This window comes from Lissotriton vulgaris, chromosome 12 (genome assembly GCF_964263255.1).
Source record: "Lissotriton vulgaris chromosome 12, aLisVul1.2, whole genome shotgun sequence".
In the NCBI taxonomy this organism is placed as follows: domain Eukaryota; kingdom Metazoa; phylum Chordata; class Amphibia; order Caudata; family Salamandridae; genus Lissotriton; species Lissotriton vulgaris.
The window spans coordinates 807,479,313-807,551,401 of record NC_141700.1 but is presented as its reverse complement, the minus strand read 5'-3'; the positions used below and the strand labels follow the sequence as shown (position 1 = coordinate 807,551,401).

Below are 72,089 nucleotides of genomic sequence, written 5' to 3'. Positions count from 1 at the left end.
TGATAAACTTGTTGTACCATCTAGTTTACGCACTAGATTATTGGATCTTGTTCATGAGGAGCATTCAGGGATGTCTGGCATGAAGAGAAGGTGTAGGTGTGATTTCTGGTGGCCAGGCATGGACAAGGATGTTGAAAGGTGTGTCAGGAATTGTTCAGCATGTACTTGCAGTGACAAGTCTCATGTTCCTCTAGAATCAAGTATTAGTTCTGTTCCTTTTCCGGGCAAACCGTGGCAGAGATTAGCTATGGATATTTGTGGCCCGTTTAGCATTGGTAACATCGCTGGAAAATTTGCTATTGTTTTAATGGATTATTACAGCAAATGGCCAGAAGTAGCATTTGTGAGGGAGATCAAAGCTTCTAACATTGTCAATTTTTGTGAAGAGTTATTTCATAGGGAAGGTTTTCCAGAAACAATTACTACTGATAATGGTCCACAATTTGCAGCTTGTGAGTTTCAAAGTTATTTACGTTTGTGTGATGTAAAACATATTACCACTGCTGTTTATTGTCCAAGGGAAAATGGTATGGTAAAGAGATTTAACCGTGTGTTGAAGGAGTGTGTACAGTTGGCGGTGGTTGAAGGTGCTGATTGTAAAGTTGCAGTTAAAGATATGATTTGGAGTTATCGGAATACTCCACATTTGGCAACTTTAGTGTCTCCATTCCATCTTCTCAAGGGAAGTTCTGCTGGTAATAAGGTAACTCCTGCGTGGATGCTTAAAACTTCTTCTAGTCATGTTCTTAATGAGGGTCTCAGTAATATGATGAATGATTATCAGCAGAAGTATGTGGACAGACACAACAGTAGAATTAAGAAATGTGTGCCTAACGTTCGTGTTGGTGATTGGGTGAGATCTTCACGTTTTGGTTTGTCAAAGGATGGTTCTACCAAATGGTCTCAGCCAAAGAAAGTGCTGGAAGTGAAAGTGAACTGTGTGTTGTTAGATGACGGACGCAAATGGAATTGTAGCAATGTTGTTTTGTGTAATGATTTGGAACGCAATATCTGGTTAAACAAGAACCGTGATGATTCTGTACAATCAGAAATGCAATCAAAATCGAATTCATCTGAAAAAGTTCAACCTATGTCTTCTGTTTTTGTTAAGAAAGATGTTCCTAACACAAGAAGATTATCCGGACGAATTATTGTGAAACCGGTTAAGCTCAACGACTACCTATTATATACCTGAATGTACATAGTTAAGATCCTTGTGTTTTTTTTAGTTTTTTTTTATATTGCATTGTTTAGAAAGGGAGATGTGTTACATTCTTGTATGCTGTTACTTTAATTATTTAGAATGTTAGCACATCTAGGGACGGTACTGGAATCTTGATTGTGGGAGTTGTAGATAAGCTGTTCGTGTGGCAACATCTAGGTGTCTTTTTCTTTACGAATAAACTATAAAACTTCATCATGTTTCGGTGACTCTACTTTGTAAAAGTGATTATATACAATAAAGTGCATGTGCATAATAGCTGGAGCAATTGAGAGTTTCATGGGTAGGTAACCTAATTAACCCTTAGACAATTAGGAGGGCGTTGATCAGGCTAATAGGCCCATAATTATAAGGTTCTTCTCAGTCTCTTTTTTTATAGATTAGAACCACCACTGTCCCCTTCCATGACCCTGGACTGGGGCACCACTAGCCACTGCATTTGACAAAAGTAGAATATAACAGGCCCAGCTTGAGATGTCAGCTAAAAATAGAACCCCCGGAATACCACCCCGCCCTGCAGCTGTAGAGTGGATTATTTGGCCTATAGAGGCCTCAATCTCGCCCAAAGTAAGAAATTCATCCTTCTAAGGTTGACTATAAAGAGCAGCAACCTCCGCTGGAGGCCTGTCCCCAGAATATGTATAAAGTTTCCAAAAGTGGTCATACCACGCCTGGCCTGTGATGTGATTAGGGAATGATTGAGACCCTGATTTGTTGCCCCAAGTGACCGAAGACCAAAAGGACTTTGAGTATTTCTCAGCGCATGCTTCGTTAAGTTGCTGCCATCAGAATTATTCCCAGGCCCTATTTGCATGATGCAGAGGTGCCTTATACCTCTTCCTGGAATCTTTAATAAGGGTGCTATCTTTTGCTTTGATGGCCGAGACTAAGGTTGAGCACTCGCATCTACAATCCCTTGTATACCACGAGTACACTCCCCCTGTCATGGTACTAGACCTTCAATCTGTCCTCCGTGCTCCAAAATAAGAACTGAATCAGTGAAAGATTCAAGAGTGAGCAGTGGCTAACCAGCCACTCCACCAGTGCTTTCGGCCAGAGACTGGAGCTCCAGGGTGCCCACTGCCAAATCATGCTGCATGCCCTTAATCTTATTTTCATGCAGAACCACCTTTCGCCATTTCAGTGATCACCTGTCATTGGAAGGGTAGATCTCCTTGGTATGACTCAGGGGTAGGTTTCTTTTGGAGTTAGAGGAAGCATCACACGGAAGCTTCATGCTGAGGCAGAGGGGATATGGTCACTGTAAGCTGTGGCAGCCACATTCATATCAACCAAATTGCTCCAGAGCCTCACACCAAGGAGGATATAATCGATGCGGTATAGGCCGCTAACTCTATTAAACTTATTTGCACCCTGTCTGTCCGAAAGGGTTCTTCCATTTACAGCTCTCAGACCGTACTCTAGGTTAAGGGCATTGACTTGGAGCGCCAAATGTGTCAATTTTTTGGCTGTGGGAGGTTTAAAGAGGGGACAGCCCATTTAAGGTTGTCATCTTGTGTACCTGTTAGATCCTCTATATCGAGAGGCTCACAGGTGCTATTGAATTCACCTGCTACTATTAATCTCGAGTGAGTTGGTCATCTGGCTAAACTCTCTTCCAATTAGGTGCGTGTTGGCAAAGGTCTACCCCCTTTCATCCCCCTCACAAAGATGTTAACCAGATCAATAGACTCGCCCCCCATAGGGCCCTTAATGCGGATTCCCAAAATATCTGGACTAAAACTTGGAAGGAGGATAATCTGACATCCCAAAGCGATCCCCACCCAAATAACCAATCCCCCTGCCGGGCACCATCTCCCTGTAGTGGTTGCAGGTGAACAGTAGCGTGCATATCCAGATTTAAATAGAGGGACCAAACTCCAGGACGACTGAAAAAAACAAATGTTATATCCCTGGATTAAATTATTCGAGTGAGTGAGTGAAATTTTACCGTTTAGCCCAGCTACATTGCAGGATTTTGCTGTAAGCTGTTGGGGGAATTCAGAGCTGAAAAGCAGTGCAGCGATTGGATTGGCAGTGCAATGGTCATTAGGAGCCGGGGTTGGTGCTTGGGAGTTGGGGTTCGTGCTGGAAGCTGGCCCTCGGAGATTAAGCAGTGTACTTCCCTCGTCTGCTTCTTGCAGAGGTCCAGCCCCCCTTGAATGGGTTAACTTTTGTAGATGGCTGCTAGAACTGGTATCTACTTTAGTGGGGTATGTAGAATGTTGCCTAGCATGCTGGTGGTCTTCCCTCAAAAGTTGATCATTGAACTCTAAATTGGAACCTCTAATTGTTCCACCCAGGGGGAGGGGCAGGTTGGACTTGCTCCGTTCCTGCGGTATACGATGTTTGTACTGGATAAAGGAGGCATTGGGGGAGCAGGTTCAATATTCTAGGTCAAGGAGATTTTCAGCCTACTCAGCCCCTTTGAGTGTAAGTTCAATACAGTCAAGCGGTTGGTCAGGGGAAGTGCATCTTTGTGCCCTAGTGATGTCGTAACAAATCACGGAACGGCATCCCCTGACATGACATATCCAATTAATCACTTTATTAATCAAATTATCTTCCCCCTCATACCCCGCTCTTCCTCTAAGTTTAGGGACATTGACCATTTACATTATCTGGGCAGGTGGCAGGCAGGAGGGAACTGGTGGTGTAAACTGGATCCTGCCTTGTTTCGGCAGTAATAGCCCTTGATCCAGGCTATCATTCCTTGTCTCAAGATGTTTAACGGGGCTGATCTCTACCATTTTATTGGGAGCGTAACTGTTTTGATTGAGATTACATTCAGGTTGTACTTGAATACGTGGACTAACATCAGGTTGTAAGTGAGAGCACCTTTAATGGGGGAGGTCCGTTTTGTGGGTGCTTTACCAATGTGACATAGATCGGTTGCAAGTGGATTGGTTGTCTACTGCCTGGATGCTCCTCGTCCACGCACACAACGCACTCCATAAGACCGGCCCTGCCTACCTCAACAGATGGCTCTCCTTCTACACCCCCAACCTCCAGCTTCACTCCACCGACATGGAACACCCTCCCACTGAGCCTCTGACAGACCCAAGACATGCTGACCTTCAGGAGGATATTGAAGACCTGGCTGTTCGATCAGTAGCGGCCCCTCCCCCAATGCCTTGAGCCCCTATCAGGTCTGTAGTGCGCTTAACAAATGACTGATTGTTTGAAAGTCACTGGGCGAAGAGTGCCAAAAAAAACCTCTCACAAGAGCCATGTAAAGGGTCCTGAAGGGGCTGATATGAGCAATTATTTGAGTTGGTCAATGGAGAAATCTGAAAGTTCACATAATGTCAAATAGTCAGTGCTGAATAATAAATTGGGAGACAACCCTGAACTGGTTGGGCCATAGTGTATGCACAACCAAACCTGGACTTAGGCCAGCAGATACAAAAAAAGGAAACTTACAGTACCTCATGGTGCAGCAATAATCCCACAGCGACCATCAGGGGGCCAAATGCAAGAGGGTGGCCCTGCCCTGCCTCTTCCTGGCAATGACGGGCCAACCCTTGGCCTGGGCTTTGCCAGAGCGCATCCGACGCCACGGTGTTCAGCTGCTTAATTATGCACCTCCTGGCGCAGACATGTGATACTGCTGAGGAGTGGGGCAGTCTGGGGGCTGTGGTTCCTCTGCCCGGCGTTCCAGATGGTGGCATATTGTTATTTTAAACTTTTAACATAAACTAAAAGCAAAAGTTTACTAATTGTTTTAAAGTAAATATATATGTATAAATGATTACGTTTGTGTGTTTATTTTTTTAGTATGTTTATTTGTTATATTTATTAAAATGTATAGTAATGTTTTTTATTTTGTTAAAATTATATTTAATATTTAATATATATTGTTTTATTATATATATACACATATATATATATATATATATATATGTGTGTGTATATATATATATATATATATATATATACGTCAATATTTCATGCATCTATATTTTTTACATCAATTTTTTTGTCAACTTTTTTGTACTTATCTGTTTAAGTAAAGTAGTCGATATTGTTGCTGCCTATATTTTTTACTCAATATTTTTTACATCAATATTTTATCCAATGATGTTGTGTCAGTGAACCCTTTGAAACAATGATATAAAAAATATGATAGCCAAGAAATGAAGGGTCAGTTTTGAAAAGTTAGTTGGGGGTGTCCCTGCTCATTTTGGTGGCAATCACAGGAACAAAAATGTGCCGCATGGCCTTATGTGGCACTTCCTTGAGGAGCAGTGAATATTATTAAATCGGCTCTAGACGCATCCCACCTTTCCCCTTTTTTTTGTGTTTCTTTTTTGAGGTGTTTGGTTCTACTTGCGCACCCTGACATGCTTTTACTTTGGGGTCAGCATGGGAGGCCCACCCCGGCTGCCCCTGCCAACTACCCGCTCAACTGTGGGAAGGGTATTTCTTGCATGGCAGCTGCCCCACCCCTTGTACAGAGGCCCGTAGAGCAAGATCACTGCAGTGGGCCACACATAGATTGCGGCCGGGCCCCTTTCCTTTTTACTTGAGGTGGGTTGTGATGGTGCATCCACATCTGTATCAGATGCCCAGAGATGAGACACTGGGACCCTTCTACTATTTCTGGGGGAGGGACGGTTCTCCCCCTTCATCTTGCTTCATATGGGCACAGAGATGGGTTCCCCATCCCCCTGTATATGAACAGGCCCTTTGGGTTGAGATCCCTTAGCCTCATGCCTTCCACCCAGGGTTCATAAATATTAACAAGTTGCAACAACCCCCTGGGCCCTGGCCTGCCATAGGGTAGTCTCCATATTTATGACTCTGTCTCTCGTAAAGGGGGTGGATGTAGATATCTCGAGCCCGATGGGTCAATTTGGAGGATCTTGGGCTAATTTGTCTCCTGCTGAGGAGGTCTAGCCACTTGGAGCTGAATCAGCAGGCCTCCTGCCCTAACAAGATACACTCTGACTCTGCAGAGAGCTGATTTCATTGTCCTCCTGAGCCAGCCATCCTCTACTGTGCCAGCCACAGATCCCCATGTCCTTCTGGCCACCTTGTAGGGAGTCTGGGGTGCAGCTGAGTCTACGTTTTCCCCCACTGGTCCTCAGGGGTATAAGGGGGCTAGTCTTTCTATCCCTTGAGGAGACCACTGACCCTGGGGTCAACTGTTGACAGAGTCCTTAGTACTTTAGAACACTAGAGGGCTAGTCCTTCTAGGTGTCATTGTCTGTTGCAGCTATTCAGTTCTATTTACCTCAACTCTTTATCGCTTGTACAGGAGTTTTTAACTGCAGGTAGAAGGTCCTAGAAAACAGGCACCACTGACAATCTTAAGGTGCCACATCATGCCTCTACCCCTGTCCAAAACCTCCTGCACAGCATGCTGGGATAGTCCAAGGTGGCACCGTCGTCACTGGTTACATCCCCTCTTGGAGCTTCAGTTCCTCCCCTAGCTGACATCACTACCAGGGCCATCAAAACTCCAAAGAAGAGACCCCTTCTGTACTGGCTCAAGTTGTCTATGCTTTGTCCTTTATTCAGTGGGCAGTCCTGACCAAGATACAGTGTGACAGGTAATTAACAGATGCAGGTTAACTCCTCCACCCCTTCCTGCTCAAGAGCGGAGGAGAGCTCTGTTCACTACTCCATTTGTGGAGGAGGCCTTTGTTTACTCTGCTGGGGAGCAGACTTTAATTTTGCCCAACAGAGTGACAAAAGGCATGGGTTATGATCCTGAGCTGAGCCAAAGCAATATGAAAATTCTGGATAACCCATAAGATGCACATATATATGCTTGGTGTTAAAAAGATACCAGACAGGAGCTGTGTAACTTCTTCTTTATTCACGGCCTCCACAGTGCCACCAGGATAACAGGACACTTCAGAACAACGCTGTGAGAAGTTGGCCTGGTATATAATGCTCACTAATTCTAGTGATCACTTTGTACCATGCCAAGCAACCCTTATGATGATGGTTGTAATTCAACCTTGTAGACCAGTTATCCTAGTGGTAACGTGGACAAAGCAGTCTTAGGCTAAACTCTGAAAGGCATGTGAAGCCAGCTGTTATACCATACACAACCCCCTTGAATACCAAATGAAAGGGACACCACACAGATATATATTGAAAATATATATTGATTTATTAACTATTAAAATCCCCTGGACTCTTTATGAGCACAGAAGCACAAGCGTTAAATCACAAGACAGTTTAAAATACACAAAAGTTGCACAATATGGATGAGCCCTAGGGGCCACCTAAACCATATACTAAATAAGTGGTATAAGAGATACCTAAAGGAAAGTGAAGAGGCCTAGGGCCTTGGGAATCGCTGGAGCTATTCGAGACTGGAGTTAACTAAGTCGGGAAAGGCCCACGGGACTCGGGTGCAGTGTTCAAAGTGCACGCACTTCTCAATACAAAGTCTATGGTGCGTAAAAAGCACAAAGTTAGAAAGTTAGGAACCTTCCGAGTGACCTACGGAGCTGAAACTTAAAACACAGGCCCTTGGGATGTGTACCAGTGCAGGAGCACCGGCGGAGCTGAGTTACCTCACCCACAGGAAGCGGGTGCACAGGGTCGAAGATGTGTCGGGTTTCGTCACGCTGGTCGATGGTGCTTGGAGCTGAAGATGCTGCAGGCGGCTCGATGAGAAGAGTTCCGGTGGATCCAAGGGTGGATCGGAAGAGTTGAAGACCTGAAAGCAGAGGGGACAGTGTTCAAAGTCACTAGCCAGTGACTACCGTGGAACCAGATTGGAACCAGGCGATGTCGGGTGCAAACAGGCGTTGTCGGGTAGCTTCTTTCTGCAGCCACGTGGATACCCGGGGTCGAGGACGTCCAGGAGTCGGTCACGAGCTGTCCCACGTAGGCTTCTCGCTGTTGGCGGTGTCGGCGACCTGATCGGAGCAAACAGGCCTTGGCAAATGCAAGCCACGCAGAAGTTGAAAGATGCTGTTCACTCGGACCAGCAAGGTCAGAGCGGGTGCTCCTTTTCACAGGAGCTTGGGTAGGTCTGGAGCAACCAGACCTGCTGTTTAAATCTTCGGGTTCGTCGCCAAGATGGCCGCTGACCACGTGGCTAGTGGCCGGGATGGCGCGTCGAGTGGCACAGTGCAAAAGGGCCCCACGCAGATCGTGGAGATGCTGGGGGGCTGATCTTCGGTGCAAGGGCTGCTCGGTGGTGGGGGTTCTCAATCCCCAAAGCACAACGTCGAGGATGCCTCAGAAGCTGCGCAGTCAGCTTTACGAGTGTCTTCCAAGAGGTCCGGTCCCACGTCACTCGGTGCCTCCACGGGTCCCTTCTTCGCAGGGACTGTGGATCGGGCTCTGAGAGGTCTGGGAGTCTGGTTCTTGTCGGGCTCTGGGCTCGGTCTCCGGCGGGAGGCGGCGGCAAAGCAGACGTCGAGTTGCTGGTTGGTACCTGTGTTCACAGGGTGGTCACTCCTTGGCCACAAGGGAGATTCTTCTTCAGTCTTCTGTGCAGCAGAATGTCGAAGTCCAGTCTTCTTCTTAGTTTTAAGTTGATTTCGGGATGATCTGCTGTGCAATGGCACTGCTCCCCCTCTTATTCCCAAACTGGGGGTGGATCACCTACTAGGTCCCTCCTCTGGGTGGAACCAGGAAGGGGGGCGGTTACACCCCCTTTCCTTTGTCCAGCTCCGCGCCAGGACTGGGGCTGGAAGGCCCCAGAACCGGTTTGGACTGGCCTATGCACGGGGACACCTTGTGTGCCCCGGGCATGTCTGATTCTTTTCAGCCCTGTCCTACCTAATACACAAAATCCTGTCTGGGGTGGTGCTCGCACCTCCCAAGGCAGGAAACCCTTTGTCCAGGCCACCATCTGCCGAGTTTCGGTCAGCAGCAGGAGGCCAGACTTGTGTCTGTGGTGGCAGCGTCCATTTTGTGAAGCTGAGGCTCTGTTTAACTTTAACCGGGGTTAAGGCTACGCACATGTCGTGTCCCTCTAGAAGGGTGGAATGCTATCCCCGTCGCCAGAATTGGCGAGGGGATAGTATTCCAATTCGTATGACACCTTACTCGACATGTTTTGATAAAGCCAAACCAAAGATAGCATTTAACCGCGAGGATTATAATGCACTTAAGAGTATATGGTATGGCAATATCCCGGAACGGCTTAGGGAGTTGTTCCCGACAGCTGCAGACAGGCTCAGCTCATGCCAGAGCACCATCTCACATATTTCCAAGCACTCTGCCTCCAGGATTGATGAGGCCTTCCATAGGAGTGGCTGATAGGAACATATGTGTCCAGTTTAGGGTTAGGCACAGACATACTGTACCTAAGTAAGAGGTGGTTACACCGACTTACCCCAGCTGAGTGATCAGCCAGTTGTGTCAAATATGGAGGCCAGGCCAGGGGTGGCACAATACGTGCTGCAGCCCCTGGTAGGCCTTGGATACACCTATGCCCTGGGCACCTAGGGTGCACTGGTACAGGGGCTCATAAGGTGAACCAGTTCCAATTCGTAATGCACCTAAAGTGCATTGGCATTAATTTAGAGAGAGAACAGCAGGCTGTGGGTCTGATTAGCAGGCCCACAGCCACATTAAGTCAGAAACCAGTGAAGCAAAAAGCAAAAATTTGGGGTGACCATAGGATAGCAGACCCTACTCTCCTACATAACCCCCCCCCAAACGCAGGGACATTAGACTAACCTTGACCAGTTGTGTCTTCATGTTCTAAGTGGAAGTACCTGGAGAGACCATCTGCGTTGCCATGGTCAGTCCCTGGGCGGTGCTCCACTGTAAAGTCCATCCCCTGTAGGGAAATGGACCACCTGAGTAGTTTGGGGTTTTCACCCTTCATCTGATTAAGCCATAGGAGGGGCTTATGGTCGGTCTGAATCTTGAAGTGAGTGCCAAATAAGTATGGTCTCAGCTTCTTCAGGGCCCACACCACAGCAAAGGCCTCCCTCTCTATAGCTGACCAACGTTTCTCTCTGGGGGTCAGCCTTCTGCTAATGAAAGCAATGGGCTGGTCCTGGCCATCTACATTAAGCTGTGAAAGCACTGCTCCCACTCCCAACTCAGAAGCATCTGTTTGGACAATGAACTCTCTTGAGTAGTCAGGACTCTTCAGGATAGGTGCAGAGCACATGGCCTTCTTCAGGTCATCAAATGCCTTTTGACAGATTTCTGTCCACTGAACCTTTTTGGGCATCTTCTTGGATGTCAGATCATTAAGAGGAGTCACAATGGACCCATAGTTCTTAACAAACTTCCTGTAGTACCCAGTCAGGCCCAAGAAAGCTCTGACCTGAGTCTGGGTAGTTGGAGGGGACCAGTCCTTGATGGTCTGGATCTTACTCTCCAGGGGTTGAACTTGGCCTCCACCTACAAGGTGGCCCAGGTATACAACCTTGCTCTGCCCTATCTGGCACTTGGTTGCCTTGATAGTGAGGCCTGCCTTCTGCAGAGCCTCAAGCACTTCCTTCAGGTGGATCAGGTGATCCTCCCAGGTGGAGCTAAAGACAGCAATATCGTCCAGATAAGCTGCACAAAAGTCATCCAACCCAGTGAGGACTTGGTTCACCAACCTTTGGAAGGTGGCAGGTGCATTTTTCAAACCAAAGGGCATCACCACAAACTGATAATGCCCACTAGGGGTAGAAAATGCTGTCTTGGCTTTAGACTCCTCAGCTAACCTGATTTGCCAGTAGCCAGCTGTCAAGTCAAATGTGCTCAAATATTTGGCAGAAGCCAACTTGTCAATGAGCTCATCTGCCCTTGGAATAGGGTGTGCATCTGTCCTGGTGACAGCATTGAGTCCTCTGTAATCCACACAGAACCTCATCTCTCTCTTGCCATCTTTGGTGTGAGGTTTGGGGACCAGAACCACTGGGCTAGCCCAGGGGCTCTCTGAAGGCTCAATGACACCTAATTCCAGCATCTTTTGCACCTCAGTCTTTATACAGTCCCTGACGTGGTCAGGTTGCCTGTAAATTTTGCTCTTTACAGGAAGACTGTCACCAGTGTCCACCACATGTGTACACCAGTTAGTCTGACTGGGTGTCAATGAGAACATATGCCCGTATGCCTGTAGAACTTGTCTGCAGTCATGTTGCTGATGTTCAGTGAGGCTGCCACCTAAGGCCACACCATCAACTGAACCATCCTCAGGGTTCTGAGTGAGCAGGTCTGGGAGAGGGTCACTCTCTTCCTCCTGTCCCTCATCTGTAGCCATGAGCAAGCCCATGTCTGCCCTGCTGACATATGCCTTCAATCTGTTCACATGGAGCACCCTGTGGGGGCTCCTGGGAGTTCCTAGGTCCACCAAGTAGGTAACCTCTCCCTTCTTTTCCAGAATTGTATGGGGTCCAGACCATTTGTCTTGGAGTGCTGCTGGGGCCACTGGCTCCAACACCCATACCTTCTGTCCAGGCTGAAACTCAACAAGGACAGCCTTTTGGTCATGCCAAGCTTTCTGTAATTCTTGGCTAGCCTCAAGGTTTTTGGATGCCTTTTCCATGTACTCTGCCATCCTGGAGCGGAGACCAAGTACATAGTCCACTATGTCCTGTTTAGGCTTTTTGAGAGGTAACTCCCATCCTTCCTTCACAAGACACAGGGGTCCTCTTACAGGGTGCCCAAACAACAATTCAAAGGGGCTGAAGCCAACCCCCTTTTGAGGGACCTCTCTGTAAGCGAACAAAAGGCAGGGCAGAAGGATGTCCCATCTTCGCCTGAGCTTTTCAGGTAATCCTTTAATCATGCCCTTTAGGGTCTTGTTAAACCTTTCAACAAGCCCATTGCATTGTGGGTGATAAGGAGTGGTGAACTTGTAGTTTACACCACATTCCTTCCACATAGCTGTCAAATATCCAGACATGAAGTTGGTACCTCTATCTGATATTACCTCCTTAGGAAACCCCACTCTGGAGAAAACTCCAAGTAAGGCCCTGGCCACAACAGGAGCTGTTGTGGTCCTAAGGGGAATTGCCTCTGGGTACCTGGTGGCATGATCCACTACCACCAGTATGAATCTGTGCCCAGATGCTGTAGGGGGATCCATTGGACCAACAATATCAATCCCCACTCTCTCAAAGGGAACCCCCACCACAGGTAGTGGTATCAGGGGGGCCTTTGTTGTTCCACCTGCTTTACCACTGGCTTGGCAGGTTTCACAGGAGCGACAAAACTCCTTGGTGTCTTCAGACATGTGAGGCCAGTGAAAGTGAGGGACAAGCCTGTCCCAAGTCTTGTTCTGGCCTAGGTGTCCTGCTAAAGGAATATCATGGGCCAAGGTGAGTAGGAAGCCCCTAAATTGCAGAGGTATAACCAACCTCCTGGTAGCACCAGGCTTGGGGTCTCTAGCCTCTGAATAAAGGAGTCCATCGTCCCAATATACTTTATGGGCACCTTGTGCATTCCCAGCAGCCTCAGCAGCAGCCTGCTGTCTGAGGGGTTCAAGAGAAGGACAGGTTAACTGAGCCTGCCCCAAGTCTGCCCTAGAAGGTCCCCCTGTCCCCAGAAACTCAACCTGATCAGGTTCAAGCTCTTCAGGGACAGTTCCTTCAGGGGTCTCAAGATCAGTTTCCTGTGAAGCCTGATCCTCACTTGTAGGCAGTTGGGAAGGCGCAGCCTTAACCCTCCTGTTCTTCTTCTTGGGAGGTACTTGGTCCATTGTTCCAGGATCCAAGACCTGAGGTTCAGAGAGGCACTTTTTGGCCTGTGACCTGGTCACAGCAAGGACATGTGATGATATCCCTAACATCTCTGCATGAGTCCTGTACTCAACTTCTGACCATAGAGAGTTCTCCAGGTCATTGCCCAACAAACATTCTACTGGGAGATCAGCACTAACCACAACTTTCTTTAGGCCAGTTACCCCTCCCCAGGAAAAGTTAACAAGTGCCACACTATGTGTAGTAGTGACATTGCTGGCATTGGTCACCAGGTAATCATCGCCTGGCATGTATTGTCCAGGGTCCACAAAGTTAGGTGTCACCATAGTGACACTGGCACATGTGTCCCTGTAAGCTTGAGCCACTTTGTTGTTAATCAAAGGTGTCTGTCTGTATTTGCCCAGGTTACTGGGACTTATGTCAGGGGTCAAATCTATGTCCCCTTCACAAACCAGAACAGCCTGTGTAAGGGTTCTGACTAGGTCAGAATCTCCTTCAGTTCCCAAAGTGATTCCCACTAAACCCTTGGCTTGAGGACCAACACTGCTAACTGTACTAGTGGGTGCAGGTGCCTTAGGGGCTGCAGTGCTGGGGGCTCCACCCTTTTTACACTCACTTGTCCAGTGAGAGGTGTTCTTACAAGTTTTACACCAGGGTTTCTTCTGACCTTCTTTCTTCTTCTTCTTGGAAGTTTGGGACCCACCCTCTGTCTCAGTTTGGGGCCCTGTTGAAGACTTCTGGTCTTTAGCTTTCTGCTCCCCACCCTTCTGGTCTGTTTTCTTCTGGTCACCACCCTGGTTCTGGTTCTGGTTCTTTTGCTTAACTCTGGTTCTTACCCACTTATCTGCCCTCTTTCCCAATTCTTGGGGAGAGGTCAAATCTGAGTCAACCAAATGTTGATGCAACTGCTGGTTCTGACAATTATTTAAAATTTGTTCTCTCATCAGCAAATTGTACAATCCTTCATAGTCTGTAACCTTGCTTCCCAGCAACCATCCCTCCAGAGCCTTAGTGGCACACTCAACAAATTCAGACCAGTCCTGAGTCTGTGTCTTCTGGGTATCTCTGAACATTAACCTGTACTGTTCAGTGGTTAAGCCTAACCCATCAATCAGAGCACTCTTCAGGACCAGGTAGTTTCTAGAATCCCCATCACTAACTGTGAGGAGTCTGTCTCGGCCTCTACCTTCAAAGGAGAGCCACAAGATTGCTGCCCACTGCTCCTGAGGGATCTGCTGTACTCTGCAGGCTCTCTCCATTGCAGTAATCCATTTATGGATGTCATCCCCAGCTTTGTAGGGGGGCACAATCTTACTCAGGTTTCTATTATCAAAAGACCTGTCTTTATCCTTGTGGATATTGCTGCCACCAGTGGGTTCTATTACCCCACTCTCTCTAGGCTGTCTTGCTCTAGCAAGTTTCTCCTTAGCCAGGGCAACCTCTAATTCTTGCCTCTGGATCCTAAGCTCAGCCTCTCTCATCTTGGCCTCATGTTCCCTTCTCTGAGGGCTAGTCATCTCCTTTCTGGAGTGACCATGAGAGCCTCTAGAGACATGGGAGGTATTGGATTCACCTGAGTGATGCCTTCTCCTCCTATGGCCCTGGTTAAGTCCACCTGGGGGTCTGAATGGGTTGTTACCTGATTCATTCCCAAGTTGACTTAAGTTAGCCTGGTTCAGTCTACTGACCAGCACCTGACTATCTCTGTCATCATCTGACTCACTGCTTTCCACCTCCTCCTCCTCTTCTTCTTCCTCTTCCTCTACATCTACTTGAGGAGCTCCAGTGGTGGAGGCTTCCTCATCTACTAGGATGATAGGGGCAGGGGGGTCTACAGTGTCATCCTCTGAAGGATGGCCTCCTTCAGCATTCCCTGTGGGGTTTGCTTTAGAGGTCTTTAGAGCTTCAGACTGATCCAAGAGCTCTCTTAGGTGGTCTGCAGTAGGGGAAGGCCCTGTCTTCAGACCCCTTAAGACACAAAGCTGTCTTAATTCCTTAAAGGGAAAAATAGCAAACTGGGATGGTGCCCTTGGAGGGTCACTCTCAACAGGAGTAAGTCCACTGGACCCCTCTGTTCCAGACATTGCTCTAGTGTGGGTGGATGTGTTGCAATCTACCTACACTGGTGTTTACCTACTAAACCTATCTAGTAGTTGTAGCTAGGGTGTGCTACTCCCTTTGCTCTACAACAACTAAGTTCAGTAGAACTTAAGTATACTAGTCTTGTTTTATATGTACCTAGCAGGTACCTGTATGATCTTTCAAATGATAATCTCAAAGATTGTAATGGTAAAACAACAGCAAGCTCAGATCCCAATCCGCTGCTCACCAATGTGAGAAGTTGGCCTGGTATATAATGCTCACTAATTCTAGTGATCACTTTGTACCATGCCAAGCAACCCTTATGATGATGGTTGTAATTCAACCTTGTAGACCAGTTATCCTAGTGGTAACGTGGACAAAGCAGTCTTAGGCTAAACTCTGAAAGGCATGTGAAGCCAGCTGTTATACCATACACAACCCCCTTGAATACCAAATGAAAGGGACACCACACAGATATATATTGAAAATATATATTGATTTATTAACTATTAAAATCCCCTGGACTCTTTATGAGCACAGAAGCACAAGCGTTAAATCACAAGACAGTTTAAAATACACAAAAGTTGCACAATATGGATGAGCCCTAGGGGCCACCTAAACCATATACTAAATAAGTGGTATAAGAGATACCTAAAGGAAAGTGAAGAGGCCTAGGGCCTTGGGAATCGCTGGAGCTATTCGAGACTGGAGTTAACTAAGTCGGGAAAGGCCCACGGGACTCGGGTGCAGTGTTCAAAGTGCACGCACTTCTCAATACAAAGTCTATGGTGCGTAAAAAGCACAAAGTTAGAAAGTTAGGAACCTTCCGAGTGACCTACGGAGCTGAAACTTAAAACACAGGCCCTTGGGATGTGTACCAGTGCAGGAGCACCGGCGGAGCTGAGTTACCTCACCCACAGGAAGCGGGTGCACAGGGTCGAAGATGTGTCGGGTTTCGTCACGCTGGTCGATGGTGCTTGGAGCTGAAGATGCTGCAGGCGGCTCGATGAGAAGAGTTCCGGTGGATCCAAGGGTGGATCGGAAGAGTTGAAGACCTGAAAGCAGAGGGGACAGTGTTCAAAGTCACTAGCCAGTGACTACCGTGGAACCAGATTGGAACCAGGCGATGTCGGGTGCAAACAGGCGTTGTCGGGTAGCTTCTTTCTGCAGCCACGTGGATACCCGGGGTCGAGGACGTCCAGGAGTCGGTCACGAGCTGTCCCACGTAGGCTTCTCGCTGTTGGCGGTGTCGGCGACCTGATCGGAGCAAACAGGCCTTGGCAAATGCAAGCCACGCAGAAGTTGAAAGATGCTGTTCACTCGGACCAGCAAGGTCAGAGCGGGTGCTCCTTTTCACAGGAGCTTGGGTAGGTCTGGAGCAACCAGACCTGCTGTTTAAATCTTCGGGTTCGTCGCCAAGATGGCCGCTGACCACGTGGCTAGTGGCCGGGATGGCGCGTCGAGTGGCACAGTGCAAAAGGGCCCCACGCAGATCGTGGAGATGCTGGGGGGCTGATCTTCGGTGCAAGGGCTGCTCGGTGGTGGGGGTTCTCAATCCCCAAAGCACAACGTCGAGGATGCCTCAGAAGCTGCGCAGTCAGCTTTACGAGTGTCTTCCAAGAGGTCCGGTCCCACGTCACTCGGTGCCTCCACGGGTCCCTTCTTCGCAGGGACTGTGGATCGGGCTCTGAGAGGTCTGGGAGTCTGGTTCTTGTCGGGCTCTGGGCTCGGTCTCCGGCGGGAGGCGGCGGCAAAGCAGACGTCGAGTTGCTGGTTGGTACCTGTGTTCACAGGGTGGTCACTCCTTGGCCACAAGGGAGATTCTTCTTCAGTCTTCTGTGCAGCAGAATGTCGAAGTCCAGTCTTCTTCTTAGTTTTAAGTTGATTTCGGGATGATCTGCTGTGCAATGGCACTGCTCCCCCTCTTATTCCCAAACTGGGGGTGGATCACCTACTAGGTCCCTCCTCTGGGTGGAACCAGGAAGGGGGGCGGTTACACCCCCTTTCCTTTGTCCAGCTCCGCGCCAGGACTGGGGCTGGAAGGCCCCAGAACCGGTTTGGACTGGCCTATGCACGGGGACACCTTGTGTGCCCCGGGCATGTCTGATTCTTTTCAGCCCTGTCCTACCTAATACACAAAATCCTGTCTGGGGTGGTGCTCGCACCTCCCAAGGCAGGAAACCCTTTGTCCAGGCCACCATCTGCCGAGTTTCGGTCAGCAGCAGGAGGCCAGACTTGTGTCTGTGGTGGCAGCGTCCATTTTGTGAAGCTGAGGCTCTGTTTAACTTTAACCGGGGTTAAGGCTACGCACATGTCGTGTCCCTCTAGAAGGGTGGAATGCTATCCCCGTCGCCAGAATTGGCGAGGGGATAGTATTCCAATTCGTATGACACCTTACTCGACATGTTTTGATAAAGCCAAACCAAAGATAGCATTTAACCGCGAGGATTATAATGCACTTAAGAGTATATGGTATGGCAATATCCCGGAACGGCTTAGGGAGTTGTTCCCGACAGCTGCAGACAGGCTCAGCTCATGCCAGAGCACCATCTCACATATTTCCAAGCACTCTGCCTCCAGGATTGATGAGGCCTTCCATAGGAGTGGCTGATAGGAACATATGTGTCCAGTTTAGGGTTAGGCACAGACATACTGTACCTAAGTAAGAGGTGGTTACACCGACTTACCCCAGCTGAGTGATCAGCCAGTTGTGTCAAATATGGAGGCCAGGCCAGGGGTGGCACAATACGTGCTGCAGCCCCTGGTAGGCCTTGGATACACCTATGCCCTGGGCACCTAGGGTGCACTGGTACAGGGGCTCATAAGGTGAACCAGTTCCAATTCGTAATGCACCTAAAGTGCATTGGCATTAATTTAGAGAGAGAACAGCAGGCTGTGGGTCTGATTAGCAGGCCCACAGCCACATTAAGTCAGAAACCAGTGAAGCAAAAAGCAAAAATTTGGGGTGACCATAGGATAGCAGACCCTACTCTCCTACAAACGCTCTCCTAAAGATCAGTCTACACACTGTCAACATTCTAAAGTACCCTCCAGGGGTAAGGAACGTTCCAAAGGGGAAGGAAAGGGAGGGATGGAGGAAGATACCAAGTACTAATAACATCATGTAAAAAATGCATTCCTTAACCTGTGAAAAGCTAGCGCATAGCCCAACAATAATAATTGGGTTAATAAAACTTATGGATTATAACACATCTTCCTTCCTACAAAATGTAAGAAGACTATAATTGTCTACAATATACATTAATACATCCTATAGTTCTTGTGCCAGTTAGGAGCATTGGTAACTCTCTCGGTGTGTACCCTTTGGTCGGCGGTTTTCCGAAAGATCTCCTGTGCAGGGGTTCCTGGTTCATGGTACCTTGCCAATCGGTCCATGCTCCAGTTCTGTCCATTCTCTAATGTTACTGTGTTGTTTTTAACTTCTACAATCTTCTTGAGATTTAAGTTTTTGGATTCAAAATTTCCTGTAAGGTTCAGTCTCCTTACCATTACCATCTCTCCAACTGCCTAGTATTGTATTGTTCTTTATACTTCGCCTGATGAGATTGTATTTTCCCTCTTGCTTCTTCAAACGAGTGATCAGAACATTCTCCACCTCCTATCCATGAAGGGAAGAATTTGGTACACGGCTTCCTTCTTCTGAGGGAACAGAAAGGAGATATTCCAATTACTGTGTTTTCGAGTTGTGTGGACTGCCCATAAAAGCTCTCTGATAGACTTTTCTACCGGAACATTATTGGCACATGCTAACTGGATGTTCTCTTTAATCATTCTATTCACTCTTTCTATCATGCCATTTGCCCGCAGGCAGTACAGTGCTGTTTTGAGGTGCGTAATCTTGAGCTTCTCCAAGAATTCTGACATTGCTGATGATGTGAGCTGTACTCCGTTATCCGTGACCAATTCGGAGGGAATACCTTCATTGGAAAACGTGTCACTCAAGAACTCAATTAAGGATTCGGTAGTGATATCATTGACCATTTTAGTCACCACCCAGTGTGAATGGAAGTTAGTCAAAGTGAAAATAAATCATTTATTCATACCTGCTCTGTTGATTGGGCCTGTGATATCCAGCGCCAGTTTGTCCCATGGTTTACACGGGATTGACACCAGCGATAATGGGACCTTCTGAATATGTTTGGATTTGTCGCTGTTGGCGCAAGCACAGCAGTTCTTCACCTTGCTCTCCACCCATGACTCCATGCCAGGAAACCAGTAATGTTCCCTGAGTCTGTTCTTCGTAAGGCTTCTTCCTAAATGTCCTTCATGGACTAGATCGATGAGTTTGTCTATTAAGATCTTTGGGGGTATTATTTTGTCCTTTCTCCAGAGCAATTCTCCATTGAGACTAATGTCATGTTTTACTTCCCAGAATTTTCTCAATTCTTCATCGACATCTTTGCGACTCTCAGGCCACCCATTTACAGTCAGATCCTTCAATTTGCAGATAGTTGGGTCATTGTTCATACTTATAGCCCATTCCTCCTTGCTAATGGTGCTTGAATGTACCTGAAAAACTGGGAATTCATGAACCTCAAACTGCTCCACCTTATCCAAAGGTGCTCTTGATAGGAAGTCTGCTGCCTTGTTATGGTTTCCGGCAACAAACTCCACTTTGAAGATAAAACTTTCTAACCCTAACACCCATTTGGCAATCCTGGGTGTGCAGCTGGTAGCCCCCTTAGAACTGAAAATGTACACCAAGGGTTTGTGATCCGTACGGATGGTAAATTTGATGCCCCATAGGTAAAAGTTGAAGTATCTCATGGCCCAGAAACAGGCAAGTGCCTCCTTTTCTATTACTGAATCGTTTTTTTCTGCACAGCTCAGGGTGCGAGAGGCGAAAGCCACTATTCTTTCTCTGCCTGCGATTACTTGAGACAGGGTAGCACCTAACCCTTTGTTATTGGCGTCCGTGGTAAGCATAGTTTTCCTTGAGGGATCAAAGTTACACAGATATGGGGTATTAAGAATAGCTGACTTGATGGCCTCAAATGCATTCTGGTGTACTTCTGACCATTTGAATTGGGCATGACTCTTAGTGAGATCTCTGAGGTCTCCAGCAATGTCCACAAATTTTTTTGGCATACTTTGCCATATACTCAGCCTGTCCCAAGAAAGACAGTAACTCTTGCCTGTTTGGGCTTTTTCTTTGGCCTCCAGGAGGCTGAGCTTAGGACGGAAACCTTCTTTGGATATTGAGTGCCCCAAGTAATCTACAGACCCAACTCCAATCCTGCACTTCTTTTCATTGAGAGTGAGACCTGCTTCTTTGAACTTCCCGAGAACTGACCTGAGATATGTATCATGTTCCTCACTAGTGGCACCATAAATTAAGACATCGTCTTGGAAGCATATAGTATGAGGGATTCCTTCCAAGATGTGCTTCATGATCTTTTGAAAAACCGCAGCCGCGGAAGCTAAGCCAAACGGCATACGGAGGAACATGAAGGAGCCTAAGGGAGTGGTGAAAGTCGTTAGTTCCCTTGACTCAGGGTGAAGTTCCACCTGGTGGTATGCACTTGATAAGTCTTGAACACTAAAGCAACTTGCCTCCCCCATGGTTCTCAATGCTTCGTGAATGCAGGGAAGTGGGAATCTTTCCACTATAATGTTGTCATTGAGATCTCCGAGGTCTATGCATAATCTTATTCCGTTATTATCGGCTTTTTTGGCAATAACTACTGGAGAAACCCATGCACTGCAATCCACAGGCCTGATAACTCCAGTTTTTGCAGTCTGTCCAGTTCCTCCCTTAAAGGTTCATCCATTAAGTGTGGTATGGGCCTAGTTTTATGGGTGATGGGTTTTGCGTTAGGCTTGCGTTTAATCTTGTGTTGGAAGTTTTTGAGGAGCCCCAATTGTGCTGAAAATACTTCCGGGAAATACTTAACCCACTTGTCACTGGAACTAGGCGAGTCCATAGAAAGAACGTGCTCATGGCCGTTAGGATTAAGTATTATGCCCAGTTCTTTTTGGTGTTGCCACCCCAGTAGGTTGGAACCTTCCTCTAAAATGTAAACCTTACCTAAGATGGAACGGTCTTTAAAGGTGATGTGGGAGTTCAGCTGAACTCCCACATCACCTTTAAAGACCTTAGCTATTTCAATAGCTTAATCGAGATCAGGTTGTTTTTGGAGTAGTTTCTTTTGAATTCTGCTATTGCTAGTGCATCTTACTATTTGGTCTCTTTTGAGGGAATCATTAACTTCCCCAAATCGGCAATCTGTACTTAAACCCCTCAAAACTGCCACGTAGCTAGCCATACTCTCATCTTTTCCCTGGACTCTACAAAACAATTTGTGGCGTTCAAGTACAATGTTTATCTTGTCTCCAAAATGGATACCCAACTTAATTAACGATACTTCGTACACATTGGATGCATCCTCCAGTTCTGGTTTAGGGAATGTGTCGAATATCTTCCTACCCCGGTTGCCTAGATTGTGGAGGAGGACATGTTGCCTTCTAAAAGCACTGCATTTCTCCCCCCTATCGCAATTAAATATAACTTAAACAATCTTACCCATTCTTTCCACTGCATGTTGGGTTCGCCACACTCATTTAAAAAAGGTGTGGGTTGTGACATATTGGACGCAGCCATAATGGTGTTAAGCACAAGTACTTCCAGGGATATAATAATAGACTACAGCAATTACCCTCTTAAAGGAAATAAGACACCATCTGTAAGAAATGCTGGAAAACAAAGGAGAAAAATGCACAGTGCATGAAAGGGAATCACTTAAGTATGGCTCTAAAATACCATTACATGCCAGCTAACTTGATATCAATAGTTTTACAATATGTATGGCTTGGATTGCATTAAGTCACAGTAGTAGGACCATATTATATCCCTGCCTGAGCTGGTAGGCTTATATAACAGTGCCCGTAGTATCACAAAGCTGTGCCTGTCAGCGTGAAGGATAGAAATAACCTAAAATAAATTTTCTCAGACAGGCTTAATTTTGAATGGACAGCTGTGCCTGTCAGCGTGATGGGTCTTGAAAGAATGGCTGAAATGCACTAGAATCTAAAAGCTGTGCCTGTCAGCGTGATGGACGTAATATATTTAGAATGACAGCTGTGCCTGTCAGCGTGATGGCCGATGATAAACCAAAAACTTTGAGCAGGCAGATTAATATTTAAAGGATGGATGTGAAAGGTGTGGAAACGAAGGAGATTAATGTTCCTTTGAGCGCGTGTCCACCGCTGTTAGCACAAGAAATATTAACCAGACAGGCTAATTTCAATGAAGGCTGAGCCTGTCAGCGAGAATGAAAGAATAGCTGGAAATATATCATAAGCAACACTCCTGTACTGACAGAGATCGGAATCAAAATCCTCCTCATAAAAATCTGCCAGGTAAAGTTTAAATAGTAGCACCAATATTTCCAGGCTGCCTTACAGCGAGGAGCAGCAGAATGTCAGAGCACTGGAAATGACAAAGGCAAATGCCCTCTAGCGTCAGGGACGTGCTATCGCGCACGCTTCAGCTGAGGGGAGAGCAGCTGACTGGAACGGAGACGCTCGGGTCTGGCCGAGCGAAGAGATGCCTCACACCTACAGTGATGAAGGCTGAGCTTGTTAAATTATTCGGCATGCTCGAAGTCACAGACTCTCATAGCACGGCGTTACAACAGAATATGCCCAGCAGGCGCTGTCCTCACAATTCTCCCTTCGCGCTCGACTTTCCACAACGTTAAGCGCTCATAGTTCAAACAAAGTTCATCTAGCCAGGATACTCGAAGACTTCAGCCGCTCTTAACATGGAGCATGTAAATGATTACACTCAGCAGGCACTCTAAGCACGGGCCTCCCTTCACGCTTGGCTACACAAAGAGAATATTTACTCATAAATGTTCAGTATGCCTCTCGCTACTCACGAAGGTTGGTAATTATAGTATAATGACCCACGATAAGAAAAACCAAGCCTTTCATGGTACAGCAAGTATACTGCAGGGAATTTACAAAGTCTTTAAATAAATGCAATGGAAAGCGCTGCTGCTGCTGTTGGTGATGTTTGAATATCTTGTTAAAGGCGATGACCTGCCCAATGGTTTTGGATCATTAAATGTACCTTAACCCTGCAGGCCCCAAGGTTTAGCTGGTGGATAACACAAAAGGGAAGGATGGCCGCTCTGCTCCCTCATGCAGACCAGTCGTCGCCAGTGTAAAAAGATACCAGACAGGAGCTGTGTAACTTCTTCTTTATTCACGGCCTCCACAGTGCCACCAGGAAAACAGGACTCTTCAGAACAACGCTCTCCTCAAGATCAGTCTACACACTGTCAACATTCTAAAGCACCCTTCAAGGGTAAGGAACGTTCCAAAGGGGAAGGAAAGGGAGGGGTGGAGGAAGATACCAGGTACTAATAACATCATGTAAAAAACACATTCCGTAACCTATGAAAAGCTAGCGCATAGCCCAACAATAATAATAGGATTAATAAAACTTATGGATTATAACACTTGGGACTTGCATATTTGAACTGGGGGAACACTTTGCACCCCATTTGTTATCTTGCTGGACTTTGTAGGCCAAAGGAAAGCAAAACTGCACTCTAAGGCAGATAAATAATATGTGTATAATGTGTATAATAAAGTGTCACTGAAGATAAAACAGTAAACCATACTGACTTTATCTATGAATGTCAACTAATATTATAAGGTCTTCCCCAGGACAAAATCTAACCCTGTAGATTCCCATCTGAGCTGGGCTACAAGTGCGCAGTTACTGGGTGGCGCATGATGGTCGTCACACAAGTGCAGCCTGCATACGGATGAGCGTGTATGTGCACATGAGCCTGTATATAAGCATCCACATGCCCCTTACCCTAGCTGCATCACATAAACCTCATCTTAAAAGGTGGACACTAGCGGTACACACGCACAGTCCATTTATCATGTGATTACCATAGGTGAGACACTAGTAGTCAAACACACTGACATTAAAAAGTCCAAACATGGGTGATGAAAAAACTAGGCCGGGAAGTTGAGCTCCGCTCCATTTGCGGAGTTTGTGGAGTTTTCCGCCCTCTGTGGAGCACAAAGAGTTCCAAGAAGGACCAGCGCTTTTTTCTCGCTCACGTCACAAACGTTAATTTGGTGAGCACGAGCGTGGAAAATCCAACCCTAGACCATCTCCCCGCGACATTTCTCAACACAGGCGCTTGTGGTTGATTGCGACCGCTCAGGTTGAGAAACCATCCGTTTGTGTTAAAGACGCTGCTGCTCTAGTAGAACATCTACCCAAGCAGCAGAAGGAAGCTGCACCCTCTTGCGGGGTACAAAGTGCCATTCACCCTGATGTTCTTTTGACCCCTGGACCATCCATTCCGGAGCACTTTCTGACCCTTTCCCACTGCAATTTCTACAGGGCCGCCATTACACCCAAGCTATGCTGAACTATCAACTGGTCCCTCGAGAGAGTCCCATTCCCCAACAAATGGAAGCACTCTGAAGTCAACCCCCTCCTAAACAAGCCCTCCGCAGACCCGACGGACCTCAACAACTTCAGGTCCATCTCACTGCTTCCTTTTGCAGCCAAAGTCATCGAAAGGCTGTCAACACCCATCTAGTACACTTCGTGGAAACCAACAACATCCTAGGCACTTCTCAATCTGGATTCTGCAGGAACCACAGTACCAAGAGCCCCCTCCTCGCCGCCACCAAAAACATCCATGCCTTCCTTGACCAAGGCCCTACGGCAGCCCTCATCCTCCTGGACCTATCAGCAGCCTTCAACACCATCTCTCGCTGCACACTAGCCACCAGACTACATGATGCCGGCATCCAAGGAGAGACCTTACACTGGATACAATCATTTTTCTTAGACAGAACACAGAGAATAAGACTCTTGCATTCCTTTTAGAACCTACAGAGATCAAATGCGGAGTACCCCAAAGATCCTCCCTCAGCCCTACACTCTTCAACGTCTACATGGCCTCCCTTGCCACCATCGTCAGAAACCACGGGCTCAACATTGTCACCTACGCCGATGACACCCAGCTCATCTTCTTTCTCACCAAGGAACCTGAGATCACCAGGCACAACTTCCAAGAGGGGATGAAAGCCGTCTCCACCTGGATGTGGAACAGGTGCCTGAAACTCAACTCAGAGAAAATATAAGTCCTCATCCTCGGCTCCGCTCCCTTTGCATGGGATGAAACCTTGTTGCCCCTGCCCTCAGAGACTAACCCACCCCAACAGACCATGCAGGCAACCTTGGCATCATACTCGCCTCATCACTCACCATGAATCGCCGGATCAATGCTTTATCCCCTGCATGCTTCAACACCCTCTGCATATTCCGCAAAGTGTTCAAGTGGATCCCCCCTGACTCCAAGAAAACCAACACTTATGCGCTCATTACCAGCAGACTGGACTACAGCAATGCCTCTATTCCAGAATCAACAAAAAACTCCTTAGCAAACTCCAGACCATCCAGAACACCGCACCCAGACTTTTCCTCGATATCCCATGGCACAACCACATAACCCAACACCTCTGCAACATTCACTGGCTCGCGTCGAAAGAAGAATAACTTTCAAGCTTATTACTCATGCCTAAAAAGGCCCTCCACAACACCGGAACCCAATACCTCCATGACCGAATCTCCTTCCATGCCCGAAGAGAAACCTCTGCTCAGCCGACCTCTCCCTAGCCACTGTCCCAAGCTTGATTGATTTCCACTTCTGGACAAACACCCCGCTCTAAAAATCAGCACAAACAGAGCAACCAAATGCGCTTCACCGCTTGCCGAACTTTGCATGGAGTGATGGAGTTTTTTGGTCATTTGCGGTGTGCCACATAGCGGAACACTGCAAACTCCACCCAGGTCTAAAAAAACTTTTTTAAAACAGGCGTACTAAATGGCAGAACCAATTTTACAATACTCTGCTATTCAGTCGGCGGCTGGTTTAATAATGACATTTCTACCTATTTTCACGGACACCCACCAGATAGTGCATAGTCTCTGCTATTTAACCAGTAGCCATGTAAATAGCAGTGGAAGTTAACTTTTTTCCCAGCAGCTGCATTAATAGCCACTACCAAAAAGGGAAAGTTGTATGGGGACATGGACGAACGTGAAAAAAGGTGTGCAAGGAGGAGAGAAGATAGTGCTAGAGAGTCCATAAGAGTTGGAGTGTACAGAGGTTATTGAGTCTTGGTAGTGTGAGGATTTAGCTGATATAAGGGTAGATCTGAGGGTGGACAGTGCCCGTTTGTAAGCCTCAGGATGTTCTGAAGTTAGGATTTTTATTTGTTTATGAAGGATTGTCCCCCTTATGGCTTTCAACTGTTTGGTAGTGGGTGTAATCAAGGTCTGAGGAAAAGGAGTTGCAGGTGTAAAGGGGATAGTGAGTATCCTTAAGTTCAGTATGCACTAAGATATTTGTGAATTTACTTTGGAATAATTTTGTTTTAAGAATGATGTTAGGTTATTTAGGGGTGTTTTGCACTTGGTGATGGTGCTCTTGAGTTGGGGGCCTGCTGACAGAAGGGCTAGTGGCTGAAATATGTCTGGGAGTGGATGACCAATAAGCAGATTGCTGAGAAAGGTAACATGGGTTTTGGTGAGAGTGTGTAGGGCCCAAGCAAATATTTTACAGTGGTATTCAAGTGAGAAATCAGGCGAGTAGGATAATCTAATAATGATTGCTAGGAATAAGGGTGAAGATACCAGAAATAAAAAAAGCAGCCTGTAGGTTATCTTATGGGCAGTACATGGCCACAACATGATCAAAAGGGGTAATATTGGTAGTTGAGTGATATTCAAAAGATAAAGGAGAAGTGGCTAATATTGCTTTGGACACATTTGAGAGTCTTTTACTGAGGAAGTGTTGAACACCTCATCAGTATCTGCTTTTCTTGTGAAATGCTTTTCCTAGAGCCTGTTTCACATCTTCATTCCTCAGACTATAAATAATTGGATTCAACATTGGGGTAAACACTGTATAAAACAGTGATGCCAGCTTATCTGGCTGCTCTTGGCTGCTTGGAGGAGTCAGGTGGGTTGCAGCCCCGGTCCCGAAGAACAGGAAAACCACCATGAGGTGAGCAGAGCAGGTGGAGAAGACCTTCCTCCTTCCCTCTGCGGAAGGGATGTTCAGGATCACTCTAATAATATGTATGTAGGAGGTGAGGATGATCCCGATGACCACGGATCCTGCACCCCCAGCCAGTATGAAGATCACAATCTCATTGATCAAGGTATCTGCACAGGCCAGCTTCAGCAGGGCTGGAAATTCACACAAAAAATTGTCAATCCTGTTGTGTCCACAAAAGGGTAATTGAGAAACAAGAAATGTATTTACAAAGGAGAAGAGCATACCTCCCATCAAGGAAAGAGATATCATATTGATACATAGCTGCCTGCTCATGAGGGTTGCGTAGTTTAATGGGTGGCAGATGGCGGTATAACGATCATAGCTCATGACAGTGAGAAGAAGAGCCTCTGAAGCTGTCAGTGAAAAGATGACAAACACTTGGGTAATACACTCATGAAAAGAAATTTGCTTCTGCTGAGTCCATAGATCCTTCAGCATTCTGGGGACTGTGACCGAGACAGAGACAATGTCGAGGAAGGAGAGGACAGACAGGAAGAAATACATAGGGGTGTGGAGCTTCTTTGTGGTTCTGATGACTGCGATAACGATGAGGTTTCCAAACAGCGCGATGAGGTAGATAAGCAGGAAACCAGCAAACACGGCAACCTGAACATCTGAGCAGAGGGAAAACCCTGTGAGAATGAAGTACTTGCCAGTGGTGCGATTCCACAGCATCTGTCTCTGACACATGTACCTGCAATTGAAATCGACAGTGGGAGATTAGAGATTTGAGCGAAAACCAAACAGAAAACTTTGATCAATTGACTTTTGCATCGCACATAATAGTCAACTCTTATAATCTGGTTGGTTCCATATCTCAGTCAGAAATAAATTTGGGAACAAATCTGAGTGATTGAAGGATAACTGATGAGATAGCCAGCCTAAAGATCTGAACATTTGATTGCTTTCCATTTCTTTGTCTTTATCTCTTGAAAAAAAGTGTACTTAAGTACTGTACCGAATGTGCACACCAGTTTGTTGAACATCTCTCCTTATTTAACTCTCTTGAAAGTCACAGTTTGTAAAAATAAGGTTCCTTAAAGCCCCATTTAGCCCCTAAATTGAGATGTGCCCCATGGCTCTATTCTCCCATCCAGCTCTCCAACCTCAATCCGGAACCCCTGAGTTTAATGAGAGTAGTCTCTGATATCTTGACCTAAATCTCATTCTGAAAGTGTATGCCAATAAACCTAAAAAAACTGGAGCTTATTGAGATGGGAGTTTTAATTTTACCTTTAAAATAAACAAAACCTTTAATCTCTTCTGCAGACTTCAGGACAGCAGCCCAAACCCATGTGGCATAACTAAACCTGAGGGGGGCCCCCCTGCAAAGGGCATGGAGGGGCCCCCCTTTCATACTTACTCAGGAGCTCTCAGCCCAGGGTACTGCCTTGAGGGATCCCTCTGGAGCTCGGGGCCCTCCGCATTTCTGCCCCCCCTGCACTGCAGGGGCTGCTGGGGCCTATGTTACGCCACTGATTTGCTTACCCCAGAAAAAGTCACTTCTGATGTATTAGGCATAAGCTTTGAAACAAGCTAAAAAGTGCAATACAAACAGTCTTTTTAGTGGACACAAAGTTGGCTCATTCAGATGCCGCCCTCAGAGCAACCAGCAGGTGGGTGGAGCTTTAACACCTCTCTCATTAGTAGTCTGAAAGCTCTTTTTTTGTTGACGGAATAAAGTAAGGTGACAATTACACTATCAAGCAAAACCTAAAAATCTGTGTACATTTGTGTCAACCTGGACTTCACATACTGCTCTCATACACACAACTGCACTCAGTTAATAAAGGAAGGGAAGGGTCCTACGACTGCAGTACATTCCTCATGCACGCCCTATTACCACCTGCACTGCTACCAGAGAACAACAAACACTGTAAATGATTTAGTTATCTAAGACACTTTAACGGTGTTATAATGTCAGGCGTGTGCTCCTGAAAGTTCATGCTCTAGCAGCCATATTGGGCTGGCTCAGGCAGCTGGAAAATAAAATAATCATAGTTGCGTGGAGAGGAAGCCCTTTCTTCTGTGGAAGCACGCAAATTCTGCCCAATCATTAAAAGTACCCCTGCCTAACATATGGCCGGAGCCAAAGCCGTCCTCTCTGTAGTGCCGCTAAAAGGTCTTTTCAATATTTTTCACATTACATCTGGTGACAGATGTGCTGTCAATCCTGATCTACAAAGTAGGTACCTAAAAATAAGCGGTTAAAGAACGCAAGTCAGCCAACCAAAAGGATGGTGAAGAGGCTCTGCTCCAGGGGAGGGACGAAAACAAGAGGGACCAAGACTGACAAGAAAAGCATCTAATTAAAAAGCAGGGAAATGGCGGTGTCAATAAAGTCAAGCAATGGGGGGATTTAAGCCTACTGTAGGTTCTTGGTGAGCCCACAACAGGTATTTTGCAACCGAATGGCTTCTGCTGTCGGATGGGGCAGACCTAAAAATTAAAACCTCTACTTCCCCAGGAGAGTGCCCCTCTCTTTTATTGGTTGTGACTATGTGTCCTTTTCCATTCAATTCCTTTTCCACAGATGAACATTGCAGTGGCACATTGGGAACACTGGATTGACAGAGCACGAACAGAGCAATTACAGAACAGGAACCCTGCAAGGAAAAGCACTACCCTGGCAGATCACAAACACTGCAAAGGACTATCATGAACACTGGAAAGCCTGATCATTAACATTGCAATGGTTCAGAACAATGACACAATATGAACAGTGAAATAACTCTACCAAGACCACTGCAGAGATAAACCAAAAACATTCTAAAATCACAACACAATGCTTGATCATTAACATTCCAAAGACAAATCAAATCATAAACACTGCAGTGCCAAGTAAAAAAACACATGCAAAGCCAGATAAAGAAATCTGCAAAGTCACATCACGACTGCAGGGACAATACAAGAACACTGCAAAAGAAAACAAAAAAACAAGACAGCAGATCATGAATAAAGAAATTTTAGATCGCAAACTTTGCAATGCAGCATCAAGAACTGTGCAATACCAGATAATGACCACAGTATCAGAAATTGAGCAAGTGCAGATCACAGGCACTGTAATAACATATTGCAAACATTGCTATGGCAGAACCTAAAACCGCATCAGACACATCACGGACACTTCAAACACTGAATGCAAAAACTGCAATGGCAGAACCCAAGCAATGCATAAAATAAAGCAAAAACACTGCAATGGCAGAACCCAAGCAATGCATAAAACAAAGCAAATACATTGCAATGGCAGAAACCAAGCAATGCATAAAACAAATCAAATAAATACACAGCAATAGCAGAAGCCAAGCAATGCATAAAACAAAGCAAATACACTGCAATGGAAGAACCAAGCAATGCATAAAACAAATCAAATAAATACACAGCAATAGCAGAAGCCAAGCAATGCATAAAACAAAGCAAATACACTGCAATGGAAGAACCAAGCAATGCATAAAACAAATCAAATAAATACACAGCAATAGCAGAAGCCAAGCAATGCATAAAACAAAGCAAATACACTGCAATGGCAGAACCAAGCAATGCATAAAACAAAGCAAATACATTGCAATGGCAGAACCAAGCAATGCATAAAACCAAAACAAATACACTGCAATGGCGGAAACCAAGCAATGCATAAAACAAAGCAAATACACTGCAATGGCAGAACCAAGCAATGCATAAAACTAAGCAAATACATTGCAATGGCAGAAACCAAGCAATGCATAAAACAAATCAAATAAATACACAGCAATAGCAGAAGCCAAGCAATGCATAAAACAAAGCAAATACACTGCAATGGCAGAACCAAGCAATGCCTAAAACCAAAACAAATACACTGCAATGGCGGAAACCAAGCAATGCATAAAACAAAGCAAATACACTGCAATGGCAGAACCAAGCAATGCCTAAAACCAAAACAAATACACTGCAATGGCAGAACTCAAGCAATGCATAAAACAAAGCAAATACACTGCAATGGCAGAACCAAGCAATGCATAAAACCAAAACAAATACACTGCAATGGCGGAAACCAAGCAATGCATAAAACAAATACACTGCAATGGCGGAAACCAAGCAATGCATAAAACAAATACACTGCAATGGCGGAAACCAAGCAATGCATAAAACAAAGCAAATACACTGCAATGGCAGAACCAAGCAATGCATAAAACCAAAACAAATACACTGCAATGGCGGAAACCAAGCAATGCATAAAACAAAGCAAATACACTGCAATGGCAGAACCAAGCAATGCATAAAACCAAAACAAATACACTGCAATGGCGGAAACCAAGCAATGCATAAAACAAATACACTGCAATGGCAGAACCCAAGCTATGCATAAAATAAAGCCAATACACTGCAATGGCAGAACCCAAGCTTTGCATAACACAAAGCAAATAAGCTGGAATGGCAGAAAACAAATAGTCTGGTGGTGGATCACCAACGCAGCAAAGACAGTAAAACAACTCTGAAAATATAGACCCAAAAGCCTTCAATGACAGCCTGATTACTACAACAGCCTTCACATGCAGTGTGCTTGCAACTCCAACAGCAGACATTAAAGGCTGCTCTGACCCATCACTGACACTGAAACAACATACAACACACGCAGCTAGTGAAATAACAGATCACAGCACAGCAAGGAAAGAACACTGCGTTGTACTGGCACTTAGCACTTTTCAACCTCTTGTGAGGATTCAGATGTAGAATTTGATGCTATACTTGCTATATTTTGCTATACTTTTTCAACTGTTGTGTAATTGTATTAAGATGTGATGACGTCCAGTGATGCGATGCGTGGTCCCTTCCAGCTCTAGTTTGATGATGTTCCACCCTATTTATTAAAATTATTGCTGCAGTTTACATAGTCTGAACTCTCCCTAAGCGTGGTAGTGCTTTACATGAGCACCAGTTACATTACACAAGGTCACATTCATTTTATAGTCACTGAGAGATTAAAGTGATTTGCCCAGAATCACAGGATGTTGACTTTCCCTCTATTTCAACTAATCACAGATTTTTGAATTTCCTGTAGATTTGGGACATCTTGTAAATTTCCTGCAGATTTTTCGAAATGGTCTAATTTTATATATTTGAAGAAGGCGGCAGTCAGCGAAAGCATTGTAAGTTAACAAAAGAGTAATGAACAATGCTAAGGATCCAGGGCCATGGCTACAGCTGACAACATCTGACAGAATTAGGTCTGGTTCTAGCCAAGACCTTTTGATCTTACAGAATCCAGAAATAATATGTGTGATATAATTACTTATAGGGCCTTCAGCAGGCCCTCTTCATCCATTGGTCTGTTGTTGAGTCATTACCATTTTTATACGCCCGCTATAGCATGCAGCTTGGGGTAACAGGTCAGCCCACTCCATCCATTGGCTGTTTTACCTCAGGTGATCACATTCTTCCCATTCAAAAAAATAACATCCACACACAATGTAGTTCCATTCGGTGACAGGGACCACTTTGGCAATGTGTACATTTTGAAAACAAAGCTATTTCTACTTTTAGCCAATGTTTTTTTCAGACTGAGGAGAGCCAGGCTGATTTCCCAACAATAAAGGTGCACAAGACATATCAAAATAAAATAGGGGAGGGGCGCATTCCAGTTCGCCTCGCCCTGTCTTTTTCTCAGACAAAAATCCTGAAAGTGCCTACAGGTCCGCTCCCAGTAAGCCTCCGGATCCAAACCAGTTTCCGGGTGACTTGAATGTCAAATATATTTTTCACGGGAGGAAACGTGGTCTCTGTGGACATTACTGACCACAGAAGCAGCAAGCAGTAAGTTCAAATCCCGGCTGGCCGATTTTTCACAGTGTGATCCGCAAATCACTTTTACTTGATACATTTGTTAATGCTTAGAAAATTATTGCCCAATTGTATTAAGAACTACATAAAACGGAAACAGCTGTAATCAAAGTGCTGTAAACACCGGCTACTACATAGCTCTTCCAGGTGTGGAATGGATGTCATAGCGCAAATTTAGCTTCTCTTCCTTTGTGACCAGGAGTGGTCCGTCTTCTGCAGGATTAGCGTCGAGGAGGACCCGAAGCTGCCTCCAGTTTGCCATCCCTGCTAAATACTGATGATTTAATGAATGAGGAGGCTCAGGGGCCCGCTATTTAATTCAATGAAGAGCAGCAAGCCTCTGAGGCCCGGGGCAGGCCCGGCCGGGCGATAGCGTGTCACCATAATGATGAGCCTCTAAGGCCCGACCGGGGCCCAGGCATGCGTGCCACCATAATGAAGAGCCTCTGAGGCCCGGGGCAGGCCTGGCCGGGCGATAGCGTGCCACCATAAAGAAGAGCCTCTGAGCCTCGGGGCAGGCCCGGCCCTGGCGATAGCGTGCCACCATAATGAAGAGCCTCTGAGGCCCGGGGCAGGCCCGGCCGGGGGAAAGCATGCCACCATAATGAAGAGCCTCTGAGGCCCGGGGCAGGCCCGGCCGGGCGATAGTGTGCCACCATAATGAAGAGCTTCTGAGGCCCGGGGCAGGCCCGGCCGGGCGATAGCGTGCCACCATAATGAAGAGCCTCTGAGGCCCGGGGCAGGCCCGGCCGGGCGATAGCGTGCCACCATAATGATGAGCCTCTGAGGCCCGACCGGGGCCCAGGCGTGCGTGCCACCATAATGAAGAGCCTCTGAGGCCCGGGGCAGGCCCGGCCCTGGCGATAGCGTGCCACCATAATGAAGAGCTTCTGAGGCCCGGGGCAGGCCCGGCCGGGCGATAGCGTGCCACCATAATGAAGAGCCTCTGAGGCCCGGGGCAGGCCCGGACGGGCGATAGCGTGCCACCATAATGAAGAGCTTCTGAGGCCCGGGGCAGGCTCGGCCGGGCGATAGCGTGCCACCATAATAAAGAGCCTCTGAGTCGCGGGGCAGGCCCGGCCCTGGCGATAGCGTGCCACCATAATGAAGAGCCTCTGAGGCCCGGGGCAGGCCCGGCCGGGCGATAGCGTGCCACCATAATGATGAGCCTCTGAGGCCCGGGGCAGGCCCGGCCGGGCGATAGCGTGCCACCATAATGAAGAGCCTCTGAGGCCCGGGGCAGGCCCGGCCTGGCGATAGCGTGCCACCAAGATGAAGAGCCTCTGAGGCCCGGGGCAGGCCCAGCCGGGCGATAGCGTGCCACCATAATGAAGAGCCTCTGAGGCCCGGGGCAGGCTCGGCCCTGGCGATAGCGTGCCACCATAATGAAGAGCCTCTGAGGCCCCGGGCAGGCCCGGCCGGGCGATAGCGTGCTACCATAATGAAGAGCCTCTGAGGGTCGGGCAGGCTCGGAAGTGCATGCCACCATAATGAAGAGCCTCTGAGGCCCGGGGCAGGGCGATAGCGTGCCACCATAATGAAGAGCTTCTGAGACCCGGGGCAGGCTCCGCCGGGCGATAGCGTGCCACCATGACGAAGAGCCTCTGAGGCCCGGGGCAGGCCCAGCCGGGCGATAGCGTGCCACCATAATGAAGAGCCTCTGAGGCCCTGGGCAGGCACGGCCGGGCGATAGCGTGCCGCCATAAAGAAGAGCCTCTGAGGCCCGGGGCAGGCTCGGCCGGGCGATAGCGTGCCACCATAATGAAGAGCCTTTGAGGCCCGGGGCAGGCCCGGCCGGGCGATAGCGTGACACCATAATGAAGAGCCTCTGAGGCCCGGGGCAGGCTCGGCCGGGCGATAGCGTGCCACCATAATGAAGAGCCTCTGAGGCATGACCGGGGCCCAGGCGTGCATGCCACCATAATGAAGAGCCTCTGAGGCCCGGGGCAGGCTCGGCCGGGCGATAGCGTGCCACCATAATGAAGAGCCTCTGAGGCCCGGGGCAGGCTCGGCCGGGCGATAGCGTGCCACCATAATGAAGAGCCTCTGATGCCCAGGGCAGGCCAGGCCGGGCGATAGCGTGCCACCATAATGAAGAGCCTCTGAAGCCAGGGGCAGGCCCGGCCGGGCGACAGCGTGCCACCATAATGAAGAGCCTCTGAGGCCCGGGGCAGGTTCGGCCGGGCGATAGCGTGCAACCATTATGAAGAGCCTCTGAGGCCTGGGGCAGGCTCGGCCGGGCGATAGCGTGCCACCATAATGAAGAGCCTCTGAGGCCCGGGGCAGGCTCGGCCGGGCGATAGCGTGCCACCATAATGAAGAGCCTCTGAGGCCCGGGGCAGGCTCGGCCGGGCGATAGCGTGCCACCATAATGAAGAGCCTCTGAGGCCCGGGGCAGGCCCGGCCGGGCGATAGCGTGCCACCATAATGAAGAGCCTCTGAGGCCCGGGGCAGGCCCGGCCGGGCGATAGCGTGCCACCATAATGAAGAGCTTCTGAGGCCCGGGGCAGGCTCGGCCGGGCGATAGCGTGCCACCATAATGAAGAGCCTCTGAGGCCCGGGGCAGGCTCGGCTCTGGCGATAGCGTGCCACCATAATGAAGAGCCTCTGAGGCCTGGGGCAGGCTCGGCCGGGCGATAGCGTGCCACCATAATGAAGAGCCTCTGAGGCCCGGTGCAGGCTCGGCCGGGCGATAGCGTGCCACCATAATAAAGAGCCTCTGAGTCCCGGGGCAGGCCCGGCCCTGGCGATAGCGTGCCACCATAATGAAGGGCCTCTGAGGCCCGGGGCAGGACCGGCACGCGATAGCGTGCAACCATAATGATGAGCCTCTGAGGCCCAGGGCAGGCCCGGCCGTGCGATAGCGTGCCACCATAATGATGAGCCTCTGAGGCCCGGGGCAGGCTCAGCCGGGCGATAGCGTGCCACCATAATGATGAGCCTCTGAGGCCCGGGGCAGGCCCGGCCGGGCGATAGCGTGCCACCATAATGATGAGCCTCTGAGGCCCGGGGCAGGCCCGGCCGGGCGATAGCGTGCCACCATAATGAAGAGCCTCTGAGGCCCGGGGCAGGCCCGGCCGGGCGATAGCGTGCCACCATGATGAAGAGCCTCTGAGGCCCGGGGCAGGCCCGGCCGGGCGATAGCGTGCCACCATAATGAAGAGCTTCTGGGACCCGGGGCAGGCTCCGCCGGGCAATAGCGTGCCACCATGATGAAGAGCCTCTGAGGCCCGGGGTAGGCCCGGCCGGGCGATAGCGTGACACCATAATGAAGAGCCTCTGAGGCCCGGGGCAGGCTCGGCCGGGCGATAGCATGCCACCATAATGAAGAGCCTCTGAGGCCCGGGGCAGGCCCGGCCGGGCGATAGCGTGCCACCATAATGAAGAGCTTCTGGGACCCGGGGCAGGCTCCGCCGGGCGATAGCGTGCCACCATGATGAAGAGCCTCTGAGGCCCGGGGCAGGCCCGGCCGGGCGATAGCGTGCCACCATAATGAAGAGCCTCTGAGGCCCGGGGCAGGCTCGGCCGGGCGATAGCGTGCCACCATAATGAAGAGCCTCTGAGGCATGACCGGGGCCCAGGCGTGCATGCCACCATAATGAAGAGCCTCTGAGGCCCGGGGCAGGCTCGGCCGGGCGATAGCGTGCCACCATAATGAAGAGCCTCTGAGGCCCGGGGCAGGCTCGGCCGGGCGATAGCGTGCCACCATAATGAAGAGCCTCTGAAGCCCGGGGCAGGCCTGGCCGGGCGATAGCGTGCCACCATAATGAAGAGCCTCTGAGGCCCGGGGCAGGTTCGGCCGGGCGATAGCGTGCAACCATAATGAAGAGCCTCTGAGGCCCGGGGCAGGCTCGGCCGGGCGATAGCGTGCCACCATAATGAAGAGCCTCTGAGGCCCGGGGCAGGCTCGGCCGGGCGATAGCGTGCCACCATAATGAAAATCCTCTGAGGCCCGGGGCAGGCTCGGCCAGGCGATAGCGTGCCACCATAATGAAGAGCCTCTGAGGCCCGGGGCAGGCTCGGCCGGGCGATAGCGTGCCACCATAATGATGAGCCTCTTAGGCCCGACCGGGGCCCAGGCGTGCATGCCACCATAGTGAAGAGCCTCTGAGGCCCGGGGCAGGCCCGGCCGGGCGATACCGTGCCACCATAATGAAAAGCCTCTGAGGCATGACCGGGGCCCAGGCGTGCATGCCAACCTAGTGAAGAGCCTCTGAGGCCCGGGGCAGGCCCGGCCGGGCGATAGCGTGCCACCCTAATAAAGAGCCTCTGAGGCCCGGCCGGGGCCCAGGCGTGCATGCCACCATAATGAAGAGCCTCTGAGGCCCGAGGCAGGCCCGGCCGGGCGATAGCGTGCCACTATAATGAAGAGCCTCTGAGGCCCGACCGGGGCCCAGGCGTGCATGCCACCATAATGAAGAGCCTCTGAGGCCCGGGGCAGGATCGGCCGGGCGATAGCGTGCCACCATGATAAAGAGCCTCTGAGGCCCGGGGCAGGCCCAGCCGGGCGATAGCGTGCCACCATAATGAAGAGCCTCTGAGGCCCGGGGCAGGATCGGCCGGGCGATAGCGTGCCACCATAATAAAGAGCCTCTGAGTCCCGGGGCAGGCCCGGACCTGGCGATAGCGTGCCACCATAATATAGAGCCTCTGAGGCCCGGGGCAGGCCCAGCCGGGCGATAGCGTGCCACCATAATGAAGAGCCTCTGAGGCCCGGGGCAGGCTCGGCCGGGCGATAGCGTGCCACCATAATGAAGAGCCTCTGAGGCCCGACCGGGGCCCAGGCGTGCATGCCACCATAATGAAGAGCCTCTGAGGCCCGGGGCAGGATCGGCCGGGCGATAGCGTGCCACCATAATGAAGAGCCTCTGAGGCCCGGGGCAGGCTCGGCCGGGCGATAGCATGCCACCATAATGAAGAGCCTCTGAGACATGACCGGGGCCCTGGCGTGCATGCCACCATAATGAAGAGCCTCTGAGGCCCGGGGCAGTCTCGGCCGGGCGATAGCGTGCCACCTTAATGAAGAGCCTCTGAGGCACGGGGCAGGCCCGGCCGGGCGATACCATGCCACCATAATGAAGAGCCTCTGAGGCCCGGGGCAGGTTCGGCCGGGCGATAGCGTGCCACCATAATGAAGAGCCTCTGAAGCCCGGGGCAGGCCCGGCCGGGCGATAGCGTGCAACCATAATGAAGAGCCTCTGAGGCCCGGGGCAGGCTCGGCCGGGCGATAGCGTGCCACCATGATGAAGAGCCTCTGAGGCCCGGGGCAGGCTCGGCCGGGCGATAGCGTGCCACCATAATGAAGAGCCTCCGAGGCCCGGGGCTGGCTCGGCCGGGCGATAGCGTGCCACCATAATGATGAGCCTCTGAGGCCCGGGGCAGGCTCGGCCGGGCGATAGCGTGCCACCATAATGATGAGCCTCTGAGGCCCGGGGCAGGCTCGGCCGGGCGATAGCGTGCCACCATAATGAAGAGCCTCTGAGGCCCGGGGCTGGCTCGGCCGGGCGATAGCGTGCCACCATAATGAAGAGCCTCTGAGGCCCGGGGCAGGCTCGGCCGGGCGATAGCGTGCCACCATAATGAAGAGCCTCTGATGCCCGGGGCAGGCTCGGCCGGGCGATAGCGTGCCACCATAATGATGAGCCTCTGAGGCCCGACCGGGGCCCAGGCGTGCATGCCACCATAGTGAAGAGCCTCTGAGGCCCGGGGCAGGCCCGGCTGGGCGATACCGTGCCACCATAATGAAGAGCCTCTGAGGCCCGGGGCAGGCCCGGCCGGGCGATAGCGTGCCACCATAATGAAGATCCTCTGAAGCCCGGGGCAGGCTCGGCCGGGCGATAGCGTGCCACCATAATAAAGAGCCTCTGAGGCCCGACCGGGGCCCAGGCGTGCATGCCACCATAGTGAAGAGCCTCTGAGGCCCGGGGCAGGCCCGGCCGGGCGATACCGTGCCACCATAATGAAGAGCCTCTGAGGCCCGAAGCAGGTCCGGCCGGGCGATAGCGTGCCACCATAATGAAGAGCCTCTGAGGCCCGACCGGGGCCCAGGCGTGCATGCCACCATAATGAAGAGCCTCTGAGGCCCGGGGCAGGATCGGCCGGGCGATAGCGTGCCACCATAATAAAGAGCCTCTGAGGGACGGGGCAGGCCCAGCCGGGCGATAGCGTGCCACCATAATGAAGAGCCTCTGAGGCCCGGGGCAGGATCGGCCGGGCGATAGCGTGCCACCATAATAAAGAGCCTCTGTGTCCCGGGGCAGGCCCGGACCTGGCGATAGCGTGCCACCATAATAAAGAGCCTCTGAGGCCCGGGGCAGGCCCAGCTGGGCGATAGCGTGCCACCATAATGAAGAGCCTCTGAGGCCCGGGGCAGGCTCGGCCGGGCGATAGCGTGCCACCATAATGAAGAGCCTCTGAGGCCCGACCGGGGCCCAGGCGTGCATGCCACCATAATGAAGAGCCTCTGAGGCCCGGGGCAGGATCGGCCAGGCGATAGCGTGCCACCATAATGAAGAGCCTCTGAGGCCCGGGGCAGGCTCGGCCGGGCGATAGCGTGCCACCATAATGAAGAGCCTCTGAGACATGACCGGGGCCCTGGCGTGCATGCCACCATAATGAAGAGCCTCTGAGGCCCGGGGCAGTCTCGGCCGGGCGATAGCGTGCCACCTTAATGAAGAGCCTCTGAGGCACGGGGCAGGCCCGGCCAGGCGATACCGTGCCACCATAATGAAGAGCCTCTGAGGCCCGGGGCAGGTTCGGCCGGGCGATAGCGTGCCACCATAATGAAGAGCCTCTGAAGCCCGGGGCAGGCCCGGCCGGGCGATACCGTGCCACCATAATGAAGAGCCTCTGAGGCCCGGGGCAGGCTCGGCCGGGCGATAGCGTGCCACCATAATGAAGAGCCTCTGGAGCCCGGGGCAGGCCCGGCCGGGCGATACCGTGCCACCATAATGAAGAGCCTCTGAGGCCCGGGGCAGGTTCGGCCGGGCGATAGCGTGCCACCATAATGAAGAGCCTCTGAGGCCCGGGGCAGGCTCGGCCGGGCGATAGCGTGCTGCCATAATGAAGAGCCTCTGAGGCCCGGGGCAGGCTCGGCCGGGCGATAGCGTGCCACCATAAAAAAGAGCCTCTGAGGCCCGGGGCAGGCCCGGCCGGGCGATAGCGTGCCACCATAATGATGAGCCTCTGAGGCCCGACCGGGGCCCAGGCGTGCATGTCACCATAGTGAAGAGCCTCTGAGGCCCGGGGCAGGCCCGGCCGGGCGATAGCGTGCCACCATAATGAAGAGCCTCAGAGGCCCGGGGCAGGCCCGGCCGGGCGATAGCGCGCCACCATAATGAAGAGCCTCTGATGCCCAGGGCAGGCCCGGCCGGGCGATAGCGTGCCACCATAATGAAGAGCCTCTGAGGCCCGGGGCAGGCTCGGCCGGGCGATAGCGTGCCACCATAATGAAGAGCCTCTGAGGCCCGACCGGGGCCCAGGCGTGCATGCCACCATAATGAAGAGCCTCTGAGGCACGGGGCAGGCTCGGCCGGGCGATAGCGGGCCACCATAATGAAGAGCCTCTGAGGCCAGGGTCAGGCTCGGCTCTGGCGATAGCGTGCCACCATACTGAAGAGCCTCTGAGGCCCGGGGCAGGCTCGGCTCTGGCGATAGCTTGCGACCATAATGAAGAGCCTCTGAGGCCCGGGGCAGGGCGATAGCGTGCCACCATAATGAAGAGCCTCTGAGGCCCGGTGCAGGCTCGGCCGGGCGATAGCGTGACACCATAAGGAAGAGCCTCTGAGGCCCGGGGCAGGCCCGGCCGGGCGATAGCGCGCCACCATAATGAAGAGCCTCTGATGCCCGAGGCAGGCCCGGCTGGGCGATAGCGTGCCACCATAATGAAGAGCCTCTGAGGCCCGGGGCAGGCCCTGCCGGGCGATAGCGTGCCACCATAATGAAGAGCCTCTGAGGCCCGGGGCAGGCCCGGCCGGGCGATAGCGTGCCACCATAATGAAGAGCCTCTGAGGCCCGGGGCAGGCCCGGCCGGGCGATAGCGTGCCACCATAATGAAGAGCCTCTGAGGCCCGGGGCAGGCTCGGCCAGGCGATAGCGTGCCACCATAATGAAGAGCCTCTGAGGCCCGACCGGGGCCCAGGCGTGCATGCCACCATAATGAAGAGCCTCTGAGGCCCGGGGCAGGATCGTCCGGGCGATAGCGTGCCACCATAATGAAGAGCCTCTGAGGCCCGGGGCAGGCCCGGCCAGGCGATAGCGTGCCACCATAATAAAGAGCCTCTGAGGCCCGGGGCAGGCCCAGCCGGGCGATAGCGTGCCACCATAATGAAGAGCCTCTGAGGCCCGGGGCAGGATCGGCCGGGCGATAGCGTACCACCATAATAAAGAGCCTCTGAGTCCCGGGGCAGGCCCGGACCTGGCGATAGCGTGCCACCATAATAAAGAGCCTCTGAGGCCCGGGGCAGGCCCAGCCGGGCGATAGCGTGCCACCATAATGAAGAGCCTCTGAGGCCCGGGGCAGGCTCGGCCGGGCGATAGCGTGCCACCATAATGAAGAGCCTCTGAGGCCCGACCGGGGCCCAGGCGTGCATGCCACCATAATGAAGAGCCTCTGAGGCCCGGGGCAGGATCGGCCGGGCGATAGCGTGCCACCATAATGAAGAGCCTCTGAGGCCCGGGGCAGGCTCGGCCGGGCGATAGCGTGCCACCATAATGAAGAGCCTCTGAGACATGACCGGGGCCCTGGCGTGCATGCCACCATAATGAAGAGCCTCTGAGGCCCGGGGCAGTCTCGGCCGGGCGATAGCGTGCCACCTTAATGAAGAGCCTCTGAGGCCCGGGGCAGGCTCGGCCGGGCGATAGCGTGCCACCATAATGAAGAGCCTCTGAAGCCCGGGGCAGGCCCGGCCGGGCGATACCGTGCCACCATAATGAAGAGCCTCTGAGGCCCGGGACAGGTTCGGCCGGGCGATAGCGTGCCACCATAATAAAGAGCCTCTGAGGCCCGGGGCAGGCTCGGCCGGGCGATAGCGTGCTACCATAATGAAGAGCCTCTGAGGCCCGGGGCAGGCTCGGCCGGGCGATAGCGTGCCACCATAAAAAAGAGCCTCTGAGGCCCGGGGCAGGCTCGGCCGGGCGATAGCGTGCCACCATAATGAAGAGCCTCTGAGCCCCGGGGCAGGCCCAGCCGGGCGATAGCGTGCCACCATAATGATGAGCCTCTGAGGCCCGACCGGGGCCCAGGCGTGCATGTCACCATAGTGAAGAGCCTCTGAGGCCCGGGGCAGGCCCGGCCGGGCGATAGCGTGCCACCATAATGAAGAGCCTCTGAGGCCCGGGGCAGGCCCGGCCGGGCGATAGCGCGCCACCATAATGAAGAGCCTCTGATGCCCAGGGCAGGCCCGGCCGGGCAATAGCGTGCCACCATAATGAAGAGCCTCTGAGGCCCGGGGCAGGCTCGGCCGGGCGATAGCGTGCCACCATAATGAAGAGCCTCTGAGGCCCGACCGGGGCCCAGGCGTGCATGCCACCACAATGAAGAGCCTCTGAGGCCCGGGGCAGGCTCGGCCGGGCGATAGCGTGCCACCATAATGAAGAGCCTCTGAGGCCAGGGTCAGGCTCGGCTCTGGCGATAGCGTGCCACCATAATGAAGAGCCTCTGAGGCCCGGGGCAGGCTCGGCTCTGGCGATAGCGAGCCACCATAATGAAGAGCCTCTGAGGCCCGGGGCAGGCCCGGCCGGGCGATAGCGTGCCACCATAATGAAGAGCCTCTGAGGCCCGGGGCAGGCCCGGCCGGGCGATAGCGTGCCACCATAATGAAGAGCCTCTGAGGCCTGGGGCAGGCTCGGCCGGGCGATAGCCTGCCACCATAATGAAGAGCCTCTGATGCCCGAGGCAGGCCCGGCTGGGCGATAGCGTGCCACCATAATGAAGAGCCTCTGAGGCCCGGGGCAGGCCCGGCCGGGCGATAGCGTGCCACCATAATGAAGAGCCTCTGAGGCCCGGGGCAGGCCCGGCCGGGCGATAGCGTGCCACCATAATGAAGATCCTCTGAGGCCCGGGGCAGGCCCGGCCGGGCGATAGCGTGCCACCATAATGAAGAGCCTCTGAGGCCCGGGGCAGGCTCGGCCAGGCGATAGCGTGCCACCATAATGAAGAGCCTCTGAGGCCCGGGGCCGGCCCGGTTCGGCGATAGCGCGCCACCATAATGAAGAGCCTCTGATGCCCGGGGCAGGCCCGGACGGGCGATAGCGTGCCACGATAATGAAGAGCCTCTGAGGCCCGGGGCAGGCCCGGCCGGGCGATAGCGTGCCACCATAATGAAGAGCCTCTGAGGCCCGGGGCAGGCTCGGCCGGGCGATAGCGTGCCACCATAATGAAGAGCCTCTGAGGCCCGGGGCAGGCCCGGACAGGCGATAGCGTGCCACCATAATGAAGAGCCTCTGAGGCCCGGGGCAGGTTCGGCCGGGCGATAGCGTGCAACCATAATGAAGAGCCTCTGAGGCCCGGGGCAGGCTCGGCCGAGCGATAGCGTGCCACCATAATGAAGAGCCTCTGAGGCCCGGGGCAGGCTCAGCCGGGCGATAGTGTGCCACCATAATGAAGAGCCTCTGAGGCCCGGGGCAGGATCGGCCGGGCGATATTGTGCCACCATAATGATGAGCCTCTGAGGCCCGACCGGGGCCCAGGCGTGCATGCCACCATAGTGAAGAGCCTCTGAGGCCCGGGGCAGGCCCGGCCGAGCGATAGCGTGCCACCGTAATGAAGAGCCTTTGAGGCCCGGGGCAGGCCCGGCCGGGCGATAGCGTGCCACCATAATGAAGAGCCTCTGAGGCCCGGGGCAGGCCCGGCCGGGCGATAGCATGCCACCATAATGAAGAGCCTCTGAGGCTCGACCGGGGCCCAGGCGTGCATGCCACCATAATGAAGAGCCTCTGAGGCCCAGGGCAGGCCCGGCCGGGCGATAGCGTGCCACCATAATGAAGAGCCTCTGAGGCCTGGGGCAGGCTCGCCCGGGCGATAGCGTGCCACCATAATGAAGAGCCTCTCAGGCCCGGTGCAGGCTCGGCCGGGCGATAGCGTGCCACCATAATGAAGAGCCTCTGAGGCCCGGGGCAGGCCCGGCCAGGCGATAGCGCGCCACCATAATGAAGAGCCTCTGATGCCCGAGGCAGGCCCGGCCGGGCGATAGCGTGCCACCATAATGAAGAGCCTCTGAGGCCCGGGGCAGTCCCGGCCGGGCGATAGCGCGCCACCATAATGAAGAGCCTCTGAGGCCCGAGGCAGGCCCGGACCTGGCGATAGCGTGCCACCATAATGAAGAGCCTCTGAGGCCCGGGGCAGGCTCGGCCGGGCGATAGCGTGCCACCATAATGAAGAGCCTCTGAGGCCCGGGGCAGTCCCGGCCGGGCGATAGCGCGCCACCATAATGAAGAGCCTCTGATGTCCGGGGCAGGCTCGGCCAGGCGATAGCGTGCCACCATAATGAAGAGCCTCTGAGGCCCGACCGGGGCCCAGGCGTGCATGCCACCATAATGAAGAGCCTCTGAGGCCCGGGGCAGGCCCGGACGGGCGATAGCGTGCCACCATAATGAAGAGCCTCTGAGGCCCGGGGCAGGCCCGGCCGGGCGATAGCGTGCCACCATAATGAAGAGCCTCTGAGGCCCGGGGCAGGTTCGGCTCTGGCGATAGCGTGCCACCATAATGAAGAGCCTCTGAGTCCTGGGGCAGGCTCGGCTCTGGCGATAGCGTGCCACCATAATGAAGAGCCTCTGATGCCCGGGGCAGGCCCGGCCGGGCGATAGCGTGCCACCCTAATAAAGAGCCTCTGAGGCCCGGCCGGGGCAGGCCCGGCCGGGCGATAGCGTGCCACCATAATGAAGAGCCTCTGAGGCCCGGGGCAGGCCCGGCCGGGCGATAGCGTGCCACCATAATGAAGAGCCTCTGAGGCCCGACCGGGGCAGGCCCGGCCGGGCGATAGCGTGCCACCATAATGAAGAGCCTCTGAGGCCTGGGGCAGGCCCGGCCGGGCGATAGCGTGCCACCCTAATAAAGAGCCTCTGAGGCCCGGCCGGGGCCCAGGCGTGCATGCCACCATAATGAAGAGCCTCTGAGGCCCGGGGCAGGCCCGGCCGGGCGATAGTGTGCCACCATAATGAAGAGCCTCTGAGGCCCGACCGGGGCCCAGGCGTGCATGCCACCATAATGAAGAGCCTCTGAGGCCCGGGGCAGGCCCGGCCGGGCGATAGCGTGGAGAAGTGTGGCTCAATGGTTAGAGCGGCAGACCCTGATGCAGGAGTCTGGCCGGAACCAGGGTTCAATTCCCCGCCTCGGTGGGTCTTGGGCTCAATTTCCTCGGACCTGATATTTCTCTCCTCGGTGCCTATTCCAATCATGGAGTCCCACTCTGCAACTCTGGGCAATAGCTTGCTTAATCTCCACAACGGCCCCAAAAGCGCTGGGATGCCTGGCCTCCACCCTGGGGTTGCCCAGGAGTGGACACTCAGAGGGAAAACCAGGAAGGGTTCCTAAGCGGTATACGTACAGCGCTGGGACACTACCTCAGGGAAGTAGATGTGCGCTCTATAAATACCGGTACATAATGAAGAGCCTCTGAGGCCCGACCGGGGCCCAGGCGTGCGTGCCGGTTTGCACCATTTTATTTATTAAGAGGCCTGGAGTGCTGTGCAAACCATTTATTTCATGAAAAAGTGATGGGGCCCCATGAGCGCGGCCCCCCCCCCCCGCACCGCGTGGGCTGCAAGGGCCTGTGTAACGCCCCTGCTCAAACCTGAATGCTTTCTTGCATCGACAAAGGTAAAACTCTCCTGTTGGGCCTTCTAAGATCCCTGACCTGTACCTCTTAAGGCCCCTCTGCATGCAGCAGCGGGACTAGTCTCAATGCAGAAAACCTTACCATATTATCCTATCCTAGTAGGATTCCAACTGGCTTCCATTAGAGGCAAACATGAACTTTAAAATGACCTGCATAATCTGCAAGACTCAGGTCCCTGGTCTTTCACTTTACCTTAAATACATTCTGCATTTGACTGGAGGGGAGAGAGTGACATTACTAAGACAACAAAATCCAAAGCAATTAAGACCACGGCTTCAAATCAGGACAGTTTATGTTTTGACTCCAGACATTGAAACATGATCCAGGAATTCAGTAGACTCAACCAAAGTGTCTTCTTCATGAGGACCAGCCTTAAAACTCACTGGCTCTAGTTCTAGTATATTTTCTGGACTATGTTTCTCTACACGCCTCATGCCTCACCTATTGGGAAGAGTGCCTCATTTATTTATGGATTACATCCATCTTTGGAACTGAAGCTGTCATGCTTTAGAATGCAGGCATGACCTTTTACAGGGAGAGCTTAGTTCTTCCAATGAAGATACACAGGGTAAGGTTTCCAAATATTATTGTTTCTTACCTGGTCTTCTCTGGAGGCCTTTGTTGAATGGTTGTTTGGCAAACCAGTTGTTGGGTCTTCTCTCCTGGTTTTATAAGGTAGAGAGTTTGTTTGAATGAAAGAAGGGAAGGGTGTCGTCTCATGTTTTGTTTTCCTTTCTTCTTCAGTCTCTTCTTCGTTGTCCTCTCCCAGTTATGACTCTGACAAATTTGAAACTGGTGTTCCTAGGTGTAAGTATGTGCAAAAGGAAAATGTAAAGGGACTGCCTTTTTATATTTCCTCAAATTTGAATATGCCCCAGAGGAGGAGCAGTTTTCTACCAAAAACAGTTTTCAACAATTTAATAAGCTACTCCTCCCAAATGTGTGATGAATGCTGCCTTTTAAAGAGGGAATGGAAGGATCGTAAAGGTTCTTTGAAGTGCATAGAATTTCCTGACTCGCCTAATTTTCAGTTCCCGATTTATGACTAGAGGTTACTCCCTCTCTAAGGTAGAGTTGTACCTTCCATAGAAGCTCTCTAGACTCCCTTTATTAGCAAATTGGACATGCCAATCTGCAAAGCTGATATCTGAGGATGTTGTATTTCCAGATCCAGTCGGCAAGAAGGTTGAGGCATCTCTGAAGGGGGTTTATTCTGGACTAAATTTAGGATTAAAAGTGCATTTTGTATGTACTACGCAATCCTTAGTAAAAAGACTTTCAGGATCTGTCCTCTGCTGTTCAGGAGGTGGAGGGCCATGCTCATCTTCCAGCAGCTATGGAGGCCCAGAAAAAGTTTCTTTCAGATGCAAATATTGTCCTTGATAAAGTAAGAGCTTCTGCCTGTGGCATGGTAGCCACTAGGAGACATTTGTTTTGAAGGGGTGGGGAAACTGATGCCAGTCACAAAATGTGGCTTCTGAAGATGCCTTCCATTCAAGCAAGAATCAAGATCTTTTTCTAAGAGGAAGAAACCTTACTGAAACTCAAGTGGTAGAAAATGTGAGTCCGTATTTAATAAGTCCTGGTTTCAACTCAGAGCTTCAGGAGGGGAATGTAAAGAAATCTCAGGCCCCAAGAGCAATCCGCGCCTCTGACTATGCTGGGGCTGGTTTTGTGGAGACTTATGTTGGGGAGACTATCTCTCTATCTCTCAGTCTAGGAAAGTCAGATCAGGGACAAATGAGTTCTTGTGTTCTCCCAGGAATACTCCCTAGAATTCCAAGTTTTTCCTCCAGAAAACTGTTTTGTTGTGACTTATCTTCCAAGGATTCAAATAAAGAGCCTTGCCTTACATGAGAACATTGCTTTGTGCTTCAGAAGAGTGCAAATGTATCTGTTCCAGTTTCTGAAAGGGCTCCAGCCTGGTATTCTCCGGTCTTCCTGGTAAATAAAATGGCAGGTGACTGTAGGCTAATAATAGACGTGTTGGACTTAACTGTTTAGCTAAAGACAATTCACTTCAAAAATAACTCTGTGGACAATTGGGCTGTGGCTGTTGGTTGACTGGGGTGTGAGCCCTGGTCCAGCAACAGCCACAATCCCTTGTAAGGTGAACCAGAGAAAGTCACAAAAATAACCTGTGCTTATCCCTGTGTAGCATGCACAAAAAACAGTTGCCTTAACTTACAGACAATGTATGAAGCAAATTTATGCAGCACACAAACAGTTATAAAAGGAAATCACAATACAAGGAAAATCCCAAACCAATTTAGAAAAATAGAGTACATTTCAAATAAATTATCAAAAAAAAGAAGTGGAAACAGAGTTTTGAATTTTTAACGTTTGTAGTAAAATCTAGCACCAAAAAGGTTAAAGCTCCAACCTTGGACATCTGGTCTCTCAAGACTGGGACAAAGTCGATAGTTAAACCTGCCCTCTATGGAACATGGTTCGGATACAAGAAGTGGATTAGGCCTGGTCAGTGCCTACCTTCGGAGTAGGAAGAAAAATGTTTGAGAAGGTAGAAGTTCAGTTGGGCAAAGTTACACATTGTCCAAGGAGGGAGCTTTGTCATGGGATGGCCTTGGGTTGAAGTTGCCGTGAAGATTTCTACGTTCGTACTTAGACGCCTGAATATAATGACGGACAGGATGGAGTCCGTCAGCCATTGTGTTGGAGACCGGGACTGTCCGCAATACCTGCGGCGGTCCCGCACATCAAATCAGGATGCAACTGCCCGAGGTTAAAATGGCATGTTGTGCATTTCACTGCACCACGAGGCAGGCACCACACGGTGCCTGACACATGGTGCAGTGAAATGTAGGGGGGCATCATGGGTACCCCCAGTATACCTACACCTCCCCACAACACAAGGGGGACCCACAACGGGCCTTCAAAAACAACCAATCTCCACCAGCCTTTCAATGGCGGTTTACGCTCCATGGCAAGGCAGGCTGGAAACACCATTGTGATCTGGCAGACGGTGCCTGCTAGGCACGGCCACCATTTCATTAATGCAAACTGCTCCGCCAGGCAATTGCAATAATTGCATGTGGGGGTTCCATGGCAGACAGTCTTTGTGTCCGCCTCGGTCCGACTGCGATTCCCTCCGCCATCCTAATGTGGAAGGGAGAAAATTGTGGTCCAATTACGGAATGCCCGCCACCGCATAGCTGGCGGTGACGGGCCTTCCGCAATCGTAATCGCCCCCCAAGTCACCAAAATGGAAATCAAAAATCTCCAGCTAGACGAGGCAGAGGGCTGTATCCAAAGACATTTCCATGTGGTTGGACAACCCTTTGGCAAAGGACAGCTAAAACAGATTTGCTTCTGCAGAGAAGACTGCAGCGGGAAAAGCTGTGAAGTCAATCTGAACAGCAATGCACCTCGGGTAGACAGGCAAGCAGGCTGGTCCCGGTCTTCCACTAGATTTTAGAGTGCTTCTTGGACAACTTTTGATGAAGTCCTCTGTTTTGGAAATTTGCCACCTGGGCACCTTAAGTTCCACAACCAGGGGGCAAGGAGTGGATGGAGATCTTTTGGTGGTTCAGGACTCACTGAGGCTAGGTCTAGGTGCAGGTTCAAGATGGTGGGAGCCCGCTATGTCCTTGTGGCTCTGGCCGGCAAACTAGCCCTTGGAGTCACTTTTTGTAGTCCTATGTGAGGGTGATGATGCAGGGCTCAACAGCTAGGGTTGGCCCTTGGGAGTTAAAATCAGACTCCAGGCAGCAAAGCAGTCCTTCTAGGCACTCAGCAGTCTTGCAGAGTTCACAGCGGGTCACAGCAGCAGGACGTGCTCTGAGAATTCTTCCACAGGTCCAGTAGTGAACTGAAGACTAGGTCTGAAGTTCCTATTTTTATGCCCTGGTGCCCTCTACTGGAAGGTGGGAGAAGCTTCTGGAATGTTTCTGTGAAGTGTATCGAATTTTCTGACTCCCATGTCCTGGCTCCAAGCTGGCGGCAGTGATAATACTGGGTTGTAAAGCCTTTTTTGTGGGGACAGGACACAATCTATTCAGGTATATGTGGGGCTGTGCTCAGCTTCACGCCCATTCCTGCCAGCGATGGCCCATTGAGTCACACCTAATCCCTCTATTTTGTACCTGTCTGGGAAGAATTCAGAAAATCTGTCATCTACATCCAATCATGTAACCCAAGACATGTTGCAGGTACAAAGGGCTAGGGACAGTAACATTGCAACTTTCTAAAGTGGCTTTTTCGAAACTGAAATGAAAAATCTGAACTTACCATCAAAGAGATTTTATCATTACACTTCCATAGGTACCAAACTTGTCTTATCTTCCTCCTCTCAATTGAAAATTACACTTATTAAATGTAATAAGCAATTCACGATGTTATCCTATTAGAGGGGTAGGCCTCACAGTAATGAAAAACAAATTTAGTTGTTCACTACCAGGAGATGTAAAACATAAAAAGTACATGTCCAAACGTTTAATTACCCTGCACTCTGTCCAATGGGTCACATAGGGCCTACCTTAGGGGTGACTAATATGTGCTAAAAGGGCGATTTAAGGCTTGGCAATGGGGTTTAAATGACATTTTACCATAGCAGTGTCACACTGCCTTCAGGCTGCAATGACATGCCTGGGATATGTTTTAGAGAGCTTCATAAGTGGATGGCGCAATAAGTGCTGTCAGCCGAATGGTAGCATTTCATTTACTTGTCGAGAATATATATTATACCACTTTACTAGAGACTCATAAGTAAATTAAATTCACGAAACAGATGTGAGACAATTATCCCATGTTTTAGGGAGAAAGCACGAGCACTGATTAGCAGTGGTAAAGTGCACAGACTCCTAAGGCTAACACAACCCCCCTTCAACCTAAAGCCAGGGAAGATTAATCAATACATTGATGGACTTCCCGGCTTAGGCAATAGAACATGGACACTGGCCCTCTACTGCAGAGACCTGTGCCAGTTCTATGATCCTTTGTTATTTGGACCATTCTGTCTACACTCTCCTGACACGCTGAATGTACCCATGGGGAACCTTTCTTCTCATTCAATACCTCTCTCTTTCAATTGCTGTATAAGGAATCCTCCTGTCAACACAAATTCTGATATCTTCAGTGTCTTTCTTTGGCATCTCTACAATGGGTGAAACCCAAGGTGCTGGTCCTGTGACCTCTTCAATTATATCCTGTTGGAGCAGTGATTTTATTTCTTTTTATACTTTGTCTTGCAAGTGTATTGGAATCCTTTGATGTGTCCGTGCCACTAGTTTCACTGCTTCATTTATGTGTAAAGTAATTGTTTTAATCTTTTAATCTTTCAGAAACCATTAAACAACTCTGTATATTTTCTGAACACTGGATGATCTGCCGTCCTGTTACACGTCATTGTTAATAAACCCATGACTTGAGCAGTGATGCTGCTCAATAAACATGGTCCAGGAACTTCACCCTCCAAATCACTACAGGGGAAAAGCCCTGTCTATCTCAGTAATAAACTCAGGCGGTATCAACCGGCTCGGCAATTAAGATCTAATGCCAACCTTTTGTGTATCCAGAAGATACATAGGGTAGGGAAGGGCGGTAGAGACGTCTGTAATTTGGCTGCCAGCCATTGGAACAAACTGCCACAAAACATCAGGGCCTGCAGTGAGCTAATCAACTTCAAGAAACTTCTAAAGACATGGTTGTTTTAGAGGGGTGTGCCCAATATTTACCTTCTCCTATAGGGCCGAGAGATCCCCTTGGGGATGATTCGTTTGTGCTCTATAAATCCACAAAAAATGAAAAATAAATAAAACATGCATTTCCTCTCTACTGGTCATGCTTCTATATTGTAATATTTCTTCAAAGGTTCCCAGACCAGTTACAGGGTACTTGGCTACTCACTGAAGAATACTGACATTCAATGGACTTAAAACAGGTTGTTTTTCCATCTTAGCGTATTCAGTTATGCCCATTATATTACATGTTGCTCCACTATCCAATACAAATGGAACTTTTTGAAGACCACCAATAAATCCAATGAATTTTTTTTATATATTCTCTCTTTGTCATATTGAGTTGTTGGACTTCATTTCCATTGTCTTCACACATCATATAAAGTCTTTTTGAATGTTCGGTTCTTCTTCAGAAGCATCTTCAATACCTTCCATTTGTCTGACATCTATACTACTATTATAAAGAGAGAACTTGCACCTTTTGGCAAGGTAAACTAGAAAAGTACACCACCAATCCGAACAACAAAGACATCATTGAAAACCGCAGGGCAAGCAGAAGGACATAGGCTATTTAAAAATAAAAAATATACATTGTTTTAAAAATGTTTAAATAAATAAAAGTAGTCCCTTGCAACTAGCGCCGGCCGCGACGTCTGCGTCATGACATCCAGAGCGCGGGGAGGAGCGGCGTGGAAGCAACAGGAAGAGCGGCGCTGGAGAATGCAGGAGAAAGCAAGTTAACTTATGTTTTCTCGAAGTCGTAATTACTAGGCCAGCTGCGGGACTTTGTGAACCATTAGTCTGTTTGTTTATTGGTTTCATTCACATGGCGCGTCCATGCTTTGCACGAGACCTGGTGCAGCCCACTTCATGAAGACGGGGACAGACACACTTCATGAAGACGGGGACAGACGTTATGTCACACGAATATCTTCAAAATTCTCAGCAGCTGCCCGCGCTGTCACAACACCCGGCCCACCTCCGGAAAGCCATACTGTGTGCCCTTCACCAAGCGTATAATAACGTGCAGGAAGCCGTGCGTTCTCCCCCTTTGGATTCGGAGCCAGCGCTGTGCTGGGCACGCAGAGGCAAACGTGAGCCATTGTTAAGTTTCTTTGCCATTCCTTCTTTTAAAATATAAAATAAACATTACTCCTGAGTTTTTCGAGTGGAGAAGTGTCAGTGGCGCTGACTTATGGTTTATATGCTTTTTAGTTACAAAAGGTGTTGGGAGCAGTTGTTGTTTACATTACAGAATTGCATTTATTTATTGGCATGACACATTTTTTCAGAAAATCACGCACAAGCAATGTTGCACCTTAATCGGATTCAACAGATGTGCAATTTGTTTAAAAAAACATTTTTTTCAATCTATGCAAATATAAAACATGCTTTAAGAGGCTGAAAAAAGATACTGCATAAAATGTATCACTTTGCAGTAAATATTTAAGTGTGAAGAGCAACATTTTGTTCACTTGATGGTAAAGTGATAGATCGCACCAACTTGAATAAACACACCATAGCGTCAATTTCACACCTAGTGGGCGTGACCTGAGCTCAGAAACGGATGTCTCTTCAGAGGATACCCATCCACATGACTGTATAAGTGACTGTATAGTAAGGGACAACCTATGTGATGTGGCTTTCAGAAAACACTTTCAATGTGAAGACGTCCTGGCAAAGACATCCATCAAGCCAGGCAGCGACCATAGTCTCTTTAATGCATGCAATCATTTAGGGTTAGGGGGGTCATAGTTCAAATCGCCTTTTCTGTTACCCTTGGCTTTACCTGCCTACCTGCACTAGCCGGCATTGACACAGATCATATGTTTAAGCTCTTCATCACTCATTGGCATATAATTTCCTTTTTTTGCATCCCAAACTCTCTCCGGTTACAAAAGCGTACAAAGTGGAGCGGGTAGCAAAGTGACGTGGGCAGGTACCAAACGGGCCATTACTGGAGGAAAAAGTGACGTGGGCAGGGACGTGGACAGGTTACAAAAGCGTACAAAGTAAACATAGACTGGGCATTACAGGAGAAAAAAGTGACGTGGCCAGTGACGTGGGCAGGTTACAAAAGCGTACAAACTAAACATAGACGGGGCATTACAGGAGGAAAAAGTGACGTGGGCAGTGACGTGGGCCGGTACCAAACGGGCCATTACAGGAGGAAAAAGTGACGTGGGCAGTGACGTGGGCAGGTTACAAAAGCGTACAAAGTTAGCATAGAGCCATAATACTGCACAACGTCAGGGCGGGCGGGGCCCTAAGCCATGATTGCTCCCGGACAACGTCGGGACGGGCTGCTAGTATTTAATATTTTCAATTTTCTTTTTAGTGTCTATAGTACTTTGTTTGTTCCAACTTTCATTTTATTCCATGTCTCTTTTTTTACTTTCTTGAATCTCCATACACTTGCAAGGGGATTTTGCCTTCCACATTCTCTACATTGTTGTCCCATCGCTGGGCATATTTTCAGATGTGAAATTGAAATCCACATCTATAACATAACATTCTTCCTTTTTTTGAAACTCTATTTGTGTACTACTATTTTCCTTTGACATCTGTCTTACTTGTTCTATAGTTTTCATCCTGCTTTCTTCCATATTTGCAGCATGTTTTTGTACTCTCATTTCTGTTTTAGCCATATGAAGAATTTCCTGTAAATCATAACTTTTCTCTAGAAGTTTTTTCTAAATGTTACTGAGTTGCAAACTTGGATTATTCTTAATTGTATTGTCTCTTCATTGTTGAACTTATCAAATTCACAGAAAGTTACACATTTTTTAGTCATGTAACATATTCATCCATTGTTTGATTTTCATTTCGGAATGCCATATTAAAATGATATATTTCAAAATCTAAGTTTATTTGCGGATCACATTTTTAATTTAAATATTTGATGAGACCTTTGTAAGTATGTCGTTCTTGCTCAGGAAACGTAATTATTAAGTCTTCTACGTCATCTCCCACAAGATTGAGTAACAAATCTTTGGCATGTTCATGAGCGCACCTTTTACACATTCTTTTAAAAAAAATCAAATCTTTGCCTCCATTTCTCCCAGCCTTGTGCAATAGTTTGCTGATCTGAAATGTCAAAAGGTAATGGCCATCTAAAACTTGTACTTTAAACACTCCCTATAATTTCTTTATCACTATAGAGACAACTCAAAACCTGGTTGTTCGAGCAGTAGCGAACTCCTTCCCCTAGCGCCTTGAGACCCTTCCGGGTGAGTAGCGCGCTATACAAGTGCCATGATTGATTGATTGATTGATTGATATATATTTCTAAATCTATATTTATTGTTGCTTCGCTATTTGTTTCTTTGATCAACATTGTTTTTATTTTTCTATTCTTGTACTTTAATGTTATTGCCTCACTTTAAAATGTCACTGTATAGTTTCCCATTGCACTGTCCTGATAAAGTGCCTGTTTTCAGAATAGCTGTAGAGATTTGAACCAATCTCGTGAGATTTCTGCCATTTAGCCTTTCTGCCTTTTTCGTATTATTTTCTTTAATTACCGTTGGCAAGTAAATCTCTTGTTTTTACATCAAATTATTTATCATTCTGTCCCCTCTGTGATTTATGGGCTCCTCGCTCCTCACCCATGGTGATTTATATTAGAGTTTTGCACGACGCAGGTGCCTGATTTTAAAATGGCAGCCTTTATTGACAATGTGCATGCGCTATGCCTGTAACTGTTTTCTTTTACTGTTTTTTTGTTTCCTTATTGCCACTCACCGCTTGTACAGAACAATTCAGAAAGGTTCTGTAACAAGCCAAAATGTTCAGAATAAAGCCAGAAGAATTTTAAAATAGCCATGTGATGGTGGCAGCCAACTTTGATTTCAGGAGGGTGTAAACACCACTCCCTCGGATCACACCCTTTGGTAGGCAATCAGAGTTCAAATCATTACATCACCTGTGTGTCTCCCACTGACCCAGCTTACCTGTGCATCTAGGATATCTTCTTCCTCTGTGAACCTAGTACTTCCTGGAGGGAGTTCTCAACAATCTGCAAGAGATAAAAGAGACAAGAGAAAGCTAAGTCAATTTAATGTTTACCTCTTTCATGCTCGCACGCAAGTCCGGAATTTAGGACAAAGGAATCATGATTATGCATCAGCGGTTGACAAATGCATGATACTTGGGGGCATATTATCAAGGGGGTTTATCTCCGCTTTTTTGGCTTTAAAAGCCAAGAAGGCGGAGATAAAATTATCTCCCTATTACCAAGCTGTCGCTAACACCAGTTAGTGACAGCTAATAGGAGATAGCGACCATCTTGGGCCCCGCTTTGCATGTCAGTGATATTTATCACTAATGACATGCAAAGTGGGCGTGCCAAGATGTTAGCTTCTGAAAACAGTTGCTAACATCGCTATCTCCTATTACCAACTTTTGGAGATATTCGCGCTAAGCGCGAATATCTCCAAAAGCTAACACCTGCCCTGAGCAGTTCTTAGCCATGTTATCCAATGGGAGGTGGATAACATGGCTAAGAGCATTTGCTCGATTATGCATGAATACCGCTGACTTTTCAGCGATATTCATGCATTGCGGCCGTTTTTTATCGCATTTGCGATAAACCTTGCTAATAGCAAGGTTTATCTGCGATAAAAATCGCCGATGTGCGGCGATAATTTTTGTCTCTAAACAAGTTAGAGACAAAAATTATCGCTAGTTGTTGGTAATATGCCCCTCGATTATTTACAAGGTACTTAATTAATATGTGGTGAATTGTGCAATCTGCACTAACCGGAGGGAGACATTAAGGAAGCCACACAGCGTGTGTCCAATTCTAGTGAACCAGAAGAGAAACATGAATGTTTTAAAGGATTCTCATGTGAATCAACAGGTATATTGAGTCTAGTTTGAAAGAGACAATATAAATGCTTGAAACTGTAAATCAAAAGCTGTGAAGGTATTTAAAACAAACTAAATATTTCCTCTTGCTTTTGTTTAGACGCTCGCACAATGTGAGGCAAATGACAGATGAGCCTGAATGGTGATACAAGGAAGCTGTCTTACAGTCAGGAATTGGCTATTTTCTTATTTTTTTGCAGATTCCTCCATCCCTCCTTCTGTTCCTCCAGAATGAATGCTGTGCAAAACTTGCAGGTTGAGCATCAGGGGGTGTGGAATGATAAGCATTATACATTGCTTGTGCCAGGCCAGTTATCTCAGGTTAGTCAGTCTCTGACCAGGTTGTCCCTTCAGAGTAAAACTGAGTCAAGTGAAGGGAGAGCTGAAGTAAGTCTAAAACTTTGGACTCTGTCTCCTCATGTGGTAGATCCTGAAACATTGTATGATCACACAACACATTCTTCTCCTTCAAGGGGTAGAATTCAGGGTGTGGTATCTCAATATGATTAACCCTCTCCAACAAAGACTGCTACCAGTTCTATTCTGTTCTTCAGCTACCTGTAGTTTCATTAGCCTCCCCGAAGTTTTTTATGTGGATCCAAAGAAATTTGGTATTTTTCTTAATCAAATTCATCTTCACATTTAGAGTAAACCGATGGCCTTCACTGATGAACAGACGAAGACTGCTTTTGTGTAATCCTACCGCAGAAGAAATGCTGATGATTTGTTAATTCCTTTAATTGAAAGAGATGATCCTATTATATATACTTTTACTAACTTCTGTGAAGAAATTAAAAAACTATTTGACAGCAAAACTCATATTCTCTCCTTAGAGAAAGAGCTTATCACTCAGTCAAATCACTTTATTCGATAGTTGAATAATGAGATCATAAAGATACACATTGTAAAATAGACGTTAAAAAGACAGCCACCATAGTACAAATCTTGGCAATAATAAGAAAAAGTTGTTTAAAAACATCATTTTAAAAACATAGCGAAAGCACACAGTTCATTGAGAAAGATAGCACAATTGCCTAGTTTTCCATGGAAAAAGTAAAAAGGAGTCTACAGAGTAATATACTAGATGGCCAGGCAATCATTGTAAAGAATACATTCCTTGGCTGTATTGAATAAAGTGGTATTTGCGCATGAGTGGCCAGATAAATCTAGTGCGATGATCCTTCTAAAATGTACAAAAGAAAAAAAATTGTAAATATGATTCGGAAGAAATACCATCATATGGACAGGGAGCGAGATCAAGGATTGAATAGATTCCTGCTGAATAAGAAAACATACAGGGGATAAAATTCAGTAGAAATCTCACTAAAATAAATCAATGGCATGCGTTGGTCACAAAGGATAAATATGGGGCTGCACCTTTCTGATCAAGTGGGCCCTCTACATATGATTTTACATACACTTTTGAGCAGTTGATATTCATTTCTTTTTTGAGACAGTGGTGCAGTTAAATGGGGAGGTGAATAAATTGATTCTCAGCTTCCTTGCCACTAGGTAACGGAGGCACAGTATGTTAACTAGTTCCGCGTCTCTGAGGGCCTGGTGTAGGGTGGATAGAGACTTGGTACATTCATTGTCAAACCAATTGGTACTTGGTGTGTTGGAGGCTGATCTTTCCCTGGTTAAAGGCCAGTTTGGCCTCTATTAGTATCTGGTCAAAGGCCATAATTATCAATGTTGGGTCAGGGAACGCTACCAAGCAAGACATTATGTTGTTATATCTATTGCCGACCACAGCTGTGGTGATTTATGCTTTATCTGCCATTGCCCGTTTTAAAATTATCCAGTTTTTCCTTGCTGACATGGGTTTGACGTGCCTTGTCTGCTCTAAATGGGTCCCCCCTATTCCAATCTACTGATGATGGCATCATGGTCGCTAAAACCAGTCCCCCCTATTCCAATCTACTGATTATGGCATCTTGGTCCCTGGAAACCAGATGACATCAATGTGATTTTAAAAATTAACTTTTTAAAAGACGATGAGATCAACAGCTAATCTAGGGTTGAACCCTGACTTGCCTAGCCAAATGTGTTTTGGAGATTACCAGAAATGGGGTCTGTGGGATTCATAATTTCCAAGTTATTAATGAAAAATAATCTATTCAGGGCATCACCATAAGGATCATGCAGAACATGTGGGGTGGGATCACCAGAATCAATAGACACACCACACACTGTTTTGTTTCCGAAGGGACAGCAGTGCGCATTAGAGTCACCCCCACCCATCATATTTTTAAAGGCTGGTTAAGTGTACTAAAAAGAGTAGTAATGTCTTATTCCAACATAACAGCTACCTGTTTCATATTGTCAATAAAGTTATTGCTATAAATATTAGTTAGTAACATTTTATCGCTTCTCTGGCCTTTAAGATGAAGAAGGTGGAAATAGGGAGAGTCATTGAAAAACAACAAAACTTCTAGTTTTAGATTCTTTTTTAGGAGAGTTAAGATACCCCCCAGCGCAGCCGGAAGTGGAGGGGCGAGCTGGAGTGTAAAAATAACAATAGCCATTTAGGGTCATTGGTCATGTTTCCCATGTTTCATGGAGATAGATCAGGTCGTAATTGGTGACAATTGCTAGCCAATATTGATTGGACAATTTGGACCTGAGTCCAGCAATGTTCCAGGAGATTAATTTACCTGATCTCTGTAATTAAGGGCATGAATAGAAATGGCCGTTGGAGATGTAGGAGGATCATGCCTTAGGTACCTTGAGCTTTGGGCACGATTAGGGGTGCTCCTATTCCCCCGCTGTCAGTCGTACCCATCCAGATCTGTGACAACACTGCAACAATTAATGATGGGGAGGAGGAGTAGTGGTCGGCCTAGGGAAAGATGCAAGTGCTCATTGTAGTTGATGCTGTGTGTAATGAGGGGACCATGAACCCTAGGGGAGGGTCTAGCTGGTTTATAAAAGAAGCCAAGTGGCAGCGCAAACATTTGGGTATGCTGTGAGGGTCTATCGGGTGTGCGACCAAACAGTAGTTGAACCGCGTGGTGGGACTTAAAGTTAACTACCACGCAGTCCCCCTGAATAGATTTCGTGGAGTTCCTTACCCAGGCCACCCTTCTTGCCATTAGGATGCAAGGAAGTAACTTTACCCGCCCCCCCCCCCATGTTTGCTGATCCAGGGGCATGACTTACTTGGAGATGAGCTGGTTTGTAATTTCTTTCTGTATGGCGTTGTCTTGCTTCACCTTTCAGATAATACAGAATCTTCCCCATAGTGGTTGAGAACCCACGGCAAAGCAGGAGACATAAAATACAACAATCCCACCTTTAGAAAAGAGTTTTACTTTACAAAATGCAAAGACTCTCTTTTTAGAATAAGATTTGGGATTTTATTTTACACAATGCTCTCTATTAGAATGGCTTTCACAGATGCCAAAATAAAAACATTCAAATATGTTTATAGATATTTATGTTTATATTTATATGCATGCAATAATAACACATGTGGTAAATGCAACAGGTAATTGCATAAATAATACTGATGACTAAACAAGTAGCAAGTAATGTGGGATAACACTCAAGAAAATATAATATGCTGGACATCCTGCAAGAGATCAGAAAGATATATATGTACACTTGATACATCAAATTATTACTGTGGATGTGCACCTCACTCAGTCACACATCTCAAAGAAAACACCTCAAATGATCAAAGCCATTGGCCACACATCACAATGGCAATAATTAAAACTCAAACACCTCAAAGGACCACAGCCACTGGAACCACGCATCACAATGGCACTAGTCAGAAACAAATCACCTCACCCGATCGTTCACTCAACATCCTTGCCAATTCTCGCTGGGGGGCCTGTTCACAGCTGGCTTGGACTCTCGACCGGGGACTCAAGTTCCATTTGTCTTACAGCAGTACATCTATCTGTAAGTGAGCACCCAAATTCAGCTGTCAACAAACCTCAGCTTTGTAGTCTCAAAACTCACACTAGAAGGTTTGAGAATTTCATCCCTGAGCCTTAAGGAATCTTACCAGGACTGGCCAGCTTCCAAGCAAGCATTTCATGGCTGGAAGGAGTTCCCATGTTCCCTCTAGATTCTCGCTTGTTCCAGCCTTTATCTTGACGAAGCTCACAAAAGCCTTCAAGGGTACATTAAACAATCTTTCACAAAAACAATCCTTGAACGTGATTAACCCAAACTTCTTGCCAGTGTGGCTGTGCGCGCAGGCAAAGCTCAAGCCAGGCAGAGTCAGAATTCAGGATGACATGAGGCCATGTCAAAACCAATAGTAAGAACTTCATAATACTTATCAATGTACAACACAGTGCACATTTGTGCACCACTGCTTATAGCATCACATACTTCATCTCTCAGTCAGTCAGTCAGTCAGTCAAAAGTACTTTATTCGGTTGAGTAAAACCATAAAAGCATTCTATACACAAAATTTAAATTAATAAGAGACTAATAAGCAGCAAAGATATTACATTAATTGTAAACATTGGAAAATCAAGGACAAAACAATCTAAAATGTAACATTATAAAAAAGAACCTCAATTTGTTAAAATTAATTTGTATAAACTAGATCATAAAAATCACTCTAATTTTTTCCTCCTTATTCTAACTGCCGCAGTAAGAAAACTCGCAATACTAAAAATCTCCCAGACATTGGATAGCAGCTGTAAATACATAAGTGCTGGTTTTACTTGAGAGAAGCCTTTGTCTTTTAAAACTGGGAGGATAAAACGCTTCAGAATATGCAAAAAGTGCTCACAAAAGAAAATAAAGTGCAATGTGTCCTGGGCGGAAAAGTTATCGCATCAACATACACCCAGGTTATCCACCCTTCTCCATCCCGGTGGGTCAGCAAGAAGAAAATGTAGCTGATTCAGCCTTAATCTTACCAGGAGAAAACGGTGGTTAGGATTAGATACCACAATCAAGTAAGGTTCCATTGCACAAGACGTTTTTAGCAAATGATGAGCAATGCTCATAACACTTCACTTTGAGACCAAAAAGTTCATTACACACCTCATTTCCTACTCGCATGCTTTCAAATGCACATCCCACATGTTCTGTTCTTGGCAAGGCTGTTCTACTCCGTGGCAGCTCCCACTGAAAGACTGCAAGTTTACAAGAAATTAACCCCTAGGAGAAGCAAGGCATATGCAGGACATCGTACATTTGGTCTAGGATAAAATAACACACCAAAGTCAATTAAAATAATGGTAATCAAAGGTCATCATTTTGTGTCAGACCACAAGAGTGCCTCTAGCACTACAGGCATTTAATTTCAGAACATTCACCAAAATTATCATGTAGGGGCAAGTGGCAGGGGGAAGGTATAGTCTTGAGTCACAGGATGCTTGGTCTCCTTTTGCTAGTTTGTGATCATGTTCTCTGGTGCATGCCACAGTAGATGGTGTGAGGGAACTATGTGCCCTCTGTGGTTGCTGTATTTCATGAGAATATTGGGAGGAGGTGGGTAACTTGCAGAGTTGGAGATTGGGAGTGACTTTTAGGTCCCCCAGCGATCAAACCTACATGATGGAATTCTCTTGTCCTGTGGCCCCCTCTTTCGGGTTCTGTGCAGTCCTGGATGTTAGTAAAGGAGCACTGAAGTGTTACGGGCAAATCAAGATGTGAGGATGTCACCATTGTCTTGACCCGGTTAGGGTTACCCATATATGTTCAAGTGGGGATTAAGGACTAAAGGCTTGCCTCAATTCTGGATAGTCTATCAGAGAGGGGTTCAAGTATACGAGTGATTGACTATTCAATTTTTAAAATGAAATCATCCATTAAGGGTAGGTTGGCTACTTTGGATCCTTAGGGGCCAGCGGCGGTTGGCTTAATGGTTGATCTTCCACACCCTTTTTTCCTCTTTAAAGGTGCCTCAACAGGGGCCGGTGGGGAGTGTCTTTAACGTGGGTAATTGTGCGTTTCGAGCGAGTTGATACTAGTTTGGGTATAGGGATGAGTTAAAGGGATCATCTACGGGTACAATCGGAGACTCTGTAGTGGTACACTCAAATGGGCGATCAGGTGCTTCTGTGTCGTCCATAGATAGTCTACGTTCAGCAATCTGGATCTCCTTGTTCAGAGCATCTGAGGTCCTTATGAGGAAAGTGTCTAAGGTGTTTGATGTCTCACCTCCATTAGTGGTGGTCTTCCTTTTCTCCCTCTGAAGGTCCAGGTCTTATCTGGGGTAGCCAAAGTTGAGCATGTTAGGGGGGAGCCCAGCCTCTTCCGGGCTCTGACGGGCGTAGATTGGCCCGCCCTTGGCCCAGGTTTTGCCGGGGGCACCCCAGGCACATCCTTGTGCATGTACCACGTGTGTCCCCCGCCATGGGGCGGCTTCACACATAAGAGCGTAGTGACATGGGTGCCAGGGATGATAGGATATGGAGTCCCCAGCGATGCCTCTCTGCTCCTCACCAGCATGGCACTCCCCAGCGGCTGTTGGCAGTCTACACGGGACCGCAGGCACCTTCATGCTTAGGAGCGCAGTAACGTGGGTGCTGGGGCTGATGGGATATGAAGTCCCCAGCGGTGTCTCTCTGCTTCTCACCGGCACAGCTCTTCCCATTGGATGTTAGTTGTCTAGCTTATCACATTAAAGTAAGACTCGCAAGAATTTTTTAACTAAATTACAACCTTTAATAGATTGGCAGTTGAGACCGAGTTACCAGTTAGGAAGAAAGCTTCCCTTTTCTATCAAGGAGTGAACTGAACGATGTGTTGGCTCAAGTTGTATCTTCCAGATAACTGTGAGGAATTGATAGAGGTATCTATGCGAATTGATTACAGTCTGTTAGGACGGAACGGAGATAGGCCTCAATCAGACTCTAAGGTGATTGTGATATGACTGAACAAACCTGTAATAGATGAATGGAGCAAACGCTCAAATAGTGTAGAGCCAATGCAAATGATTGTAATACACTGTCCTTTGACAATAGAAGAGTGGGACAAGCGAAGGAAATTAAAATGTTGTATGTACTGTGGGAAATGAGGGCATTTTATAATTGAATGTCGTGTCAGAACCAAAGTAACTGAAAGTAACAATCAGGCATTCCAATATGAAGGAGGATTTGGAAAACTAGTTCTCTTGAATTAGCCTGAGGTCCCTTATCTGAGAGAGGCCTTTACTGAGAGCTATGTGGTGTTGGCCAATACCCAACAACGTTCTGTAGCTCATTAGAACATCAGCGTCCAAGTTCAGTTACCAGGTGATTAGGAACCAATGATTCCTGATTTGTTAAATTCTGGGGCCACTGGGAATTTTATCAGTCAGAAATGTGCCAAAGAGTTGCAAATTCCTTATATCGGGAAAGACATACGGTAGCCAGTAAAAGACACGGATGGAACAGCTTTAATGTTGGGAACAGGTTGCTATCATACGTGCCCAGCAATTTTGAGAATGGTTGAGGATAATTTTGAACACATTAGATTTGATGTAATCGTTGCATCACATTTTTAACTCATATTCTGTTAAAATACTATCTAAATAATTGACATTCCTAGCGTGATCATAACTCATCGAGGCACTCAATTCACTTGATCTTGCAGCCAAAAAGTATGCTCAGTGATTAAAATGGATGATCAGTTTTCTACCACCTTTTACCCAGAAGCTGATCATAAAACAGAATGCTTAAATCAAACATTAGAACAGTATCTTACGTGTTTAGCAATCACTCATTCTGAAGATTGGAGGAGGCATAGGTGGAGGGTCAAGCTTGTTTATAATAATAATTACGAACCTGTTACCTTGGCCTATAAAACTTTCTATTGAACACATTTTTATCATTCCAAAATTCTACCATTTGAATGGCACCAATCTGCAATCACCCCTCAGTGCAGGAGCATCACATGAACCTGCAGTCTGTTCTAAACTCTGCTAAAGAACACCTTGAGTTAGCACAAGGCAGAAGTAAGCATTATGCTGATGAAAAGCCTTCCACAGAGAGAGCATCAGTATCACATTGGTAATACAGTTTGGTTATCCACCAAACAGTTGATGTTAAAAGGCAATAGAAAGCTAAACTCAAAATCCATACGGCCACACCCTACCTCGAAGATAATTAACCCAGTGGTGGTTCAATTGGAACTTCCCTCAACCCTCCGGATACATTTCATATTCCACATTTCATTAATAAAACCCTGCCATACATAAATGGTTCTAGAGTCTGCCCCAGCTCAGATTGAAGTAGATGTTGAAGTAGAATATGGAATTAAACTTGCTTGAATCTAAGAAAATACCATGTCAAGTCTACTACTTAATTGACTGGAAAGGGTTTGGTCCAGAGTAAAGGTCTTGGGAACCAGTTAATCATCTCCATTCACCACAATTACTTTGCAACTTCTACAGGCAGAATTCCACCAAGCCAGGCCTCCCGCCGAGATGGTGGTTATTAAGGGGGGTGGGGGGGGGGGGGGGTAGAACTGGCCATCTGTAAGACTGTGCTGCAGCCGCTCACCTGAAGTTCAAGTTGTCTGCGGGAGCGATGAACTTTCCTCTCTCCTCCTAGAACATCTCTCGGCATTACTGAACTCGCTACAGGAGTCCCGGCAGGTGTCCCAAAAGGGAAGGGGAATGGGACGAGAGAAAGAAAGAGAACACTGCTACTCCACAAAGCCTGGTCCAGCCCTGCACCCTCGAAGGGATCTGTTTACAGAATAGGGTCACTGTTTAGAGGACTTGCATTTCTCTCTAAAATAGGGAATGCAACAGATGAGTACAGAGACACTTCTGGGCCCCCAAGGTGCACTCACACAGAACTTTCCCGATAAGCAAGTCATGTCAACCACCTGGTTATGAAGAGCAGCTGAGATACTCTCTTAGCCTTTGTGGGTTGCAGGAAAATCAAATCAAAATAATAGTTCTTCAAGAACAATGCTGTCAAAAAGGAGTCACTGGCCATGATTATGTGTCATCCACAGCCAGTTAAACGAATGGCAACTAGACAAGCTGTGCCACAAAACACCCATAAACAAATATTCACAACTAGGGACAAGCCCAATGGTCTACACAGATCACTGTCCATACTATATAGCAATCAGAGGGATAACAGGAGACTTGCATGCGCGAAGAACAGCGCCGAACTCACAATATTCGTCGTAATAGCAAAGTTCTATGCAAATAGTGTAAAAACATAACTCTCAGAAATCGGTAATGGGTTCAAACATAAAATGTCCTCAAACGCTAAATGTAAATAAAATATGAAATTAGTTCAAACAGAAAAGGACCCCAAGCACTAAGCGCAAAACAAATATGTAAATGTCACACTCTCAAATCAAAAGTCAGTTGTGCCAAATACCAGATGTTCAATTCAAATGGCAAATATGCAAGGACGCGCCTTCAGAAACCAACAGAAAGTGTCAAAGTCACACAGCCTTACACTTTCCCATGCAGCCTTAAAGATCGCTGCACTTAGCTCAGCTATCTGATCTCGCTGCAGTCCAGGACTGGTGCATGCTTCTGTCTGATGGTGAAGGAGGAAAGCCTGACGTGGTGACAGGAGCAGACTCCAGCCGAAATGGGAACCAGGAGCTTAAGCAAAGCACCAACAATTGTGAGGCTTGGGCTTTTATAGCCAATTTGGTGGCAGTTAACCCCACACGAGGCTAGCCACGCCCATAAGCATGGAAGGTGCGGAGCATATGAGACTAGCCGCGCCCATAAGCATGGAAGGTGCTGAGCATATGAGGCTAGCCGCGCCCATAAGCATGGAAGGTGCTGAGCATATAAGGCTGGCCGCGCCCATAAGCATGGAAGGTGCTGAGCATATGAGGCTGGCCGCGCCCATAAGCATGCCAGGTGCTGAGCATGTGAGGCTAGCCACGCCCATAAGCATGGAAGGGGCTGAGCATATGAGGCTAGCCACGCCCATAAGCATGGAAGGTGCTGAGCATATGAGGCTAGCCGCGCCCATAAGCATGGAAGGTGCTGAGCATATGAGACTAGCCGCGCCCATAAGCATGGAAGGTGCTGAGCATATGAGGCTGGCCGCGCCCATAAGCATGCCAGGTGCTGAGCATATGAGCCTAGCCACGCCCATAAGCATGGAAGGGGCTGAGCATATGAGGCTAGCCGCGCCCATAAGCATGGAAGGTGCTGAGCATATGAGGCTGGCCGCGCCCATAAGCATGCCATGTGCTGAGCATATGAGCCTAGCCACGCCCATAAGCATGGAAGGGGCTGAGCATATGAGGCTAGCCGCGCCCATAAGCATGGAAGGTGCTGAGCATATGAGACTAGCCGCGCCCATAAGCATGGAAGGTGCTGAGCATATAAGGCTGGCCGCGCCCATAAGCATGGAAGGTGCTGAGCATATGAGGCTGGCCGCGCCCATAAGCATGCCAGGTGCTGAGCATGTGAGGCTAGCCACGCCCATAAGCATGGAAGGGGCTGAGCATATGAGGCTAGTCGCGCCCATAAGCATGGAAGGTGCTGAGCATATGAGGCTAGCCGCGCCCATAAGCATGGAAGGTGCTGAGCATATGAGACTAGCCGCGCCCATAAGCATGGAAGGTGCTGAGCATATGAGGCTGGCCGCGCCCATAAGCATGCCAGGTGCTGAGCATATGAGCCTAGCCACGCCCATAAGCATGGAAGGGGCTGAGCATATGAGGCTAGCCGCGCCCATAAGCATGGAAGGTGCTGAGCACATGAGACTAGCCGCGCCCATAAGCATGGAAGGTGCTGAGCATATGAGGCTAGCCGCGCCCATAAGCATGGAAGGTGCTGAGCATATGAGACTAGCCACCCCCATAAGCATGGAAGGTGCTGAGCATATGAGGCTAGCCGCGCCCATAAGCATGGAAGGTACTGAGCATATGAGGCTGGCCGCGCCCATAAGCCTGCCAGGTGCTGAGCATATGAGGCTAGCCACGCCCATAAGCATGGAAGGGGCTGAGCATATGAGGCTAGCCGCGCCCATAAGCATGGAAGGTGCTGAGCATATGAGACTAGCCGCGCCCATAAGCATGGAAGGTGCTGAGCATATGAGGCTAGCCGCGCCCATTAGCATGGAAGGTGCTGAGCATATGAGACTAGCCGCGCCCATAAGCATGAAAGGTGCTGAGCATATGAGGTTAGCCGCGCCCATCAGCATGGAAGGTGCTGAGCATATGAGGCTGGCCGCGCCCATAAGCATGCCAGGTGCTGAGCATATGAGGCTAGCCACGCCCATAAGCATGGAAGGGGCTGAGCATATGAGGCAAGCCGCGCCCATAAGCAAGGAAGGGGCTGAGCATATGAGGCTAGCCGCGCCCATAAGAATGGAAGGGGCTGAGCATATGAGGCAGCATATGAGGCTAGCCGCGCCCATAAGCATGGAAGGTGCTGAGCATATGAGGCTGGCCGCGCCCATAAGCATGCCAGGTGCTGAGCATATGAGGCTAGCCACGCCCATAAGCATGGACGGGGCTGAGCATATGAGGCTAGCCGCGCCCATAAGCATGGAAGGTGCTGAGCATATGAGGCTAGCTGTGCCCATAAGCATGGAAGGTGCTGAGCATATGAGGCTGGCCGCGCCCATAAGCATGCCAGGTGCTGAGCATATGAGGCTAGCCATGCCCATAAGCATGGAAGGGGCTGAGCATATGAGGCTAGCCGCACCCATAAGCATGGAAGGTGCTGAGCATATGAGACTAGCCGCGCCCATAAGCATGGAAGGTGCTGAGCATATGAGGCTAGCCGCGCCCATAAGCATGGAAGGTGCTGAGCATATGAGACTAGCCGCGCCCATAAGCATGGAAGGGGCTGAGCATATGAGGCTAGCCGCGCCCATAAGCATGGAAGGTGCTGAGCATATGAGACTAGCCGCGCCCATAAGCATGGAAGGTGCTGAGCATATGAGGCTAGCCGCGCCCATAAGCATGGAAGGTGCTGAGCATATGAGACTAGCCGCGCCCATATGCATGGAAGGTGCTGAGCATATGAGGCTGGCCGCGCCCATAAGCATGCCAGGTGCTGAGCATATGAGGCTAGCCACGCCCATAAGCATGGAAGGTGCTGAGCATATGAGGCTAGCCGCGCCCATAAGCATGGAAGGTGCTGAGCATATGAGGCTAGCCGCGCCCATAAGCGTGGAAGGTGCTGAGCATATGAGACTAGCCGCCCCCATAAGCATGGAAGGTGCTGAGCATATGAGACTAGCCGCCCCCATAAGCATGGAAGGGGCTGAGCATATGAGGCTAGCCGCGCCCATAAGCATGGAAGGGGCTGAGCATATGAGGCTAGCCGCGCCCATAAGCATGCCAGGTGCTGAGCATATGAGACTAGCCGCGCCCATAAGCATGGAAGGTGCTGAGCATATGAGGCTAGCCGCGCCCATAAGCATGGAAGGTGCTGAGCATATGAGGCTAGCCGCGCCCATAAGCATGCCAGGTGCTGAGCATATGAGGCTAGCTGCGCCCATAAGCATGGAAGGTGCTGAGTATATGAGACTAGCCGCCCCCATAAGCATGGAAGGTGCTGAGCATATGAGGCTAGCCGCGCCCATAAGCATGGAAGGTGCTGAGCATATGAGGCTGGCCGCGCCCATAAGCCTGCCAGGTGCTGAGCATATGAGGCTAGCCACGCCCATAAGCATGGAAGGGGCTGAGCATATGAGGCTAGCCACGCCCATAAGCATGGAAGGTGCTGAGCATATGAGACTAGCCGCGCCCATAAGCATGGAAGGTGCTGAGCATATGAGGCTAGCCGCGCCCATAAGCATGGAAGGTGCTGAGCATATGAGACTAGCCGCGCCCATAAGCATGAAAGGTGCTGAGCATATGATGTTAGCCGCGCCCATAAGCATGGAAGGTGCTGAGCATATGAGGCTGGCCGCGCCCATAAGCATGCCAGGTGCTGAGCATATGAGGCTAGCCACGCCCATAAGCATGGAAGGGGCTGAGCATATGAGGCTAGCCGCGCCCATAAGCAAGGAAGGGGCTGAGCATATGAGGCTAGCCGCGCCCATAAGCATGGAAGGGGCTGAGCATATGAGGCTAGCCGCGCCCATAAGCATGGAAGGTGCTGAGCATATGAGGCTGGCCGCGCCCATAAGCATGCCAGGTGCTGAGCATATGAGGCTAGCCACGCCCATAAGAATGGAAGGGGCTGAGCATATGAGGCTAGCCGCGCCCATAAGCATGGAAGGTGCTGAGCATATGAGGCTAGCTGCGCCCATAAGCATGGAAGGTGCTGAGCATATGAGGCTGGCCAGTCCCATAAGCATGCCAGGTGCTGAGCATATGAGGCTAGCCACGCCCATAAGCATGGAAGGGGCTGAGCATATGAGGCTAGTCGCGCCCATAAGCATGGAAGGTGCTGAGCATATGAGACTAGCCGCGCCCATAAGCATGGAAGGTGCTGAGCATATGAGGCTAGCCGCGCCTATAAGCATGGAAGGTGCTGAGCATATGAGACTAGCCGCGCCCATAAGCATGGAAGGGGCTGAGCATATGAGGTTAGCCGGGCCCATAAGCATGGAAGGTGCTGAGCATATGAGACTAGCCGCGCCCATAAGCATGGAAGGTGCTGAGCATATGAGGCTAGCCGCGCCAATAAGCATGGAAGGTGCGGAGCATATGAGGCTAGCCGCGCCCATAAGCATGGAAGGTGCTGAGCATATGAGGCTGGCCGCGCCCATAAGCATGCCAGGTGCTGAGCATATGAGGCTAGCCACGCCCATAAGCATGGAAGGTGCTGAGCATATGAGGCTAGCCGCGCCCACAAGCATGCCAGGTGCTTAGGAACAGCACCTGTCCAACAATGTGAGATCATTGGAAGTACCCAAAAACAACAAGCATTGGCAAAACGGGTACTAGCACCAACAAATACAATATAAGGACACAAACATTGGCAGTGGCCAGAAAAGGAAAAAAAACGTAATGTGAGCAGGGGCCCCTGAGGGTCTCGAGATACCAGACGGGACAGGGAGCTCCTGACAATTCACTGAACAAAGGTACTTGTAGGGACCAGGGCTTTGTGGGATAGGGACGGTGAAACAGATGCACAAGGCGAGGAGCAAGGACCACAGAAGCGGGTTCCCAAGAGTTGTCATCAGGGCCATAGCCCTTCCAGGCCAGCAGATAGCGCAACATGCCCGGATGCATTTGGAATCCAGAACTTTCACCAACTCAAATTCCAACTGTCCGTTCACTCGAATTAGGGGAGGCGGAGGAGCTGAGCAAACGGGAGGGTAATAGGAATGAAGCAGGGGCACAGGAAATGGGGGTACAACTTGTAGTCCTCGAATAACTCAAGTTTCATGGACAAGGGGTTTACTACCATACTGATGGTAAAGTGACCCAGTAATCAGGAAAGTAGTTTTTTCAACAATGCCAAATGTAAATTCTTGGAAGATAGTCAAACATGGTCACCACCATGATTGTCAGGAGCAGGTATTCTATGTTTATCTGCTTGTGTTTTACATGAATCTCTTGATACTGAGCTATATGTTGTTGTACCTGTTGTTGGATACCATACAATTTAGGGGCATATTCTCAAGGGGGTTTATCTCCACTTTTTTGGCTTTAAAAGCCAAGAAAGCGGAGATAAAATGATCTCCCTATTACCTAGCTGTCGCTAACACCAGTTAGCGACAGCTAGTAGGAGATAGCGACCATCTTGGGCCCCGCTTTGCATGTCAGTGATATTTATCACTAATGATATGCAAAGTGGGTGTGCCAAGATGTTAGCGACTGGAAACAGTCGCTAACATCGCTATCTCCTATTACCAACTTTTGGAGATATTCGCGCTAAGCGCGATTATCTCCAAAAGCTAACACCTGCCCTGAGCAGTTCTTAGCCATGTTATCCAATGGGAGGTGGATAACATGGCTAAGAGCATTAGCTCGGTAATGCATGAATATCGCTGACTTTTCAGCGATATTCATGCATTGCGGCCGATTTTTATCGCATTTGCGATAAACCTTGGTAATACCAAGGGTTATCTGCGATAAAAATCGCTGCAGCTCTGCGGTAAATTGTCCCGCTAACCAAGCAATAGCGATAATTATCGCTATTGCTTGGTAATATGCCCCTTAGTGTTTTGTTCCTGCAATTACTGGACTTTTCCTGCGTGGCTAGGGTCAAGACTAGGAAACATTCTAGGATGATGACCATTCAAAGAATAAAAAGTGTGCTTACTGGTATTATAGATGAATTCAATCAATGGCAAGACCTTATCCCACTCTGAGGACCATGTGGCGTCCAGACACTGTAAGATTTGTTCTAAAGATTAGTTCGTGCACTCTGTTTGACCATCATTCTGGGGATGATACACAACAGACAACGGACATCTATCCCCAGAAAAGAACATAAACCCTGCCAGAAGCACAAGATGAATTGAGGGTCATGGTCAGAATAGATGGTAGAAGGTAACCCATGAAGATGCACTATGTGTTGTATAACAAAGTCACTAGCGAACTAGCTGTGGGGAGGGTTTTCATGGGAATAACATGTGCAACTGTCAGGTACTCTATCACTACCCACACGACTGTGTGCCCATTTAAGCCGGGTAGGTCCATAATGAAATCCATACTTATGGTATACTATGGCGTAGATGGAAGTAGGAGAGGTTGTAAAAGACCTGCTGGAGGTGTGTGGGGTGTTTTTGCTTTAATTCAAGTAGAACAGTCTTGAGTGTATGTTTTAACATCCTGTATTAATTGGGTCACCACAAATACCGTTGACATAGGTCAATTGTCTCATTTTCCTCTAAGTGCCCTCATGTCCCCAGTGTAATACTGTTTTCTGCAATTCTTGGGTGGGAGCAAAGAGTTGGTCATAACGATACAAGAATCCCTAACGTTCAAGTACACCAGTGGGCTAAGGA

General features: G+C 49.0%; 1 protein-coding gene across 1 annotated transcript; it reads right to left on the bottom strand.

Annotated features, from left to right (window-relative positions):
- Nucleotides 1–26,804: 26,804 nt before the first annotated feature.
- On the bottom strand, nt 26,805–64,802 carry LOC147678815 (olfactory receptor 2C1-like). Its single transcript, XM_086945736.1, has 3 exons — nt 64,737–64,802; nt 46,311–46,513; nt 26,805–27,753 (listed from the first exon to the last, which is right to left on the bottom strand). The coding sequence occupies exons 1-3, from the start codon at nt 64,800–64,802 to the stop codon at nt 26,805–26,807; spliced, it is 1,218 nt and encodes a 405-aa protein (XP_086801862.1).
- Between the last annotated feature and the right edge of the window lie 7,287 nt (nt 64,803–72,089).

Excerpts from the sequence above, each read along its gene's own strand:
- LOC147678815 (XM_086945736.1), bottom strand. The coding sequence starts at position 64,802 with ATGCCGAGAGATGTTCTAGGAGGAGAGAGGAAAGTTCATCGCTCCCGC. Across the intron at positions 46,514-64,736 it reads GCAGACAACTTGAACTTCAG|GAACACCAGTTTCAAATTTG; the intron begins GTGAGCGGCTGC and ends ACTTACACCTAG. Across the intron at positions 27,754-46,310 it reads AGGCCTCCAGAGAAGACCAG|GTACATGTGTCAGAGACAGA; the intron begins GTAAGAAACAAT and ends TTTCAATTGCAG.